We start from the raw sequence: 70,246 nt of genomic DNA on the forward strand, positions 1-70,246 counted from the left end.
TGGCCATAAAACTCCATGGGCCCACAAAAATCTTCCAACGTATAGAGGAACCAGACAAGTACAGATTGTACACTATTGTATGTTTTTCTGTAGTGCACCCATTGAAGGAATCAGAAAGAATCTAAGCCAATTTAACTTTTCCCAGTTCTGCTTTTCCTCCTTACTTTCCCCTCTTTCTGTGTTGCTGGCTGTTTGTTCTGCAGCTCTTACATAAGGGGTTGAACTCCTGAATAGTTGGCAACAAACTACTGAGGGAAAGGACAGAGAGAGAATAAATAAAAGAGAGGGAGAAATAGAGAAAAAATAAAGAGGGGGGAGGGGAGAAGCATAAGCAAATATTTATTTTACGGAGAGAGAGAGAGAGAGAGAGAGAGAGAGAGAGAGAGAGAGAGAGAGAGAGAGAGAGAGAGAGAGAGAGAGAGAGAGAGAGAGAGAGAGAGAGAGAGAGAGAAACCTCAAATATCATACATCTCTTTGGTCATTTAAAATTTGTAACATAATTTCGAATTTGATATAAATAGCAACAACAACAAAAAATAATTTAAACGGGAGGTGAACTTTGGAACTTAATGTCTGTCGCAGTCCTGCTGTAGCTGCCTCCTACCATGCTACTATCTCTGGATTGTCTGGACCTGAAGAGCTGCCTGCTCGTGATCTTTCTGCTCCTACTGCTGGTGGACTTCCTGAAGCACAGAAACCCACCTGAGTTCCCTCCTGGACCATGGCCTCTGCCTTTCCTGGGAAATGTCTTCATTGGGTTTGGCTACCAGGCCATGGACAAGGTAACACTTAGCTACTATATTACACTGACTTATACCTTAGGCTATACGGTAATGACATATACTGTACATACAGCATCAAATCATTCAAGGTCGATCAATTCATGCAAATAATGTTTTGTTGCTTGTTACAAAGATCTTTCTTTAAGTTTTTCTGCGATTGTTTTTAGGTTGCTGAACGGTTCGGCAATGTTTTCAGCCTTCGGTGGGGTGGGGAGAAGGTGGTGTTTGTGTCTGGGTACAAGATGGTGAAGGAGGTTTTGATGACTCAGGGAGATAACTTTTTAGACCGACCTGCATCCCCTCTCTTTAGTGATATTTTCAAAGACTGTGGTAAGATACGCTATTTACATTTTCGTATATAATTTTACTCACCATTGTTACTGTTTAATTACAGTTATTTTCAAGTAACCATGCGACTCTTTTTCAAAAGGAATCTCTGTAAGTAATGGATACAGATGGAGGAGGCAACGCCAGTTCTCGGTGGCCCACCTAAAACACTTCGGTGAGGGGAAGAAAACCCTGGAGCTTCATGTGCAGCAGGAGTGTAACTTCCTGTGTCAGGCATTCCAACAGGAAATGGGTGAGCTGCTGTAAACAAACCAATCACAATTTACATTTACATTTACATTTTAGTCATTTAGCAGACGCTCTTATCCAGAGCGACTTACAGTTAGTGAATACATATTTGTTATTTTATTTTTATACTGGCCCCCCGTGGGAATTTACAATGAAAAACATTAGAATAAGATTTCTGGTTGTGACATTACAATACAAATTAAGAGTCTTTAGTGCATTTTCCTTATTCTTGTAACTGTGCGTTTCAAGGTCTATGTAATACAAAGGTAAAATTTTCATGTGTCTACTTTGAGAATACAGAAGAGTACTTAAATGTAACCCAACAGGAGGGCCCTTCAACCCCCAACTCATAATAAACAGTGCTGTTGCAAACGGCATTGGATTCTTGGTGTTTGGAAAGCGATTCGACTACAACGCTACAGACTTCCAGAACCGTCTGCGACTGAGCCAGGAGTCCATTCTATTGATAGGCAACCCTCTGGTTCAGGTGGGTTCCCCTGTGCTGATGAGCGCAACAAGGCTATAGGAGGATGGGCTCATTGTAATGGCTGTAATGGAATCAATGGAATGGTACCAAACACATCAAACACATGGAAACAACTTGTTCGACTCCGCTCCATTGATTCCATTCCAGTCATTAAAATGAGCCAGTCCTCCTTTTGCTTCTCCCACCAGCCTCCTCTGCTACATGCAGCTCAGTAAAGTGATACACGTATTAGTGTGTTCACCATACATCATACCTTCTCATTAGCCCCTAGTATAAATCTCACATTTTTCTCTAAAGCACGACACTGAAGGATAAATAATTATGCCCCCTTTTTCTCTTAGCTGTATGATGTATTTCCATGGCTCTTCAAGCGTTTGCCTGGGCTGCGTTCTGGCCCCCATGTGACGATTCTTTCCAACTATGCAAAGATTATGTCTTTCCTGAGAAAAGAAATAGAGAAACATAAGAAGGACTGGGATCCCTTTGATCACCGGGACTTCATTGACTCCTACATCGGGGAAATAGACAAGGTGATGCCTGTATATCAGTGTGTTTGTTTGTTTGTGTGTGTCTGTGTATGTACAGTATATTGTCACTTTTATTGCCTGTGCAACGTGTTCAGTCATGAAATTAACTTGAATATTGACTTGCCATCTTTAATGTTCTCAACTGTCATAAAAGCTTTCGACTACTGCCATGGGCTTTTGAGTTGATAGTAATGTTTCATCCTGTCCTTGTATTTGATAATACCTCCTTCAGAAGAAGAGGGACACCGAGGCTGGGTTCCACTCAGAGAACTTGGTGTACTGCAGTCTGGACTTGTTTGAGGCTGGAACAGAAACCATGACCAACACTTTACGTTGGGCTCTGCTCTACATGGTGAAGTACCCTGAGGTTCAGGGTAGGTATAGTACTCTATAGACTAGAGTCATACAATGAGCTCCAAAAGTATTGGGATAGTGACCATTTTTGTTGTTTTGGCTCTGTACTCCAGTCAGCTTTAATTTTAGGGTATTTTCATCCATATCGGGTTAACCGTTTAGAAATTACAGCACTCTTTGTACATAGTCCCCCCATTTTAGAGGACCAAAAGTATTGGGAGAAATTCACTTATATGTGTATTAAAATAGTACAAAGTTAAGTATTTGGTCCCATATTCATAGCACGCAATAACTACATCAAGCTTGTGACTCTACAAATTTGTTGGATGCATTTGCTGTTTGTTTTGGTTGTGTTTCAGATTATAGGTAAATTCATTTATATTTCTATCATGAATAATGATGAGTGAGAAAGTTACAGACGCACAAATATCATACCCCCAAGATATGCTAACCTCTCACCATTACAATAACAGGGGAGGCTAGCTAAAATGACACGCTACATTATTTACCATTAATTTCTATTTGGCACAAAAAAATCTGAAACACAACCAAAATAAATAACAAATGCATCCAACAAATTTGTAGAGTCTTGATGTAGTCACAGTCTTGATGTAGTCATTGCGTGCTATGAATATGGGACCAAATACTACACTTTTTACTACTTTAATACACATATAAGTGAATTTCTCCTAATGCTTTTGGTCCCCTAAAATGGGGGGACTATGTACAAAAAGTGCTGTAACGGTTTACCCGATAGGGATGAAAATACCCTCAACTTAATGCTGACAGTCTGCACTATAACCTCATTGTATAATTTCAAATCCAAAGTGCTGGAGTACAGAGCCAAAATAATTATAATCCCTGTCCCAATACTTTTGGAGCTCACTGTATACAGTATATCCCATTCTTAAAGCTTTGCTATACACCAACCAACCTACAAACAGCCTCTGAATAACTAAGCAGCTACAGCCTACCAATAAACAACCACTTTCTGACCAAACAGCACATCAACAAAACTAAGTTGAGTCATAACTGAGTTCTAAACCATTTTAATCCCTCTTCATCTTCCCAGAGAATGTCCAGGAGGAGATCAAAAGTGTGATTGGCCAGTCTCGCCAGCCCTGCCTTGCTGATAGGGTGAGCATGCCCTACACAGACGCTGTGATCCACGAGACACAGAGAATGGCCAACATACTGCCTCTCAATATCAGAATGTCAAGCAAAGATGCTACCATGGGGGGATATTTCATACCCAAGGTGAGACAGACTGTATCACCTCAATTCATTTCTCTGTGGGGGAGTTAGAAGATATGCTAATTTGTGCTGAACTTTCGTACTGTTTTTTGTGCTGTTTTAATGCGAGAGCTCTGGTGAATAAAATGTTCAGTGTATTTGTTACATTATGGAAAATACCACCCATGGAAGTGATGATAATGTTTGGTGTTTGAAGTTCTATGGTTATAAAAGGTTATTTCACGCATGCTTTCTCATCATCCCCTCCATAGGGCACAAAAGTGATAGTCAACCTCTCCTCAGTGTTACGTGACCAGACAGAATGGGAGACGGCAGACCACTTCAACCCACAACACTTCCTGGATGTGCATGGTCACTTCCGGAAAAGGGAGGCTTTTTTCCCATTTTCTGCAGGTCGGTCCCTAGATTCAATTTAATCCGCTCTTGCCCTAAATTCCACCCACATACAATGTAGCTCTACTAACTCTATTCTAGCTTTCACAAACTGTGAAAACACAGCCTGCCTACAAAGCCTGTGTTATGTGATACAGTAGCAGTTATAATAACCATGTCCCTGTACCCTGCGTATACCCCTTTCTCTCCTTCTCTCTGCTCCCAGGAAAGAGGGCTTGTCTGGGGGAGCCGCTGGCCCGCATGGAGCTCTTCCTCTTTTTCACCTCCCTCCTCCAGAGGTTCACCATCTCTCCGTCCCCTGGAGAGGAACCACCAAGCCTGGAGCCCCAGGGAGTGGCCATCCAGTCCCCTAAACCATTCACCATCTGTGCCTCCACATGGTGATGGATCACTACCATTATAGTTCCATGTTGGAGAAGAAGAGGAATGCATTTTTACTGTCCATTTTCCTACTGTCCATATGGAAATCTGTCTTTTTGCTTTTAACCCTACCCCCCGAGGGGTTGGAAGCACAGGGTCAGCCACAGTGCAGCGCCACTGGAGAAGTTGTGGGTTAAGGGCACAACGGCAGATTGTATGATACACTGACTTACTGAGCACTGTCTGCATGCTTAACATAATGCATACACAGTATTATATTTACAGTGTCCCCCCTTTCTTAAAGGTCCATTGCAGCCATTTGTATCTCAATATCAAATCATTTCTGGGTAACAATTAAGTACCTTACTGTGATTGATTTCTATTAAAATGGTCAAAAAGAAACAAAAATAGCTCCTTAGGAAATAGCAATTTCTCAAGCAAGAATTTTGCTGTTATTGGCAGAAAGGTTTGGAACTCTCTTTCTTATTGGTCTATTAACTAATTTACCGCATGGTGATGTCACCATGGAAGGACAAAACTCCCTCCCACCAAAACAGGCTGAAATTTCAGGCGGTCTTTTCAAACAGTACTCACACTAAAAGGACATTATCATAATTTTCATGAAGGTCAGTCAATACGGAACATTTCAAGAACTTTGAAAGTTTCTTCAAGTACAATCACAAAAACCATCAAGTGCTATGATGAAACTGGCTCTCATGAGGACCACCACAGGAATGGACGACCCAGAGATACCTCTGCTGCAGAGGATAAGTTCATTAAAGTTACCAGCCTCAGAAATTGCAGCCCAAATAAATGCTTCACAGAGTTCAAGTCACAGACACATCTCAACATCAGCTGTTCAGAGGGGACTGTGTGAATCAGGCCTTCATGGTCGAATTGCTGCAAAGAAACCACTACTAAAGGACACCAATAAGAAGAAGAGACCTGTGTGGGCCAAGAAACACAAGCAATGGACATTAGACAGGTGGAAATTTGTCCTTTGGTCTGGAGTCCAAATTGGAGGTTTTTGGTTCCAACCGTGTGGGTGAACAGATGATCTCCACATGTGTAGTTCTGACCGTAAAGCATGGAGGAGGAGGTGTTATGGTGTGGGGGTGCTTTTCTGATGACACTGTCTGTGATTTATTTAGAATTCAAGGCACACTTAACCAGCATGGCTACCACAGCATTCTGCAGCGATACGCCATCACATCTGGTTTGGGCTTAGTGGGACTATTGTTTGTTTTTCAACAGGACAATGACCCAACACACCTCCAGGCTGTGTAAGGGCTATTTTACCAAGAAGGAGAGTGATGCAGTTCTGCATCAGATGACCTGGCCTCCACAATCCCCCGACCTCAACCCAATTGAGATGGTTTGGGATGAGTCGGACTGCGGAGTGAAGGAAAAGCAGCCATCAAGTGCTAAGCATATGTGGGAACTCCTTCAAGACTGTTGGAAAAGCATTCCAGGTGAAACTGGTTGAGAGAATGCCAAGAGTGTGCAAAGCTGTCATCAAGGCAAAGGGTGGCTATTTGAAGAATCTAAAATCTAAAATATATTTTGATTTGTTTAACACTTTTTTGGTTACTACATGATTCCATATGTGTTATTTCATAGTTTTGATGTCTTCACAATTATTCTACAATGTAGAAAATAGTAAAAATAAACAAAAACCCTTGAATGAGTAGGTGTGTCCAAACTTTTGACTGGTACTGTATATATATACACTGCTCAAAAAATAAAGGGAACACTTAAACAACACTATGTAACTCCAAGTCAATCACACTTCTGTGAAATCAAACTGTCCACTTAGGAAGCAACACTGATTGACAATAAATGTCACATGCTGTTGTGCAAATGGAATAGACAACAGGTGGAAATTATAGGCAATTAGCAAGACACCCCCAATAAAGGACTGGTTTTGCATGTGGTGACCACAGACCACTTCTCAGTTCCTATGCTTCCTGGCTGATGTTTTGGTCACTTTTGAATGCTGGCGGTGCTTTCACTCTAGTGGTAGCATGAGACAGAGTCTATAACCCACACAAGTGGCTCAGGTAGTGCAGCTCATCCAGGATGGCACATCAATGCGAGCTGTGGCAAGAAGGTTTGCTGTGTCTGTCAGCGTAGTGTCCAGAGCATGGAGGCGCTACCAGGAGACAGGCCAGTACATCAGGAGACGTGGAGGAGGCCGTAGGAGGGCAACAACCCAGCAGCAGGACTGCTACCTCCGCCTTTGTGCAAGGAGGAGCAGGAGGAGCACTGCCAGAGCCCTGCAAAATGACCTCCAGCAGGCCACAAATGTGCATGTGTCTGCTCAAATGGTCAGAAACAGACTCCATGAGGGTGGTATGAGGGCCCGACGTCCACAGGTGGGGGTTGTGCTTACAGCCCAACACCGTGCAGGACGTTTGGTATTTGCCAGAGAACACCAAGATTGGCAAATTCGCCACTGGCGCCCTGTGCTCTTCACAGATGAAAGCAGGTTCACACTGAGCACGTGACAGACGTGACAGAGTCTGGAGACACCGTGGAGAACGTTCTGCTGCCTGCAACATCCTCCAGCATGACCGGTTTGGCGGTGGGTCAGTCATGGTGTGGGGTGGCATTTCTTTGGGGGGCCGCACAGCCCTCCATGTGCTCGCCAGAGGTAGCCTGACTGCCATTAGGTACCGAAATGAGATCCTCAGACCCCTTGTGAGACCATTTGCTGGTGCAGTTGGCCCTGGGTTCCTCCTAATGCAAGACAATGCTAGACCTCATGTGGCTGGAGTGTGTCAGCAGTTCCTGCAAGAGGAAGGCATTGATGCTATGGACCGCCCGTTCCCCAGACCTGAATCCAATTGAGCACATCTGGGACATCATGTCTCGCTCCATCCACCAACGCCACGTTGCACCACAGACTGTCCAGGAGTTGGTGGATGCTTTAGTCCAGGTCTGGGAGGAGATCCCTCAGGAGACCATCCGCCACCTCATCAGGAGCATGCCCAGGCATTGTAGGGAGGTCGTGGTCCTCTGTAGCTCAGCTGGTAGAGCACGGCGCTTGTAACGCCAAGGTAGTGGGTTAGATCCCCGGGACCACCCATACACAAAAATGTATGCACACATGACTGTAAGTCGCTTTGGATAAAAGCATCTGCTAAATGGCATATTATATTATACAGGCATGTGGAGGCCACACACACTACTGAGCCTCATTTTGACTTGTTTTAAGGACATTACATCAAAGTTGGATCAGCCTGTAGTGTGGTTTTCCACTTTAATTTTGAGGGTGACTCCAAATCCAGACCTCCATGGGTTGATAAATTTGATTTCCATTGATAATTTTGTGTGATTTTGTTGTCAGCACATTCAACTATGTAAAGAAAAAAGTATTTAATAAGATTATTTCATTCATTCAGATCTAGGGTGTGTTATTTTAGTGTTCTCTTTATTTTTTTGAGCAGTGTATATATATATATATATATATAAAACACAGGAAAATCCCATTTTTGACTGCACTGGGCCTTTAATAGTTTAAGTCAGGGGCACAACTTTCACTGGGGACGGTTTTATAATTGGAATGTGATACAAAACGAGGCAACGGTGAGCTTTAGGACCATGCGGACGCCTCCGAGCGGTCGGGGTAGGCTGTTTGGAGTGTTTATCCGACTGGATTAAAATAATATAAATAACAGTTATGTCCCCCCCACTTTTAAAACCTAAGTTGCACCCCTGGTTTAAGTAATTTGTACTTTGAATGTAACCTTCCTCTAGTGGATGTTAATCACGGTGCCTAGCAGTTTTTTTAAAAAATATCCACAGTCTTACAGCATTGTTTGATTAAAGTCACAATACTGTACAACAGAACAAATGTATGTCTTATTTGCATTTCATGCTATTTCATCTGGTGTGATCACTTCAGCTATTCAGCTGTTCAGACGGCACAAGAAAAGGTGCTCGGGTCTTTGGACATTACTGAACAATCCCATGTGATTCTTCTCTATGGCTCTTTATCGGTTTCTCTCCCTCCAATCAGGGAAAGTTTGATAGTGGAGTTTTGAATCCACCGACCGCAGCAGTCATTGAGGAATCTGTAGGTGGGAAAGAGTGTCACGATCGTTGGTTAGAGATGACCAAGGCGCAGCGTGTGAAATGAACATGACTTTATTATATTAAAGTATCTAAATAACAAACAAAACACGACTCGTGAAGTCCACGGTTACACTGACCGCATAAGGAACAAAAACCCACAACACCCACAGGAAAACATACAGATTAAATATGGCTCCCAATCAGAGATAACGAGCCGACAGCTGACACTCGTTACCTCCGATTGGGAGTCATTGACCAAACATAGAAATAAACCCAACAGAAATACAAACATAGAAATACACCCAACGAATGAACACACCCTGGCTAAATTACAGAGTCCCGGAGCCAGAGCGTGACAGTACCCCCCCCCTAAAGGCGCGGACTGCGACCGCGCCTCAATACGGGCTAAACAAGGGAGGGCTGGGTGGGCATACCTCCTCGGCGGTGGCTCTGGCTCTGGCCTTGATCCCCACCTCCTCTCCCACCCCCCAAAGTACCCCTGGTCCTGTCTAGCCCCGCTGGCCGGAGCCGGACTGACGACACGCGCCCCTGGCTTGGTGCGTGGAGGACGAACGGGCCTTACCAGGCTGACGACGCGCACCACTGCCTTGGCGCGGGGAGCAGGAATGGGCCGGACCGGGCTGACGAAGCGCACCCCTGACTTGGTGCGGAGAGCGGAACCGGGCCGGACAGGGCTGACGACACGCACCACAGACTTGGTGCGGGGAGCAGGAACGGGCCGGACAGGGCTGACGAAACGCACCACAGACTTGGTGCGGGGAGCAGGACTGGGCCGGACAGGGCTGACGAAGCGCACCACAGACCTGGTGCGGGGAGCAGGAACGGGCAGAGCCGGGCTGACGAGACGCACCACAGACTTGATGCGGGGAGCAGGGACAGGCCGGGCTGAACTGGCGACGCGCACCACAGACCTGGTGCGGAGAGCAGGAACGGGCAGAGCCGGGCTGACGAGACGCACCACAGACTTGATGCGGGGAGCAGGAATGGGCCGGACTGGACTGACGACGCACACCACTGGCTTGGTGCGGGAAGCTTGGATGGGCCGGACTGTACTGGGGACACACACCACTGGCCCTACACCGGGATCTGGAACGGGCCGGACCGGACTGGCAACACACGCCAGTACCTCTCGCCGTGCCTCTACTTCCTCCATCCCCTCTTTGACCAGTGGCCCCCGCAACCCGGCGGCCTTCTCCGGCAACCCACTGGACCGCTCTATCGCGGCCTCCTGCTGGTCCGCCGTCGTGAGCCCCCCCCTAAAAATTTTCGGGGCGTCTCTCCTACCCGTGGCCCAGGTCTCCATGTCCCTCGCCAGCTTCTCGCCCTTCTGCCATAATGTCAAGCCCCTCTCTTCCTCACTCGGCTTGACCCAGTCCAGGAGGCGAAGGAGATCTGTGAGGGATCTCCCCGGCGATGGCTCCTGGACACGCTGCTTGGTCCCATCTTGGTGGGTTTTTCTGTCACGATCGTTGGTTAGAGATGACCAAGGCGCAGCGTGTGAAATGAACATGACTTTATTATATTAAAGTATCTAACTAACAAACAAAACACGACTCGTGAAGTCCACGGTTACACTGACCGCATAAGGAACAAAAACCCACAACACCCACAGGAAAACATACAGATTAAATATGGCTCCCAATCAGAGATAACGAGCCGACAGCTGACACTCGTTACCTCCGATTGGGAGTCATTGACCAAACATAGAAATAAACCCAACAGAAATACAAACATAGAAATACACCCAACGAATGAACACACCCTGGCTAAATTACAGAGTCCCGGAGCCAGAGCGTGACAAAGAGGCTCACTCGAGGGACGGTTTATTATTTTTTTAAAGCAGAACGTAGCAGTTTAAAGTTTTTGTCAAGGATTTTACTTTAACCTTAATCTTCCTTCTGTTTTTAAGCCACCCTCACCATGTTACTCCAGTCTGTGTTGGAGTGGCTGGACATGAAGGGTATACTGGTGTTCCTCTGCATCTTCTTACTGGTCACTGACTACCTGAAGAACAGGAAGCCCCCCAACTTTCCTCTAGGACCACGAACTCTGCCTCTCGTGGGCAATTTATTTGATATGGATGCTAAACTCCTTCACATTTATCTACACAAGGTGAGGAGGCGTTTACCCTTTCAAGAGCTTTTTATTAGTTGAAAAAATTAAGTGAGAGATATACTGTGAACACAATGACTGGGTGAGGAAAGTGTATTTCAATCGAGGACAGGCTAACTGAATGAACAACAGAGACAAAAGGCAAGTATAAACATTTATTAAAATCGTTTGGGGAATGGCCAGATGCTTTGATGGCAGGTCGCCCTATCAGGGGAAGCTGGCATCGAAACTCACAATGCCTTACTGATTGAACCAACATAAAGTGTCTTAACAGGGCATTGGCCACCACGAGCCGCCAGAACAGCTTCAATGTGCCTTGGCATATATTCTACAAGTGTCTGGAACTTTATTGGAGGGATGCAACACGAGAAATTCCATCATTTGGTGTTTTGTTGTTTTTGAGGGTGGTCTCAACCACCTGTCTCAGGCACCGCTACAGAATCTCCTATAAGTGTTCAATTGGGTTGAGATCTGGTGACTGAGACACACACACCCTTTAAACCCCCATGCTCCTTTGAGACCCCTCTTTCAAAGTCACTGAGATATCTTCTTCTAGCCATAAGGGCCAAAATAATGGGCAACTGGGTATTTTTATACATGACCCTAAGCATGATGGGATGTTAATTGCTTAATTAACGCAGGAACCACACCTGTGTGGAAGCACCTGCTTTCAATATACAGTACTTTGTATCCCTCATTTAATCAAGTGTTTCCTTTATTTTGGCAGTTACCTGTATGTTATCAACTACATTATAAAGAAGCTATAAATCCACACTGAATGTACCACATTTCACCTGGTCGTGATACAGTAAATAGCAATTCGACATGAAGGTACTCTCTTTTTTTGTGTCATAGATGGCTGCAATCCATGGAAATGTCTTCCATATCAGCTTTGGCTCAGAGAAGATGGTGTGTGTTTCTGGCCTCAACACAGCGAAAGAGGGTCTAGTGGGAGACCACTGTGCGCCATGCTCGACAGGCTATATGGAACCAATGGAAAGTCTATTTTCATTACCTATATCCAGCCTGCCCTGCCTTTCGAAAGTATTTGAAAGCCAAGTTAACAAACAGATCACCGACCATTTAGAATCCCACCATACCTTCTCCGCTATGCAATCTGGTTTCCGAGCTGGTCATGGGTGCACCTCAGCCACGCTCAAGGTCCTAAACAATATTATAACCGCGATCGATAAAAGACAGTACTGTGCAGCCGTCTTCATCGACCTGGCCAAGGCTTTTGACTCTGTCAATCACCGCATTCTTATTGGCAGACTAAATAGCCTTGGTTTCTCAAATGACTGCCTCGCCTGGTTCACCAACTACTTCTCAGACAGAGTTCAATGTGTCAAATCGGAGGGCCTGTTGTCTGGAAGTCTCTATGGGGGTGCCACAGGGTTCAATTCTCGGGCCGACTCTATATATCGCTCTTGCTGCTGGTGACTCTCAGATCCACCTCTACGCAGGTGACACCATTTTGTATAAATTTTTTAGTCATTTAACAGACGCTCTTATCCAGAGCGACTTACACTTATTTTTGTAAATATACAGTGCATTCGGAAAGTATTCAGACTCCTTCCCTTTTTCCACATTTTGTTACGTTACAGCCTTATTCTAAAATGGATGAAATTATTTTTTCCCCCATCAATCTACACACAATACCCCATAATGACAAAGTGAAAACAGGTTTTTTGAAATGTTTGCAAATGTATTAAAAATTAAAAACAGAAATACCTTATTTACATACAGTGGGGAAAAAAGTATTTAGTCAGCCACCAATTGTGCAAGTTCTTCCACTTAAAAAGATAAGAGAGGCCTGTAATTTTCATCATAGGTACACGTCAACTATGACAGACAAATTGAGAAGAAAAAAATCCAGAAAATCACATTGTAGGATTTTCTATGAATTTATTTGCAAATTATGGTGGAAAATAAGTATTTGGTCACCTACAAACAAGCAAGATTTCTGGCTCTCACAGACCTGTAACTTCTTCTTTAAGAGGCTCCTCTGTCCTCCGCTCGTTACCTGTATTAATGGCACCTGTTTGAACTTGTTATCAGTATAAAAGACACCTGTCCACAACCTCAAATAGTCACACTCCAAACTCCACTATGGCCAAGACCAAAGAGCTGTCAAAGGACACCAGAAACAAAATTGTAGACCTGCACCAGGCTGGGAAGACTGAATCTGCAATAGGTAAGCAGCTTGGTTTGAAGAAATCAACTGTGGGAGCAATTATTAGGAAATGGAAGACATACAAGACCACTGATAATCTCCCTCGATCTGGGGCTCCACGCAAGATCTCACCCCGTGGGTTCAAAATGATCACAAGAACGGTGAGCAAAAATCCCAGAACCACACGGGGGGACCTAGTGAATGACCTGCAGAGAGCTGGGACCAAAGTAACAAAGCCTACCATCAGTAACACACTACGCCGCCAGGGACTCAAATCCTGCAGTGCCAGACATGTCCCCCTGCTTAAGCCAGTACATGTCCAGGCCCGTCTGAAGTTTGCTAGAGTGCATTTGGATGATCCAGAAGAGGATTGGGAGAATGTCATATGGTCAGATGAAACCAAAATAGAACTTTTTGGTAAAAACTCAACTCGTCGTGTTTGGAGGACAAAGAATGCTGAGTTGCATCCAAAAAACACCATACCTACTGTGAAGCATGGGGGTGGAAACATCATGCTTTGGGGCTGTTTTTTCTGCAAAGGGACCAGGACGACTGATCCGTGTAAAGGAAAGAATGAATGGGGCCATGTATCGTGAGATTTTGAGTGAAAACCTCCTTCCATCAGCAAGGGCATTGAAGATGAAACGTGGCTGGGTCTTTCAGCATGACAATGATCCCAAACACACCGCCCGGGCAACGAAGGAGTGGCTTCGTAAGAAGCATTTCAAGGTCCTGGAGTGGCCTAGCCAGTCTCCAGATCTCAACCCCATAGAAAATCTTTGGAGGGAGTTGAAAATCCATGTTGCCCAGCGACAGCCCCAAAACATCACTGCTCTAGAGGAGATCTGCATGGAGGAATGGGCCAAAATACCAGCAACAGTGTGTGAAAACTTTGTGAAGACTTACAGAAAACGTTTGACCTGTGTCATTGCCAACAAAGGGTATATAACAAAGTATTGAGAAACTTTTGTTATTGACCAAATACTTATTTTCCACCATAATTTGCAAATAAATTCATTAAAAATCCTACAATGTGATTTTCTGGATTTTTTTTCTCATTTTGTCTGTCATAGTTGACGTGTACCTATGATGAAAATTACAGGCCTCTCTCATCTTTTTAAGTGGGAGAACATGCACAATTGGTGGCTGACTAAATACTTTTTTTCCCCACTGTAAGTATTCAGACCCTTTGCTATGAGACTTGAAATTGAGCTCACGTGGATCCTGTTTCCATTGATCATCCTTGAGATGTTTCTACAACTTGATTGAAGTCCACCTGTGGTAAATTAAATTGATTGGACACGATTTGGAAAGGCACACACCTGTCTATATAAGGTCCCACAGTTGACAATGCACGTCAGAGCAAAAACCAAGCCATGAGGTCGAAGGAATTATCCGCAGAGCTCCGATACAGGATTGTGTTGAGGCACAGATCTAGGGAAGGGTACCAAAAAAATTCTGCAGCATTGAAGTTCCCCAAGAACACAGTGGCCTGCATCATTCTTAAATGGAAGAAGTTTGGAACCACCAAGACTCTTCCTAGAGCTGGCCGCCCAGCCAAACTGAGCAATCGGGGGAGAAGGGCCTTGGTCAGGGAGGTGACCAAGAACCCGATGGTCACTCTGATAGAGCTCCAGAGTTCCTCTGTGGAGATGGGAGAACATTCCAGAAGTACAACCATCTCTGCAGCACTCCACCAATAAGGCCTTTATGGTAGTGGCCATACGGAAGCCACTCTTCAGTAAAAGGCACATGACAGCCCGCTTGGAGTTTGCCAAAAGGCACCTAAAGACTCCCAGACCATAAGAAACAAGATTCTCTGGTCTGATGAAACCAAGATTGAACTCTTTGGCCTGAATGCCAAGCGTCACGTCTGGAGGAAACCTGGCACCATCCCTATGGTGAAGCATGCTGGTGGCAGCATCATGCTGTGGGGATGTTTTTCAGCGGCAGGGACTGGGAGACTAGTCAGGATCGAGGGAAAAGTGAACGGAACAAAGAGATCCTTGATGAAAACCTGTTCCAGAGCGGGGCGAAGGTTCACCTTCCAACAGGACAATGACACTAAGCACACAGCCAAGACAACACAGGAGTGGCTTCGGGACAAGTCTCTGAATGTCCCTGAGTGGCTCAGCCAGAGCCCGGACCTGAACCCGATCGAACATCTCTGGAGAGACCTGAAAATAGCTGTGCAGCGACGCTCCCCATCCAACCTGACAGAGCTTGAGAGGATCTGCAGAGAATAATGGGAGAAACTCCCCAAATACAGGTGTGCCAAGCTTGTAGCGTCATACCTAAGAAGAGTCAATTCTGTAATCGCTGCCAAAGGTGCTTCAACAAAATACTGAGTAAAGGGTCTGAATACATATGTAAATGTGATTTTTCCATTTTTTATTTTGAATAACTTTACAAACATTTCTAAAAACCTGTTTTTACTTTGTCATTATGGGGTATTGTGTGTAGATTGGTGAGGGGAAAAACAATTTAATCAATTTTAGAATAAGGCTGTAACGTAACAAAATGTGGAAAAAGTCAAGGGGTCTAAATACTTTCCTTTATTATTTCCCCCTAACCCTACCACCCCTCCCCTAATTAGAGTAAACTAATGGACAACAACACTTAGGCTTCTACTTCCAGCTCATACATACTATATACATTTTACAGACACAATGTATTTTACAATAGTTCTCTATTGTTTGTTTTTAATCCCATCCTTCAGCTACCATCAACCCCTCCCATCTATCTCTGAAGACCATCCAGTTTGATTTCTATTTTGCCATAGATTTTTAACTGTGCTGTTTCACAAAAGTTCTGAACCTATATACATTTTACGGACACAGCATATTTTACATTAGTTATGTTGTTGTTTTTAATCCCACTTCAGCTCCACTCAACCCCTCCCATATATCCCTTAACACCATCCATTTTTTATTTATATTTGCCATATATTTTTCAACTGTGCTGTGATGTTTCACAAAAGTTCTGAACCTTTCTATTCTCATAGTTTCTACAGATTGTAAATGAAAGATTTAAGCTGTTTTAGGATCATATGTATATACAGGGTTCTCCTTGTATCTGATGCTCATGCAATACTGGCCCTAGCTTCGTCCGGCAACATGAGGGATTCTGTTGGGACATAAGGGATGCCCAAGGTCCCAACAGAATCGCTTATGTTGTTGGATGAAGATATACTATCCCCATGACACACTGAAACATGATGATGATAATAATAATGATAATGATGACGATGAGGATAATTATGATAAGGTCCTGCTGTATTTGGTGTGTAGGGTACTATGGTGTTGTTCCTCCTCTCCTCTGTATTGGCTGATCAGAATAAATGGGAGACGCCAGACAGCTTCGACCCTGAGAACTTCCTGGAGGCTGATGGGAAGTTTGTGCGGAAGGAGGCTTTCATGCCTTTGCTGCATGTACTTATACATTAAGCCTTCTTCTATACTAAAAACCACAGTCAATAGAGAATCTCTATTGAAAGTGTGTTTTAGTCCAACAATATGTCTTAATTATATGGGTTCAGGAAAAAGTCAGGCACTGAAAGATACATGCATGTTGCTTATACAATTGCACACATAGACCTGGGCCTCATAGACACAATCCATTGGATACAGCAGCACGTTTGTGTGCAGATTGGAGTTTTCCTTATTCCATCTCATTCCAACCAATCACATTAATTCCAACCACTCACACACTCAGCAGAGCTGCCCTCAGAACAAGATTGAATAAGAATAACTTAACCTGTGGGTGTGTTTTTGTGTGTGTTACTCTTCAGAAGAGGTTGTGTCTGGGGAACAGCTGGCCAGGATGGAGCTCTTCCTCTTCTTCACCACCCTACTCCAGAAGTTCAACTTCTCCTCCCCAGAGGGAGTGGAGTCCAGTCTGAACACACTTCCTTTCCAAAGCTGCCTAAAACCCTGAAGGAATGTTGCCCCCTTCTGGGAATTTGAAAAACTACAATTATATTTACACCAACCTGAAATTCTATCAACTATGATGATCCTCTGTAGCTCAGCTGGTAGAGCACGGCGCTTGTAACGCCAGGGTAGTAGGTTCGATCCCCGGGACCACCCATACATGAAAATGTATGCACGCATGACTGTAAGTCGCTTTGGATAAAAGCGTCTGCTAAGTGGCTATTGATGATGATGAGGATATGTGGGTTTAGTCAAATCATCATTATGATGGTTTACTTTTGCAATAGACTGCTAAACGTTGGCTGCATTCCCATTTTATTCTTCTCAGGAACAATTTCTCATAACCTACCTCAGTGCTCATAACATACGCCACGTGTCGCTGTTGAGCTCTGCGTCTATCGCAGTCCAGCTGATCGTCGCCATCTTGATTCAGACATAAACAACACCCAAGAGTTGCGATCTTTATAGCTCAGTCACAGATAGAACAATGAGAGGTTTAGTTATAAAAATCTTTGGCTCAGTGGTTGCGATGAAAATTTGATGGTGCTGGTATCTTCAGGACAAAAACCAGGAATTATCCTTGTCATTGGGAAAACGTCAACAAATTCGTGGGCGATTGAGGCATTTTAAAGGCTATGGGTGGTCTGTCTTGAACTAAACATGGCGATACGTCTGCTTTTTACTTGAGCTAACCAGTAGTAAGAAATACCTTTCTTGTATTGTGTGTCGTCATCTGATTATTGCTGCTAGCAGCTGTTTGCAGGGGGATGATACCATGACAACGGTGTGACTGACATCAGCACACATTTTGCAGAGTTCTTGCACAGCCACGATATTTATTTTACCCTGAAACGTCACCCTAGTTATTCTCTAATTTACCAGTCTAAATTTAGCCAGTTATTTGGCTTTCTTGCAGGAGCTAACTAGTACATCAGTGCAGCTTCCTAGTGTGCAGTCAGGGCAGCTTGCCAGTGTGCAGTCAGGGCAGCTTCCTAGTGTGCAGTCAGGGCAGCTTGCCTTGCTACTTTGCAGTTGTGTCAGTCATTAGTATGGTTGACCACTGACCAGGATAACTGTTTTACACCTCAACTCTGACATTCTATTTCCTCCTGGGATGGGAGGCCAGTGGGGGTCTCTGTCTGCAGACTGAGCCAGAGAGAGTGAAGTGTAGGGAGGGGAAGGGGTGGGGTGGGGGGTGGGGGGGGACTGGACAGAGTTGCTGGTAGTGGTTGTGCTCTTGTAAAATGGACCAGGAATACGAGAGAAGGCTGCTGAGGCAAATCAACCATCAGAACCTACCAGAGGGCCAGCTGACTAAGGTGAGAAAGGTGATCAGCTGTATCTCTGGTATTAAAAACATAACTACCGGCAAAAGGATTGGGGAGAGAACAGAAATAGATGTGTTTGGATAGATATTAACAAGTAATCAATTTTGAACCAATCTGGACGGTTGTCTTGTATAGAAAGTGAAAAGCTTTGTGTAGTAGTGCATTCAACCAAATGTTTTACCAATTGCACGTTGACACTGTTTGTTTGTCCATCCATTTCAGTCTGGAGGTGCGACCTGCAGTCCTCTCAGTGTCAAGTCTGGGGACCGATTCATTCCTACCCGCGCTGGAAGCAACTGGAGTATCAACTTCCACTATGCCAATGTAAGCAACACACCTTTCCTCCAATCGTGTACCACAAACTATATACTCTCTCAGCCACCATCTCTCTCTCACTTACTCATTGATATGTATGTTTGTGCACGCATGTGCATTGGTTTCCACAACGTTGGCAATACCATTTTCAACCCCTTATTGACCTGCTCATTCTCCACAGGAGAACTGTCAATCTCCCAACCAGAACCACAGGTCCAAGGATGCTGGGTCAGACACAGGGAAAGACACTGTGGCATATGCTGCCCTGCTGAGGAACGAGTTGCTGGGAGCGGGTATAGAGAGCGTTCCAGACCCCCACACTGACGACTGCCGCCACACCGTCCTCTCCCAGGACACACACAGCCTCTTCAGGGTGAGAGACGGGGAGAGAGAGAGAGACCCCCGAGCCACAGCACAAAACCACAGATATACAGCGTGGCAACCTATCCTCACAATTAACATTCTCATTTGAATTCTTCCTCCATAGTACACAGTCCACACTAAGAGAGTGCCTTTCGACAGTGGCAATGAAGTCTCGCCATACTCTCTATCCCCACTCAGCAACAAGAGGTACGGATGAGTCCAGTCCATGGACTAGTGCTTAGACAACCACTGGCCTTAAAGAGACATTTAAAAAATGTTCAACTTCATATTCATAATCTCCAGCATTTTCACATATGGTGGTGCTGGAGATGATGAATATGAAGTTGAACATTTTTGAAATGTCCCTTTAAAACTAGAATCTGCATTTGGTGAAATAGCACCACTGTTCGCCCCAGCCCCTTTGTTATTGTTTTGTTGATGAAACGGAGGAGAGGAGTGTCCGGCAGCGTGGACGTTGTAAAAACGAAAACGGTATATATATTCTGCTGTTCTATCCCGCGTGCAACGATCTACGAGGGGGGGGGAAATGTGTTAATTGTTTGAAAAAACATCTTTGTTGTTGTAATATCCCAAACGGACATGGAAGTTTCACCAAATACGGATTCGAGCCTTAACTGGCTTTAAGTGTGATGTTGGGTTTTCTATCCATCCAATATACAGGCACAAATACTGTATGTTACATCCATCCAATATACATGTCTGCTAAAGCAAAAATACAATACACTGACCCTTACCCCTCCCTCACCCCCATGTTTGTTTAGTCACAAGCTCCTGCGTTCCCCTCGGAAGCCAGCCCGTAAGATCTCCAAGATCCCCTTCAAAGTGCTGGATGCCCCTGAGCTGCAGGATGACTTCTACCTCAACCTGGTAGACTGGTCCGCTGGCAACCTGCTGTCTGTGGGCCTGGGGGCCTGTGTGTACCTGTGGAGCGCCTGCACCAGCCAGGTGAGAGGAAGGGGAGGGGCCAGGTGAGACTGGAGAAGAGGACACAAACCTCTATTATTGCTTATTTTCTATCCGTGTATTTATCCCTGTAGGTGACAAGACTATGTGACCTGTCAGTGGATGGGGACTCTGTGACGTCAGTGTGTTGGAACGAAAGGGTGAGTTTTCAGCCCTGCCCAATATCTGTGATCATTCTGTTGATAAAAATGTTTATGAGGAAAACTGGGGCATTTAGTGTTCATAAAGGAAGACTGACACTCTTAACAAGATATGTATCATCTACCTTACATCTAATCACTCACTGGCCTGTGTTGTATCCATCCTGTCAGGGGAGCCTAGTTGCCGTGGGAACCCATAAGGGCTACGTTCAGATCTGGGACGCAGCTGGAGGGAGAAAGCTCACCAGTCTGGAAGGCCACTCGGCCCGCGTCGGTCAGTGATGCATGTCGATTTATATGTTTTTGTATCTGTGTATATGTTCATGTGTGTGGCAAGATCTATTCTTTGAGAGGACTTGGTTTTTACAGTCTGATATTTGCCTGGTATTTTCTTATACATTGGCCGTGTCCGAATATCCGTACTAGTATGTCAAATTTCGAAAATGTAGTATGCTTTAAATGCCAGGATGTCATACTCATTTCGACTTTTCATTGAGTACTGTACGAATTTGTTGTATGTAATTGAGGAAGAGAATAGTATTTTCAGACCCATGTGTGTTTGACAACAGCTGATAATCAGCTGATAGTCATATAGGGGACACACTATACCAAAATTAACAAATGGCGCCTAATTGCACTTTAGATGACACATTTTCTGTATTGGTAAGCCTAGTATGTTAATCGTTTTTGCTTACTGCATAAATTTTTACTAAACAGTACGTTCTAATTAGTATGTAGTACGATTAGTACACAGTATGTAGTTTTAGTAAGTAGTAGGCAAGACAGATTCCGGACACGTCCTATGCCTATTGGATAAAGAATAATATATATAATTGCTTAGGTAATACCAGATGGAATGGGACTGTAACATGGAGGATTTCCTCTCTCTCTCCCTCTCTCCAGGAGCACTGGCGTGGAACGGAGAACAGCTGTCTTCAGGCAGTAGGGACCGTGTGATCCTCCAGAGGGATGTCCGCACCCCTCCGTCCGCTGAGAGGAGGCTCCAGGGCCACAGGCAGGAGGTGTGTGGCCTCAAGTGGTCCCCCGACCACCAGCACCTGGCCTCCGGGGGCAACGACAACAAGGTGAGCAGGACCACCTCAGGGTCTTATTCACATCACAGGCTCCTGTTCAGTAGGGAGAAACTGAGTGAGACAGCGGGGAGGTACTACATGATGTTCTCCAATAATAGAACACAGATGTTTTCAAACAGCTTCAGACAATCTCTCAACATTGTGAATCTGAACCTCCCCCCTTTTCATTCAGCTCAACTTGAAACATTGTCGCAACATTTACAATACTGAACGGGATCTGTAACCCCTCTTTTATTCAGCTCCATTTCAAAACATTCTCACAACATTTGTGATACTAAACGCACCCTCCCTTCTCGTCAGCTGCTGGTGTGGAACAGCTCCAGCCTGCTCCCGTTGCAGCAGTACAGTGACCACCTGGCTGCAGTGAAGGCCATAGCCTGGTCACCCCACCAGCACGGGCTGCTGGTGTCCGGAGGGGGCACGGCGGACCGCTGCCTGCGCTTCTGGAACACCTTGACAGGCCAGGCCTTGCAGAGCACTGACACAGGCTCCCAGGTCTGCAACCTGGCCTGGTCCAAGCACGCCAATGAGCTGGTGAGGCACTACTTAATACCTGCTCTCCGACGCATCGGCCATCAACAACAGCTTTCCTGCATATCCGGTCCTAAGCGATTTTCTTTCACCACAGAGTAGAATTATGTAGTCAAACGTCGCACATCACTTTTCATGGAACACTAGGCTGAAATAAGTCTTGCAATAGTGAAGTTGGGATTGCACACTCGATTGCTCCAACAAATACTTTTATTAGTTGACAGTGTTTTGATTGTAAAATGATATTTGTCAGGACAGTGTTCATAAGTAATGAATGGGTGTACACTATCATGTGTTTCAGGTGAGCACCCATGGCTACTCTCAGAACCAGATCCTGGTGTGGAAGTACCCCTCTCTTAACCAGGTGGCCAAGCTGACGGGACACTCCTACAGAGTGTTATACCTGGTGAGACGGATGGAGGGGAAGTCAATGGAAATGTTGTGTTGTCTGTCTAGCAGTAGTTGGGTGTCTGTAATATTGAATAACACAGCAAATCTTCTTCAAAGCCATCATCATCATCACCAGCACCACCAATTTGCCCCCTTCCTCAGTATGACATATGTAGAAAGTAGGGTTGCAAAATTCCAGGAACTTTCAATAAATTCCCTGGTTTTCCTGAAATCCCGGTTGGAGGATTCTCGGAATAAGCAGGAAATCTGGAACCCTCCAACCAGGATTTCTGGAAAACCAGGGAATGTATTGAAAGTTCCTGGAATTTTGCAACCATGGTAGAAAGTACAACCTCAAACTCAATATTCAACTCTTTCTGGTCCCTTTCCTCAAGGCTGTGTCACCAGACGGAGAGGCCATTGTGACGGGGGCGGGAGACGAGACTCTACGTTTCTGGAACGTTTTCAGTAAGACGCGCTGCACCAAGGTTAGTGAACGGAACACATCTCGTCATTGTTGTTTTTCATTTGGCCAGTCACAGGTTTGCTGCTTGATCATATCAAATAAAGAACTTCCTTGTTGTTTTTTGTTGTTGTGTTCTTCCTTCAGGAGTCCAAGTCGGTGTTGAATCTCTTTACCAGGATACGATAGTGAAATGGGAGGAGGACTGAAGTGTGTGTGTGTGTGGGGGGGTGTTGGAAGACCTCACCCCCAACCCTGCATAGACCCCCGTTTATCACTCCACTATAACTCAGTGCACTACAGCACCAACCATCACTACGAACAAACTTCTCACTTCTCAATTCCACCTTTTATACCGAGGACAGCTCCAACCACCACCAGCCTGCGAGCAGCTGTCCCACTAAAGTGATGTAATTGATTAAAAACAAACACAGCCTTGGAGTGAGGGGCTTGTTGTCTATGTACAACATCCTATATTTCTGTCGTGGATGTCCTGAGATGTTTTATGAATTATCATTAGGGCCAGGAGTTTTATTTTTATCTGATCATGTGACCTGACCAGGGCCCAGAGTTTTTACCGGTCAGGTCACATGGTCAGGAAAAAACTCCTGTCTTTATTGGGTTATATTAGTGGAGGTATACGTCTATCTAAAAGAGTTGAAGATATAAAACCCTCTCATCATGGTGTATCGTTTCTCAGCCTTTCCTACGTAACAGACAAAGAGGGGCCTGGGGGACTTTCTATATTTTGATAATATGTATATGAACTACCATAGAATCCAACAGAATGTCATGATAAGAAATTAGTACACCAATACAGTCAGCCTGCCCAAGCAGCTGCAGAGACTCAGATCTGTTTATTTTCTTTATAATCATCCCTAAAACATTCTTATAACACAATCTTAACATGATTATAACATGATCATAACATGCTTATAACATGATCGTAACTCTCATCTCACTTAATACCTGGGTGAAAATTGGGGTCTTAAATATATATGTTGGATAGTAACACCCTTCAATACAGTCGTAGGTTCGTGTCTAGCACATCACCCGCCACGACCCAATGATGGGCCAGATTTGAGTTTTCTTCCCTCTGTCCCTCCTACGCCATAGAGTCCATATAACTTGATCAGATAAACAACCGTTAATCACTTTTCTGAAGAAACCATGGTGCCATTCTTCACATGGCCATCAAATAGCAACATCCCATGACATTAACACAGGGACAGTTTTACCTTGGAACTTCAACCCCCCTCACAGAATACACACTACTGCAGCCATGTGAGTGCTCCTAAAGCATAACGTTTCTCCAATGCACACAAAGTCCTAGTCGGGGGACACCATCCCTCTGGGTTCCCCTGAACAGGTCCTGGGCCTCGGGAGGTCTTGTCTTGGTTCAGACAAGGTGAGGACTGCAGCCACACTAGTAATCTGCAGAGTAGCCAGTAGTGCCCTGCAGACCTCGACACAACAGAGAGAACTCCTTCACTATCTCCTTAACACGCCGCTTGTTTGTCTGTTCCCTGGGAAAAATAGGGTGAATGAGATATTAGATGTGTCTGAATAGGTCAGAAAAGGGTTCAAACAGGTACATAGCCATTTGCGCATCTCAGAGGATTGCTACATATTGATATTGTTCCTGAGACATTAAACTAATCTGCCACTGTGAGATCTGGAAGTCAGAGCAGTGTGACTACAAAGATCCTGGAATGCCAAATTAGTGTATGAATGGATGTGTAGCCTACCCGAGGAGCTGCTGGCTGAAGGTGTCCTTCTGCTCCATGGAGACCTGGGCAGAGGGGAACCCTGGGACATGTAGTCCTTCCTTCAGCCACTGGGCCAGCAGCGCGGGGCAATGTCTGTTCAGACAGAAAAGCACCTCAGAGAAGTGCTCTGTCAGACAGCAGAGAGACTGACTTCCAACCGTCTGGTGATGACACAGAGGGAGAGAAAGACGTAACAAGAATCCAAAGGGTGAGCACTGACTGAAACATAATTATACCCATTCACTGGCCACTATTGTTCTTAGAGTGGTGGTTCCCAACCTTTTTCAGTTACTGTACCACCAACTGTACCCCCTCATTTGTATTTTACCAGTAAGCCTATGGTCTCATGAGTCTTCTCAAGTACCCCTTGTAGATAGTCCAAGTACAGGGGTCCTAGTACCCCTGGTCTGGAGGACTGAGTCACCTGACTGCAGTCTTGTCCTACTCGTGAGGGTATTTCTTTCCCACACACTAACAGAGATAACAGTTGGTTACCTCCAGGATGGTGTGTATGAGAAGCTTCCCGTCCCTCTGTAGCACCTGACCAATAGGAGGGATGTCGCCACAATGACAGACCAACTCCATCTGATGGAGAGGGAGGGGGAAGGATGTATGGAACAGCCACAATATGACAGGAGGGGTGCCGAATAAACAGAGGACTTATGACTTCTGTTCATGAGGTAAAGCTATTTGTGAAGTAAATTGGTAAAGTGTCATCATCACACCTACTTAACTTACAAAGAACATACAGGCTGACTTCGCTGTAGGCGTCTCCGGGAACTTGAGTGACAGGACCCCTGAAAAAGAGTTTGTGCAGAACCAGTTGTATACACCTGCAACATTACAGTGCACTTGGAATTACAGTGTGGGTTACATGGCAAAGTCGCTCACCGCAGTAGAACAGAGCCTTTACATCTTGATGGTCAGACAGGTAGAGGTCAGGCTTCCTTTTGAGGGCCTATGGAGTCAACAACACACACATAAGCCACGTTTTTACCTGGTTCTAACATGCGTCCTTTGTCCTGATGTTGTCCACATTCTGATTGTGCCCACATTATTAGACAGGTGTAGATCATTAAAAGATGCATTGTGATCATATACATCTGTCTAGAAATGTGGGCACAGTAGGAATGTGGACAAGATCATGACAAAGGACACATGTTAGCGCCAGGTATAAATGATGCTAGAGATACACACACATAGATACACAAATATTTATCCAGAATTTAATCTCTGAGACAGAGAATGGGACTATAAGAATCAGACAGACCTGGGCATGGAGCTGCATGAATGACTCAACAATATCAGGATGTTCCCTTGGGCCTGAAAAACAGAGGGAGTAGAGATAGAGAGAAAATAGATTTTCACACAAAAACATGTCAAATAGGAAATATGTGGAAGATGATGTGAGAATCAAATCTCAATTTACTTCCTCTTACCTTGCTGGAAGATAGAGAGGGTGGTGGATGTGACCAGCTCAATAAGGGCCTGGATGGGGCTGAAATGATCTTTCTCACCCGCAAATATGTGGACCATCTAGAATGAAAGAGATCAAGTAATTCATAGAAATAATTTGTGGGCACATTTTTCAAGTTTAAGGCAGGCTATCAGTGTCTATATCAATTCAGCCATTGTTTTTTATGGGGTATTTTCAATGAAATTTAGGAAATTATTCTGAATTATCTGAGTTGAAATGGAATTGATCCCGACCCTGCGGAGCATTGAATCTGATTTGGATGGTTGGTCTGTGGCGGCCCACCTGGCGCGTGAGGTTGAGAGCAGAGGCTTGTGGGAAGGCGATGTAGATCTGTCCCAGCATCTCACTGAGCTGTTTCACCATGGGAGCAAAGTCATTGAGGAGGGTCTTCACGGACCTCTCAAACACCCCACACACTGCCTATGGGAGAAAACGGAGCCTGGAATCCAATCTGAATATCACTCCATTTCACTACTGCTTCAGAAGTTAAACAATAGTGAAATGGAGCAATATTCAGTTTGGATTCCAGGCTAATGAAGAACAGTATGACTATGTACAGTACATATTCAGATAGACATGCAGACCCATTTAAATGTTGCAACATTCTCATGTACATATAATAATAATATGCCATTTAGCAGACACTTTTATCCAAAGCGACTAACAGTCATGCGTGCATACATTTTTGTGTATGGGTGGTCCCGGGGATCGAACCCACTACCTTGGCGTTACAAGTGCCGTGCTCTACCAGCTGAGCTACAGAGGACCATATAGATTACGTTACTTACCTCCACCACTTCTGAGTCACTGAGCCACTTGCTGAGGATGGTCTGGATCAATGTGAAGACCTCCTGTAAGACTACTACCACCTGACAGAGCACAGACAAAGTAAACAGGATGACAGTAGTTATGGGTGGTGAGAGAGGTTCTGAGACAGAGAGAGTGAAAGAGGGAGGCAGGGAATGAGAGAAGGTGGGAGAGTGTAGAATGAAAGAGAAAGGGCAAAATAAAGTGAGGAAGACAGAGTTGGGTGAAAACTCACAGGGTTGGGCCTGGCCTGAGATGGGGTGGTGCCCTCTGACCCCTCGTCCTGCCTTCTGCTGTCCAGCGTAGTGAACAGACTGGACAGCATACCCAGGATGTGGATGATAGACAGCTTGGCAGTGGGGCTGGGCTACAGAAAGAGAGAGGGAGAGTGTTAGATCAAGACAAGCTGAATACAGAGATACAGTGGGAGCAAAGGTTACAGTAAGAGTGGGTGGGAGGATAAAACAGGCAGGAAAGAGACCTATTTGGCCAGTATGGAACCTATTTACATTGTATTTTACTGTATTGTAAGTCTGTGTACAACACATGCATCTTTTAGGTGGTTGCAGTGGCGACCCGTCATTCAGGACAGGTGGGGCAGAGCAACAAAAAATGCCTGTTTTGCATATTATTTTGGCATTAATACGTGTCACATATCAGTTTGCAAACAATGTAAAACCCAAAATATATAATTGAGTTAATAAAGCCGCATACAAACATGGTCTCTTTTTTGTTTTCTTGAGTAAGGCAGCTCCAAAATGCAGATGTTTCAGCTTAGCTCAGTACTTTCTGTGGTGGTGGGGCAAGCCAGCAGAAAATAGGAGCGTTGCGCCGTGATTGGCTCAGTGTTCTGTCACTCATGGGGACGCTACGTCCCCGCCAAGTCTAAATCGAAAATTCAAGCCCTTTGGGTCCTGCCATAGAGTTACATTAGAAGTGCCCTTCCAAGAAGGCTCAAGGTAAAATGACGACAAATCACGTTATATGTACAGTAGCTTTGATTGGACTGATCATGTCAACATCTTACTTTCAAAATCTTAGCTAGCAGTCATCATCATGAATCAAGTTGACAATCTACTGGCAAATCCTTTTTAATCCTTGTCATATGAAGAGAAATAATGAAGAGAAATTATAAATAAAACGTATTGGTGCTCATCGGCCATTGGACATAAACATTACACAACAAGTTGGAAATTGCAAATTCAACAATGAGTGGTTTGGAAGGAATCGGTGACAGTGGCTAACTGCAAGCATTGCAACTGGGAAGTCGGGAATAAACGAGCTCCGACTGGGAAAATACGTTTTGAACGGTCATCGAACTCGGAATTGTAAATCCGGCCTCTTTCTCTTTCTTTGATGACAAAATTTGCCGACGAAGGACCGCCGCGCCACCTTCCTGTTCAAGTGAGCACAGCACAACAAGGTGAGTCCAAAAATGTCTTATATGCTGCTGCATAAATTATGTATTATGCCAGGGAGATATGTATACTGTAGCTAAGAAAGTAATACTAAGTGTATGTTGTGTAGTAAGCTATTAGTAGCCCATGTGCCTCACCGTAATAATTTGGTCTATTTCCACCTCTTAATTTCGCCTACTGTTCTGTCTCGGTGGTGCACATATAGCCTATAACCTGTTTTTGAGAAACGTAATCATCGAATATTGTAAGAGCTTTCATTGTCTGCTTATATGCCCCCTTTATTTATTCTACAGTTCTGACTTGGTGTACAGGGAGAACACTGTAAAAACGGCCCATGTTCTGAATTCTGTCGCTGTACATTTCAAAAGTGCTGAACAAATAGTTATATTGACTACGTCCGTCCTGGCTCGCTCATTAATGTCTTAATAGAAATTACGGATTGCCTCTTATCCGCTTGTCGTACCCTTATGCCATAGTTTGTATATCTCAATTGTCAGTAGAAACCACATTTGTTTAAGCAAGTCAGCCATATCAGCTATGTTTTTTTAAAAGGCAGTAAATGAGGCTGAATGAACTGTTTCGCTGCCAGACAAGGCTCCGCTGATAGCCAGGTGTAGCAGTGGTAAGGTGGGACTGCTGTTGGGACTCTGCTGTTGAGACAGCTTTATGTAGGCCCTAACAGTTTGTGGGCAGTTTGTCACCATTATAGTGCAATTAATGTATTGTTTAGTGTTGTGTTGTGTAGTGGCCTGGCTGGCATGCATCCCATTATATATATTTTTTCCTGTGAGAGAAAAATTACGTATTTCCCTGATTTGTTTGATATTACAGTTTTTCTCGATTGTTTACACACATTTTCTGAAAGCATGCCTCATATTCTCAGAACTCTACACACAAATCAAAAAACACACACACAATGGGCAAAACCCCTCAATTCTCCAGCAAAATGAAACTTTACATTCAAAACAATGTTATTTCTTATCAAAATTGTATTTTGTTTTCAAATGACACACACAAACCATCATATGAATAGACATTTATAAGAACATTTATGTGCTCAATGTAAAACACTATGATGAATGGAAAACACTTCTTCTCCATTCATCATAATGACTTAGGCCTTTTTTTGGTTCAGTGTTGCCATTACTACAGACAGTACATACATAAGTGTGTTGTAAAATATTTGAGAATATTGTTTTTATACTCAGAACACACAAATATACGGTAACAAATATATTTCATTTTTCCCACAAAAACAATGTACACAGTGTACATCCCATTCCCAACCAACACAAAGTTGCACATACAGTGGTCTACATACAAAACAGAATAATTTAATGTATACAGTTACAGTAAAAAAAATAAAAAATATGCATCCTGCATCCTCTCTTCTGTTGCGGTCTGGCCACAGCACCTCATCCACATCACAAGCAATGTTTTCCCTGGCCAAGCAGCGGGGGAAATATTGCCTAGCATGGCGATTCCAGCCATGAAAAGCATCAGCTGCTATATCTCCACATGCGTCTTCCATAGCTTGGAGAAGAGGTATACGCGTTTGTGGATTTCGGTTATACACTTTCCATCTCCAGGCAGAAAAAAATTCCTCAATAGGATTGAGGAATGGAGAATATGGAGGGAGATAAACAACTAAAAAGCGTGGGTGGGCAGTGAACCAGTTCCGAACCAGAGCAGCCCTGTGGAAACGTACGTTGTCCCAAATGACAACGTACCTGAGCTGCTCTGGGCCATCTACCTGATCTGGTGGAATGAGTGTGTTGTGTAGGGTGTCCAGGAATGTGATCAGATCGGCGGTGTTGTAGGGGCCAAGGGTAGCATGGTGATGGATGACGCCGTGGTGGGTAATCGCTGCACACATTGTGATGTTCCCTCCGCGCTGGCCAGGGACTTGAACAATGGCAAGCTGGCTGATGATATTCCTTCCCCTCTTTCGTCTTTTTGTGAGGTTGAATCCAACCTCATCAATGAAGATGAACTGGTGCTCCACTGCAGCCACCTCTAGCTCAAGGACTCTCTGAAACACACGTCAATATCAGAAATAGACATGGAGTGGTCACTATTGTGAAGCACAATCATTATGATTACAATACTGAAATATGTATAATTTATACAGTGTTGAGAGTATGCATCAATTGTGGGATTGTATAGGACTCACTTGCACATAGTTATATCGCAATTCTTTGACTCTTTCTGAATTGCGTTCAAATGGCACCCTGTAGACCTGCTTCATCCTGAGATTATTTCTGCGCAAGACACGGTCCAGTGTTGATAAGCTTACCCTATCAATATTTTGAAATATCTCATTGTTTTCTATTATTTTTCTTTGTATTTGCCGTAATGTTATGCCGTTATTTTCTAGGACCATGTTCATGATTTCAGTTTCCTGTTCAGGAGACAGAACACGTTCACGACCACCTTGTGTTGGTAATCTTTCAGTTCTGCCAAACAAATAGTAAAATGCTGTAAATACAAAGTAGAAATACATTTCCCAAATACTTGAAACATACTTTATTTTTACAGTCCTACAGAACAGTCCACAGGCAATACTGTACTACTGTACTCATTGAGTACTGTATTGATATGCAGTCTTGCAATTTTCTAGTGAGAGTAGATTTCTTACCTATTCTCATTTCGGAATGTCCGGATGATGGATGCTACAGTGTACCTGCTCAAATTTGGCTGTACTCTTTGCCCAGCCTCCCTCATTGTTAGACCATGGTTGACCACATGATCAACCAAAGTGGCTTGGATCTCATCAGAGATTACGGTCCTTGGCCTTCCTCGTCCTCGTCCTCGTCCTTGTCCTTGTCCTCCCAGTCCTCCTCCTCTTACTCTCACTCCTCTGGCTCTGCCTCTGTTTCCAATGTTGGCATCCATTGCTCCAAAACAGAAGAGGTCACCTGTTGCCCTTTTATGCTAAAGCTCTGATTGCTAATTGTAAAACTGTGTGACGGGAGTTTGCCCATGTGATGAGTCAGTGTGCATATTTGAATGGCAGTGTGTTCATTGTGAAAAACTGCATGAAAATTGTGCCAAATGCAAAGATTTGTGTGTAGTGTTTAGAAAAAAGTGTGTTGTAGAACTGCAATTTGAGTGTAAAGCAGGAATTGTGCTTGTAGTTTAGCAGAATTGGTTCAGGGGGTTGGTGCATGAGTTACATGTTGTGGTCATTGTGTCTCAAGTACCAGTATTTGTGTGTAAACAAATGAGAAAAACTGTAATAGTTAAATTATATACTTAACAAATAGTAAGACATTTCTGTTCTACTACTGCTGTGTTTTTTAAAGCGATGGTCTCCACTTTAACTCCCTGCAGCTAATCTGGGCGTATTGTCACTAGAGATAGCTTGAGCTGACAATTGATTTACAGCCTACATTCCATAGACAAGATGTGGTGTGTGTGACCCGAGATAGAGATAGCCTAGCCTAACATTTCATTGTTTGTTCTCATCCTTGCATCTGGGAAACTAAGCCGGGGTGGGGTTAAAATGGCACCAGGTGCAGATAACCGCAAGACGAACCCAAGATGGCTTATGATGCCCCGATCTGCATGTCTGTGAGGTTGAGCTCTCGGCAACACACACTTCAGAGTGTGCGGTCGACCAGCTTCATTATTGCAATAATTAAATCGATACTGAATAAAGATGATTGTTTGAAGAAATGACAAAGTCTCTCTCACTTGATTAGAATATTCCATGACACCCCACCAAGATTTACATGCTACAATTGCCACTGGGTGGTTGCATAGACCAAGTGCACTGTATAAGCATAATTTCCTTGTTCTTACCTCCTGGTGTGCCAGTGTGTCTAGCCTCTGGATGTGGGGGGTGATGAGGGTGGTCAGGCTGCCCAGGATCTCCTCCATTGGCAGGGCAGAGAGTAGGAAGCCCAGGCCCTGCATCAGCCACATGCACTGGCTGCTCTGCACACACATACATGGATTCACAAATATAGTCTTAAATTCCATCCCTATATTTACAGAAAAATAAACAGTCAATCAGCAGCAACAGTCTAAAACTTGATAATTTATACTGACCTTGTGGATTTCTTTGACCAGTACGTCCTGTGAAAGGAAGAGAATGTTTGACATGAGTGTCATAAAAGAACCAAAGCAACATCGAACTGACAGCACAGTTACCACGCAACACATTTTGAGCTACAGTACACAGCATCTATCATCACATGCTTTGTGAATCTTATTGTCATGGAGACCTGTGACACGGTCATGATGTCATGGGCGTAAGGGGCGAGATCGTGACGACACTCTCTACAGATCCTCTTCAGAGTGGACACGCTGGACACGGACAGCTCAGCCTTCACCAAGCCCTGGAGCACCATGGGTAATACACTGCCCAACATCACCGGATGGTCCGCCAGCCACTCCGCTAGAGAACCTAGACAGCGAGAGGGGGGAAGAGACAGAGAGAGAAAGGGTAAAGGAAAGAGACAGAGAGAGAAAGGGAGAAAGACAGGAAAAGAGATTGTAGGGAAGAGAGGGAGGGTCAGAACAAACAGAAAGGTAGCTAGAGAAAACGATAATACAATTGGATTGAGATGTTGGCTAGCACCTATAGTGTACATGACGGTGTCAGCTAGCTGAATGTTGCTTATACTGATCCGTGGGATCAGACCGATGAGGCCTGGGATGACGTCAGAGTAGTTGACGTCTATGGTCTCTGCTATAGCCTGGAAGCCAAAGAGAAGGGCCTCAGTGTCCTGGAAAAATACAAAAGAAAAATAGAAAACATGTCCCAGAAAGAGGAAGCTAGAGAGTGAGATAGAATCACACAGGAAGAAACATGACAAAATAGCTTTGGGATATACAGTGAGGGAAAAAAGTATTTGATCCCCTGCTGATTTTGTACGTTTGCCAACTGACAAAGACATGATCAGTCTATAATTTTAATGGTAGGTTTATTTGAACAGTGAGAGACAGAATAACAACAAAAAAATCCAGAAAAGCGCATGTCAAAAATGTTATAAATTGATTTGCATTTTAATGAGGGAAATAAGTATTTGACCCCTCTGCAAAACATGACTTAGTACTTGGTGGCAAAACCCTTGTTGGCAATCACAGAGGTCAGACGTTTCTTGTAGTTGGCCACCAGGTTTGCACACATCTCAGGAGGGATTTTGTCCCACTCCTCTTTGCAGATCTTCTTCAAGTCATTAAGGTTTCGAGCCTGACGTTTGGCAACTCGAACCTTCAGCTCCCTCCACAGATTTTCTATGGGATTAAGGTCTGGAGACTGGCTAGGCCACTCCAGGACCTTAATGTGCTTCTTCTTGAGCCACTCCTTTGTTGCCTTGGCCGTGTGTTTTGGGTCATTGTCATGCTGGAATACCCATCCACGACCCATTTTCAATGCCCTGGCTGAGGGAAGGAGGTTCTCACCCAAGATTTGACGGTACATGGCCCCGTCCATCGTCCCTTTGATGCGGTGAAGTTGTCCTGTCCCCTTAGCAGAAAAACACCCCCAAAGCATAATGTTTCCACCTCCATGTTTGACGGTGGGGATGGTGTTCTTGGGGTCATAGGCAGCATTCCTCCTCCTCCAAACACGGCGAGTTGAGTTGATGCCAAAGAGCTCGATTTTGGTCTCATCTGACCACAACACTTGAACCCAGTTCTCCTCTGAATCATTCAGATGTTTATTGGCAAACTTCAGACGGCCCTGTATATGTGCTTTCTTGAGCAGGGGGACCTTGCGGGCGCTGCAGGATTTCAGTCCTTCACGGCGTAGTGTGTTACCAATTGTTTTCTTGGTGACTATGGTCCCAGCTGCCTTGAGATCATTGACAAGATCCGTGTAGTTCTGGGCTGATTCCTCACCGTTCTCATGATCATTTTTTTGTTGTTATTCTGTCTCTCACTGTTCAAATAAACCTACCATTAAAATTATAGACTGATCATTTCTTTGTCAGTGGGCAAATGTACAAAATCAGCAGGGGATCAAATACTTTTTTCCCTCACTGTATACACTACTGTTCAAAAGTTTGGGGTCACTTAGAAATGTCCTTGTTTTCGAAAGAAAAGCAATTTTTTTGTCCATTAAAATAACATAAAATTGATCAGAAATACACCAGTCTCAACGTCAACAGTGAAGAGGCGACTCCGGGATGCTGACCTTCTAGGCAGAGTTGCAAAGAAAAAGCCATATCTCAGACTGGCCAATAAAAATAAAAGATTAAAGATGGGCAGTCTGAGATATGGCTTTTTCTTTGCAACTCTGCCTAGGAGGTCAGCATCCCGGAGTCGCCTCTTCACTGTTGACATTGAGACTGGTGTTTTGCGGGTACTATTTAATGAAGCTGCCAGTTGTGGACCTGTGAGGTGCCTGTTTCTCAAACTAGACACTCTAATGTATTTGTCCTCTTGTTCAGTTGTGCACCGGGGCCTCCCACTCCTCTTTCTATTCTGGTTAGAGCCAGTTTGCGCTGTTCTGTGAAGGGAGTAGTACACAGCATTGTACGAGATCTTCAGTTTGTTGGCAATTTCTTGCATGGAATAGCCTTCATTTCTCAGAACAAGAATAGGCTAACGAGTTTCAGAAGAAAGTTATTTGTTTCTGGCCATTTTGAGCCTGTAATCGAACCCACAATTGCTGATGCTCCAGATACTCAACTAGTCTCAAGAAGGCCAGTTTTATTGCTTCTTTAATCAGCACAACAGTTTTCAGCTGTGCTAACATAATTGCAAAAGGGTTTTCTAATGATCAATTAGCCTTTTAAAATGATAAACTTGGATTTGCAAACACAATGTGCCATTGGAACACAGGACTGATGGTTGCTGATAATGGGCCTCTGTACGCCTATGTAGATATTCCATAAAAAATCTGCCGTTTCCAGATACAATAGCCATTTACAACATTAACATTGTCTACACTGTATTTCTGATCAATTTGATGTTATTTTAATGGACAAAAAAATTGCTTTTCTTTCGAAAAACAAGGACATTTCTAAGTGACCCAAAACTTTTGAACGGTAGTGTACATATGTCTTTGTATGTGAGTACTGTATTTATGTAAATTGGTGACTGTACTGACCTGCCATGCTGCTGGTCTCTCCGTGTCCATCAGTAGTCGGCCCAGTCTATCATAGAGGTTACTGAGAAGCTCCGCCCCCAGGATCTCGTACACATACATCAGAGTGTCTGATATGTCGACTCTACCACACAAAAAACACATACAGTATAATCACAATGTGCCCTGGGCGCTCTATTCTGACTGAAAATGAAATACTTTGGTCAAAACATTCAACAGATCTGTCGACTATAAACTAGTGTTGGATAAAGCATAACATAATCGTATAAAAAAATATTGGGTCAAATAATGTACATTCTCAAGTGAAAATCAAAGAGCTCCTCCAAGGACTACAACTCCCATCCCTTCTGTAAAAGTAGACTTCCTGTTTACCTGTAGATCCTGAACTGCTCCTTGTCGTCTGAGGACCAGGAAGTGTAGTCCTGCTCTGAGGGGAAGTGGGCCTTGTGGAGCAGGACGTCCACCAGCTGGAAGTAGACTGGTCTGTAGACCTGCAGGTAGACCACCTGCTTGTCCTCCTCAAATGACAGGATGTCATCCTGGAACCACAGGAAGTAGCCATCAGGAAGTGGCCATACTACAATGTACAGAAGAGGTACTTCCTCTCCAGCATTGTAGGTTTAACCACTAACCCAAACCCAAACCCTACACCAATACCTGCAGAGTGTACCAAAATGTGAGGGAGCTGGTGGTCTTGTTTACTAGGTAGTGTCCAGTATTAGGGTGTAGGTGTTAGGGTGTAGGGTACATACCTGCAGAGTGTACCAGAAGGTGAGTGTGAGGGAGCTGGTGGTCTCGTTGACTGGGTAGTGCCCGGGGATGCCAGTACAGAACAGGATCATGTTGACAAGGGCCAGGTATCCCTGCCAGTGTTCCACCTGTTCCAGAAGAGTCCTGTTCCACAAAGCCACACCCAGGGAGACCAGGTGAAACAGGTCAATAATAAGCCAAGAAAACTGGTTATCACTTAATACTAACACCACAGATGGTTCATAGATGTTCAAACTTTAGTTAGATAGTTAGCAAACTAACTATCCACTAACATAGCCCTAGCCCTAACCTAAAGGTGTGTGTACCTGGAGTGTGTTTCCCCCAGAGCGACAGCGATGCGACAGATGCCATGGGAGGTCTCCATGTCTCCGTCCCTCGCTGCGGCTTTCAGCTGGTCATGGAGACCCAGCACCAGGGGCATCAAGTTCACCAGAGCATCAGTGTATCTGAACACACACACACGAATGCATGCAGAGTCAATATAATGCATCTCAACACAACTCATTATCAAAGTGCTCTATGTGCGTGTGTGTGTGTGTGTGTGTGTGTCTGTCTGTCTGTCTGTCTGACCATGTGTGTGTGTGTCTATCTCACCTACATACATTTACATTTACATTTTACATTTTAGTCATTTAGCAGACGCTCTTATCCAGAGCGACTTACAGTTAGTGAATACATATTTTTTTATACTGGCCCCCCGTGGGAATCGAACCCACAACCCTGGCGTTGCAAACGCCATGCTCTATCAACTGAGCTACATCCCTGCCGGCCATTCCCTCCCCTACCCTGGACGACGCTGGGCCAATTGTGCGCTGCCCATGAGTCTCCCGGTCGCGGCCGGCTGCGACAGAGCCTGCGACAGAGCCTCACCTCTGGCAGTCAGGTTGGGATATAGAGCTGACAATGGTCTCCACGGCACTGTCAAACAGCTCTGGGTCGGAGAGAGCAGCAAAACAGTCCTGCAGCAGCCCCTCGCTCTCCCCATGCAGAGGAACATCCAGTCCCACCCAGCTAGACAAGCACCGTAGGGCCCGCTCCTTCACCTGGTTATTACCCTCCTGTCTCTGGAGCAGCTGGCGCAGCAGGGGACATACCGCCGTCCACTCCCGAGCCAGGGCCTCTCTCAGCTGGGCACGATGGGTCTGGGGCAGCCGGCAGCTCTGGAACTCTTCTGGCAGCACGGTGAGGAGCTCCAGCAGGGCCAGGCAGTGTGCGTGGGTGTTCACTTCCTCCTCTGCCCCATCTCCTCCACCAACCCCAGCTCCATCCTGACTTCCGCCCTGATCCCCAACCTTCTCTGGCTGGAAGACCCTGACCATGTCAGTCACAGCCTGGGGCCAGGCCTGGGGCATGGTGTGGAGGGCCAGGGAGGCCAGGGCCACACACAGCCTGGTCAGCACCATCTTGGGCCCAGAGGAGAAGTGGGAGATGTGGGAAAGGAGCTGCATCTTCAGTGTCTCGTGTTGGTCTGTGGGGAGGTCGGCCCAGTGACGGGCGATCTTGGTGTGGAGGGTGCTGGCGCCAAAGAACTGGATCTCAGGAAGCTGTTTTGAAAATGGTGTAATAGTAAGAAGAATACAGCGTTATACAGGGTTATTATGAGTGGGGTCATGGAGTGAAATACAGGCAGGAAAGGAATGATCACTACACAACAGGGTGTGTAGAAAGTAGAGGGGAGGTTGTAGGATAGGGCTGTGGAGCAGACCTTGTCTGGGCTGAGCAGAGGCCAGCAGAACTGCCAGGCCTGAGGGGACGTCTGGGCCTGAGTCAGCCACTTCTGGGCCACATTCTTATGCTCCATGTCTGGGTCATAGTACAGTTGCTGGAGGGCCTAGGAGAGGACATTTCCAATTCAATTCATTTAATTTACATTAGGGAGGGAAATTAAAAAGTGTCTGGAGTCCTTATCATACAATGTGTCCTTGAAGGCATAAATGTCACTGATAAGGAATGATAAGGGGTGTAGTGTAGCAGCCTCCAAAGCACACAGGATGGCCAACTCTGCATGAGTCTGAGTGCTGTTGCTAACGGCAACTAATCCCAAGCACATGGTGGTGGTTATAATTAGCACAGTATGTTTGTAACTGATATCATATTACAACAGCCCCCTTCCTTCTATAGCCCATTGAACTAGTTTACACCATATGAACTGCCCATTGCCTGTGAAATATGAATTCAAAAGCTATTCTGTAGCCTATTTGTTAAAGGTCAAAATTCCATTGTAATTAGTCTGTGCATTTTTCCAACTGTCAACCAATATGCCTACATCTGTGTAGCCTATTTAGGCTATTTGGTAAATAATATGGAGGGCTAATTATCATTGTCACATAGCATAAAACCACAATGCTGATGAGATATTTAGAAAGATTTGACTGAGAAGAACAAATTGCTTTCAGACTGAATGAGAGCTGTCATTGTTGGTAGCCTACTGCATCAAACGAACCACTTCTCTGTCACGCACTGTATGAGTTCGACAACTTACCGTTTCGACGTTTTCCACGGTTAATTCTAATGACACCAGGTCGGGGCTCTGCACGGAGCTGTCAGGGGGCTCCATCCCGTAGGTGACAAGCTGTATAATGGGAACTCTTCAGTTAATGTCCACTCTTAGATTTTTGAGCCTGCTGCCCGCGATCCGTGGACTTTAAAAAGTATCCTTCTATCAGACAGTGCTGTTGATGACACAGAGGCGGCCCCTGGCAGAAGGCTTGCCTGCTCCTTGTCAAAAGTTAGTGTCGTTAAGGGATTCAGCATTCATTGTCCTTTTGTGACTGACACCTGTGCTGACCATGGTGCTGACCACAAACCAGAGGTCTAGCAGCGCATGACAGGAGCATATTGAAACACTGACCTCTGTTGGTAGATTAGGCTAATTAGGGAAATGTTTACGAGGGGAATGTTGGGCTTTATAATTTTCTCATAAGCATAAGAACATAGTGAATCTTTAAAACAGATCCATAACTCTACCTGTGTAGGGCCTATCAACATTTCTTATAAAGGAATGCCTAGAAATTATTGTTTTAATCAGGACGCAAGGAGAGGAGCGCACGCGGTACGCAGTGACAGCTGACTGGGGTGCAACGTGCCCCCCTTTCATGGGAAGGGCGGTCGCGGGCAAGCCATGGCAGTGAGACAGTGACAGTGACACATTCAGAACACACTGTGGGCTTTAAACATCGACAGACATCGTTCTGACGGAGCTGGGCAGACACTCTGTGTGTGTTGCGCGGTGCGCTAGGCCTACATTGCGCACCGCGCGTCACATAGGCATTTCAACCCCACCCCTTCTCTCATCTCTAATGCCAGACCCCTCTATCTATTTTCAGTAATGCTGTTCATTGTCAGATAACCAACCGAATGAACAGCAAAGAACACGCTCCAGCAAAGAAGAGAACGGGCGTTAAAGGCCGTTGAACGTTTTATCATCGTATCCACGGAAAGCTGCACATGAAATGAACATTGAAATTAATCTAGTGGTTTGTGCTTTGGTGATCCTTATCAGCTCATCGCAGACAAAGGGTAGGTGTCGGTGTGTGTGATGTGTTTAGAATAGACAGCCCGCTGAGCAGCGATATTTTGTGCTCGTCATTCATCTTACTTTATCATCACAAAATATTCTGATGACAGTTATTCTGATATTCTGATGACAATTTGTATAATGTAGGCTACATTTAGATGTAATGTTACCAATCTCATTTGGCAGTGTTTATCGATTGGTCATACACTAGGGCTACCTGACAGTGCGGGTTATTATGAGGTTATTATAGGGAAGGATATTTGTATTGACATAACAGGCCAATAGGAACATTCTTTGAATTGCTCAACATATTTTGCCTGATCCTTTGCTTGATATCAGGGTTGGGTTTAATTCCCCAAATTAAATTCTAATTCAATTACCTCTCCCTGTAAATTCAATTTAATTCAATTCAAATTCCAGGCCAGTCTTTGAATTCAGAGATAATTCAATTCCTTACAATTCCAATATTAGGTAAATTCCAATAATTACATTCCTAATTCAATATTATGAACAAAACAATTCCATAAATTCGAATTCAATTCCCTCTGGGTTTGAGGCTGATCATTTCACAGTTCAGACAGCCTAGCTATACTGGAAATATAGAAATACAAGTTTAAATTATTTAAAACAAATTCTGCAGTCAATTTTTTTACTAAGTGCATTCATTCCATTACCTGGGAAATGTACAAATATTGAATTCCAATTCAATTAAATTCCAAAGATTAAATGTGTTTACAATTCAAATTCAAATTCAATTTAAATTCATGAGTGAATTCAATAATTTAATTGGAATTTCAAATGTAATTGGAATTGAACCCAACCCTGCTTGATATACTTAATCAATTATTATTGTGAGTATTGCTTTCTTATTTAAATGCCTACTGGTTCAGTACTGTAGTCTCATATTCCAGTAAGCGTATGAAAACATGTTTTTGTGCATTGTATAGCCTATTACATTTTGATTGTTTGCCAACTGCTCTTATTATGATTTCATAACATAAGTATATCACATGACATGATCAAAAAGCAGATAAATTAATTCGTATTAATTAGTATTGCTGATAAGAGAATGGAGGATGAAATGATGCAGCCCCCTCTCAGCAATAGCCACGTGTGCTCACATGAAAATGCTAAAAATCATGACTAGGGCCTGACCAGAGCCCTGAGATTTCCTGCTCAGGTCAGGTGGAAAGGAAAAACAATCAATAAATATTTATTTCCCAGTAATGCTTTTGTAATGTCTATCAGTATCAGAACTTCATCTATTCACAACAACATGGAGCACCAGGACATTCTATTTCTGCAGTGACATCATCATTATTTTCTTGCAGGTCAGAGCACTGCTTTGCCCCCTGTCTTCATCCCAGTTGCCCTCCAGCGTGAGGGCGTGTCTACTGCATCACCAGCCCTCCCAATGGTCAATGAAGATCGGGATCCGGGGCCAGTGCCAGGTCCTGCCAATCAGACCTCACCAGACCAAGGGGATGGAGCCCCAACCAAACCAGCTGTTACCAATGGCGACAAGCTGCGCCAATCAGATTCTGTTACAGACGCTGGTGACAGGGATGACATGGCTGTGACCAATCAGATGACCATGTCTCCACCTGCACACACAGTCAACACTGTTACCGCCACCCAAGCAAATGCCACTCTCGCAGGTACAGTAACCCAAAGGATATTTAACTTCTATCAGCGTCATTAAGCCTGCCTATATTCCCCATGGTTACCCTGAGGTAGTCTGTATGTATGTCTGTATGTAATACTGTTGTAATTCTATTATTCTGTGACTTTCTCTCAGCCGCTCCACTCACCTCGTAGCTCTGTTTAGATAGTGTACAGTCTGAAAATAGACAGCTGCATTCTGCAAAAGCTGCTTATTTGCAAACACAGAAGCTTGCCTCAGGCTCCACCCACCATCAGGCAGCATACCAGGGGAATAGAAAGTCTCCATCTTTCCCTTCTATCATGGTATGCCCTGGGCCTGGCTCCCTGTGTGCCTTGGCAACAGGGAGTAGAGGGGTGTTGAGTAGTGTAGAGGGGGATTTGGCAACCTGATGTAGGAGGTGTCGTTTTAACAAATATAACTCTCTCTGTCGATGCTGAGCGAGTCTCTCTCTCTCTCTCTCTCTCTCTCATTCCTCTCCTTTTGCTTTCAAATAATAATGAGTAGAACCTCATTTAGGAGAAGCAGTAATACTGTTGTAATTCTATTTCTTTATGACTTTCACTCAGACGTTCCAGACAGCTCCTCCTCCTCATCCCCTGTGAAGAGCACCTCCCCTGCAGGACTGCCCTCCACCATAGGGGACACTACTAGCCACCCCTCCAACCTAGGGGACACTACTAGCCACCCCTCAACCCTAGGGGGCACTACCCACCCTGGCTCCGCTGGAGGACACCTCACCACCTCTACTCCTCCCGCCTTAGATACCACCCCACTTCCATCCCATGTTTTAATACCGATCCAGTCCTCTGTCCAACCCAGCACCCCCACCCTGATCCCTTCCCCAACCCAACCCCTCACCATGGAGCGCCCCCAGACCTCTGCCCCAGTCCACGTCCCTGTCAGCCCGCCTCAACAGGAGGTTCCATCGGAGCTCAACGTTGGAGATGAGGGTAAGGTGATAATTTACCAATTAACCAATCAAATAATTCACTCATTATCCAGTTAACAAATTACACAACAAATTAGCCAATCAATCAATCAATCAATCAGTTAACGTGTTGTTCCAGACAAAGGTCCACACCTCCACTCTCCTCTGGACCCTCTGCTGGCTGGCCTGGTCTCTGTCTTCATCGTCACCACAGCCGTAGTCTCTGTCGTCCTCTTCCTCAAGTTCCGCCAACGGACCGACCACCCGGACTTCCACCGGCTGCAGGATCTACCCATGGTGAGCATACAACACTGGACATGTTGTATTCAGGTCTTCTATGGCATAACATTTTATTAATGTGGGATATATGATTTCAATGAATTTGAAGTGATATAGTGTTTGGCAACATTATGACTCTCTTGTTTTGTCTTCCTGTCCAGGACGACTTGATGGAAGACACGCCGCTTTCAAGATACACTTACACTTACTGATGATGGAAACCTCTCATCAACAACAGTCAACTTTACTTCTAGCACAGCTACACAGCAGACACCCAATGGGCCGCCATTTTGGATCCTGGCAAAGCTTTTGACTGGACTTGAGGCCCTCGGCCAGCGCCCATGTTGGCTCCCTATGATTCCCCCTTCTGAGCAGTTTCCAATTTGATTGTGTTCTGTTAACAATGAGAGGGCTTTCAATACCCAATGAGGGGTTTCGAAATTAGGCCAACATCAGAGGTTTCAACATTAGGCCAACATCATCATTATTCCCTTTGAAGCTCTTGGATGTCTCATCTGCACGGGGGTCTGTTTTGTTCTTCAGAGATGAGTTCCCTTTGTAATGTACCCGCTCCTCCTGATACAGGTCATGCACAGCACAGGCTGCACTTTAATGTGTTATAGAAACAGTCACAGTGCTCTCACTGTCTCCAAAGTCCCTAAATGAGTTGGTACTGTATGAAGAAGACACAATGTCACGTTGGATGTTGTTGCCAAGGTCCAGGATAGAGAGAAAATGGAAAGGGAGTGAAAGATCCTTACTGTAGAGGTACTTGATTTAAATGTTTACCAGTGTCCAATAATCCATGTTATAGAGCTATTCTAATCCCTGAACTGACCAAATATGAGTGAAGTGCTCTTTCAAACCAGAATGCCTAGTGGGTTGTTTTAACAAGGGCTTAGGCAACTTGAAAAACATCCATCCTTGGTCTTACTTGATAGCCAGTAAACATTCTGTAAATGTAACCCAAAACAGTCTGATAATCAGTCAACCAACGAATGCAGAGAAGCTAATTTGTTTGGGGGTGTGATAGAAAGGCAGGGGTGGCTGGTCTATTTTTTGCCTAGTGGGCCTGTCTAACTTTTTTTCCACAAAATGATGATGATCTGGCTAATAATGGGGGCCTCAAGGTAAAAAATGAGCCAGTGTGGGGGCCTCCAAGGAAAAAAATGGGCCAGTGTGTTAGAAATGTCAGGGGCGATTTCTGGTCCCAGTCCGCTCCTGCAGAAAGGGGGTCACCTCCAATAAGGGTGACTTGATTCAAAGCCATATAGATACAGATCCAATTCAAAGACTACTTTGAGGTGAAAGGTTCAGTTCACCAATGGTGATTACACGGTGGTGCTTCATGTGGAAGTGATCAGCTAATAAACATTTGTCGTGTATGACACGAACAACAGACACTACACTTTGTTAAACACAAATGGTGCAAAGTATAGTATTATCTAAATGTAAATGCAAAATGTATGCTTAGTATTTCTTTACAATCCATAGGAAATTATGTAATGGATATTTATTAACTATTTACTTGATATTTATGAGCATCTCAGAAAATGATCCTTTAAGTTCATTGGAAATAATAAAATGCAGAAACGGCAGAGTATGTATTAGAACTATGAGGTTTTAAGTTACATTTAGATTGAAAATTACCTGAAAAAAATTACTGCAACAAATCATATTTACAGTGTTTAAGTGTTTTACTTGCGATTGACCTGTAAGTGCCAAAAGTTATGTAGGATGATGACATACAGATGCAGGGTTAACTGTAAAAAATGAATGTTATAAGGACTTTTTAAATAATAAAACTGAACCCCTTTTTGCTGTGTGCCTTTGACTCTACAGCATAATGAGGAAGTGATTCACAAGTTCAGAGTTATTGTAATGTTAATTATACTGAACAAAAATATTAATGCAACATGCAACAATTTCAAAGATTTTACTGAGTTACAGTTCATAAGGAAATCAGTCAGTTTAAATAAATTCATTAGGCCCTAATCTATGGATTTCAGATGACTGGTAATACAGATATGCATCTGTTGGTCACAGATAACTTAGAACAGGGATCATCAACTAGATTCAGGCGAGGGCCGATTTTTTCTTGAGTGGATGGTCGGGGGGCCGGAACATAATTTCAAATAATTTGTAGACTGCTAATTGACCACAAGAAGCCCAAACACATATAATGTTTGACTAAAACATAATCATTTTAAACCTTGCTTACATTTGCATAAGATCACATTTGTCTCTCTATTATGTGTGAGAATACTTGGGAACAGATTTCTTAAATTAAAATCACCTGGAGCTGATTTCCTGGTGTTTTTACAGTCTTTTATGTCAAAAATAAATAAAAATAAAGTGTATTTTATTTTTTTGCTCAGAAAGCTTGTGGGGCCAAATAAAACCAAATTTGGCCCACGGGCCGCCAGTTGGGGAACCCTACCTTAAAAGAAAGGTAGGGGCGTGGATCAGAAAACCAGTCAGTATCTGGTGTGACCACCATTTGCCTCATGCAGCTCAACACATCTCCTTCACATAGAGTTGATCAGGCTGTTGATTGTGGCCTGTGGAATGTTGTCCCACTCCTCTTCAATGGCTGTGCGAAGTTGCTGGATATTGGCAGGAACTGGAACACGCTGTCGTACATGTCAATCCAGAGCATCCCACACATACTCAATGGGTGACATGTCTGGTGAGAATGCGGGCCATGGAAGAACTGGGACATCTTCAGCTTCCAGGAATTGTATACAGATCCTTACGACATGTGGCTGTGCATTATCATGCTGAAACATGAGGTGATGGCGGCGGCTGAATGGCACGACAATGGGCCTCAGGATCTCGTCACGGTATCACTGTGCATTCAAATGGCCATCGATAAAATGCCATAGTGTTCGTTGTCTGTAGCTTGTGCCTGCCCATACCATAACCCCACTGCCACCATGGGGCACTCTGTTCAAAACGTTGACATCAGCAAACCGCTCGCCCACACGACGCCATACACGTGGTTTGCGGTTGTGAGGCCGGTTGGACATACTAACAAATTCTCTAAAACGACGTTGGAGGCAGCTTATGAACATTCAACTCTGGTGGACATTCCTGCAGTAAGCATGCCAATTGCACGCAACCACATTTTAGTGGCCTTTTATTGTCCCCAGCACAAGGTGCACCTGTGTAATGATTATGCTGTTTCATCAGCTTCTTGTTATGCCACACCTGTCAGGTGGATGGATTATCTTGGCAAAGGAGAAAATGCTCACTAACAAAACAAATTTGTGCACAAAAATGTAGAGAAATAAGCTTTTTGTGCATATGGAACATTTCTGGAATCTATTATTTCAACTCATGAAACATGGGACCAACACTTTACATGTTGCGTTTATATTTTTGTTCAGTATAGTAGTCCCCAGCCCTAACCCAACCATGAACAGAACATTGCCTAATGGCTAAGATAATAGTAAAGTGTTTATTGTGCCTGCATGTAGACTTAGAGGTGATGGGGCAGCAGGTAGCCTAGTGGTAACAAGCATTGGCCCAGTAACCAAAAGGTTGCTGGTTTGAATCCCAGAGCCAACTAGTTGAAAAATCTGTCGATGTGCCCTTGAGCAAGGCACGTAACCCTAATTGCTCCTGTAAGTCGCTCTGGATAAGAGTGTCTGACTAAAATGTGTGAACTTTGGACAACTATGCAGATCAATGAGGACAATCACACCCCTCACACATTAACCTCTTGGTTCACTCTGGTTCTTCTGATGCAATACCATCTCCTTATTCTCCACACACACCTCACGCCCATGGATACCAACATTAAAACACAAGTCCATGATAGAACCTATAAATGTTATTGAATATTTATTTCAAGCCCATTTTTCATGGTCATTTTCTACATTAGAATTTCATTTAGAATACAGCACAGGAGCCTGCTGAGGGGAGAACAGCTCATAATAATGGCCAGAACGGAGCAAATGGAATGGCATCAAACACATGGAAACCATGTGTTTGATGTATTTGATGCCATTCCAAAATGTTCCGCTCCAGCCATTACCACAAGTGTCACCAACCTCCTGTGGAATACAGTTTTGGCAACATTATGCATAAAAAACACCACACTCTCACAAAGAGTAGCTGGTGAAGTACCATGAACAGCTTCTCTGGGCCTATCAGTGTTTAGGAGGGGGTCAGGGAGGGGTTGGGGTGGTGTGGTAGTTATGGAATGAGAAACTAACAGCCATGGTCATCTCTTTCCAAATGTTTACTGAACTCTGTCTGTACATATCATACACAAGTATGATATGTACTTGTGTATGTACTTGGTTTGTGCTGTGGTGGAGACCTCTGTGGGCTATACTCGGCCTTGTCTCAGGATTGTAAGTTGGTGGTTGGGGATATCCCTCTAGTGGTGCGGGGGCTGTGCTTTGGCGGAGTGGGTGGGGTTATATCCTTCCTGTTTGGCCCTGTCCGGGGGTTTCTTCGGATGGGGCCACAGTGTCTCCGGACCGCTCCTGTCTCAGCCTCCAGTATTTATGCTGCAGTAGTTTATGTGTCGGGGGCTGGGGTTAGTTGGTTATACCTGGAGTACTTCTCCTGTCTTATCCAGTGTCCTGTGTGAATTTAAGTATGCTCTCTCTAATTCTCTCGTTCTCTCTTTCTCTCTGAGAACCTGAGCCCTAGGACCATACGTCAGGACTACCGGGCATGATGACACCTTGCTGTCCCCAGTCCGCCTGGCCTTGCTGCTATTCCAGTTTCAACTGTTCTGCCTGCGGCTACGAAACCCCTACCTGTCCCAGACCTGCTGTTTTCAACTCTTTAATGATCGGCTATGAAAAGCCAACTGAGAGACCTGAGCCCTAGGACCATACGTCGGGACTACCGGCCGTGGTGACTCCTTGCTGTCCCCAGTCCGCCTGGCCTTGCTGCTATTCCAGTTTCAACTGTTCTGCCTGCGGTTATGGAACCCCTACCTGTCCCAGACCTGCTGTTTTCAACTCTTAATGATCGGCTATGAAAAGCCAACAGATTTATTCCTGATTATTATTTGACCATGCTTGTCACTTATGAACATTTTTGAACATCTTGGCATGGTTCTGTTATAATCTCCACCCGGCACAGCCAGAAGAGGACTGGCCACCCCTCATAGCCTGGTTCCTCTCTAGGTTTCTTCCTAGGCTTTCGCCTTTCTAGGGAGTTTTTCCTAGCCACCGTGCTTCTACACCTGCATTACTAGCTGTTTGGGGTTTTAGGCTGGGTTTCTGTACAGCACTTCGAGATATTAGCTGATGTAAGAAGGGCTATATAAAATAAAATTGATTGATTGATTGACAAGTACGGATGCCCACAAAGGACATCCTACGACTACTAATAGACTGGGGTCAGGTGGGGTTGCAGTGCCTCTCATTGAGGAATGGTAGCAGGAATGGCAGCTGAGAACCTCATCCCTGGTCTCATCCCAGGCCTCACCCAGTCAACACAGCCTAACAGCGTTCTGCCAAAGTTGGCTACGGTCAGAATCATGCCCAGCAGAGCAATGTTCCCGGATAACCCTGGCATCCTTTTTATAGGATCTGGAAGGAATACATAGAACAAAACCCTTGAGTAAAGGCTGCAATATTGTTTTAATAAATGATTGTATTATAAGCATATTTATCAGTTGTCTTACCTCCAGTGGAGTATCCGTATGCATAGATCTCCCTGCTTATAACCCATGTCATTCCAAGTCCACTGACTAGGCGCTGTAACACACAAGGCTCCTGTTAAACAGAAGACTCTTAAAGAGTCTTAATGTCTTAATAAAAGGGAATCCAGATGAGTGTCTTTATACAGTACTCTGATTAACTAGCTGTAAAGTCTGGGATGCATGGTACGCAAATCTAACATATATAGTAAATTAATAAATGGTGGAACTCACAGGACTATGCAGACCACCAATGGCCAGACAGAAGAGGAAAGCAGGGTAGCTCTCCAGGCTGTAAAGAAAAACATATTAACTTTGACCTAATATTACAACAAGAAATGTTCGGTTTTTATAACAAACATCTGGATGTTTCCTCTGCTGCATCTGTGAAGTACATACTAATTGTTCATACTACATAGAACATACGTGTTCTGATGGGCCCGCTGGATGCAGTTGAAGATATTTCCAGAGTCTGGATCATTGCTGTACATCTGAGGGTACTGTCCAACATAGAAGAGAAGATCAGGGGATCCATCCTGAGTTTTTATAGCCTGGTTTAAGCTTTAGATGATTCATTGGCCGACACACAGTGGGCCAGGTCCAGGGCAACTCACATTTATCTTGTACTTCTTGCGAGCTTTGCCAACTTTCACGGCGAGGTGGGCAACCATGACCATGCTGGCAACACCAGTGAGAACCACATACCCATATTCTTTAGACAGCACAACCATTCTGGTACTGATCTGCTGCTGCAAGAGAAAAACAGATAGCCAACAGGTGAGTTGGTCAATCCCACTTTCACATTCACTGTAGATAAGATACGGGTTGAAAGTCCAATAAGTAAACGGATTAGTTAGTAGGCCCTAAATGGATGACATTAGATAAGTGCCAATTCGCTGAAACCAGAATCTATTCCATTGTCTTGGAAAATAGGCTTCTATGCAAATATGAAATGTGCTTATTCTGTCTATTGTAGTGTTAGGATACTAAACTACAAAAACCCTTTCCCTTAGCAAAGTTCTCAAAATGTGACACAAAATAACACTCTATGCACGTTGTACACCGCACATAAAAGTTACAAATAAACAACAGCCAACGTAAAAGGCGCATATCTACGCATCTTCAAGCGAGTAATTCAGTTGAACCTAATGCGCTAAAACACGTGCCTAACTCCTCACCTGATTGTCTAGGTCTTAATTGAAAACAAAAACCAGCAAACACGACTATGTCCTCCTTGGAATGAGTTTGACACCCCTACGCTAAAAGCTCCGGAAACAAGGGCCGTGTTCGAGAGCATCAAAACAATTGCAGGCGACTGCCGACTGACTGATCTATAAATCACCTTTCATCATAAATAACGACTCATTAGTTTTTGTAGATCAGTCAATTAGTCACGTAATACATTGCGTTGTTGATCCTCTTGAACACGGCCAATGTCAAGCCAATGGAGAACTAGGAGTGAAACGTTATAAGCTATCCAGCAACAATACGTAACGTTGAATACCACTTGTAAAATAAGTTTTATTTACCTGTTAATGACGATCTGAATAATGTTCGCAATTGAAAGTGCTCCGTCTGCTGTCACAGTCAGTAATCCTGTTCCGTCTACTCGTAAGGGAGTCAGTCCTAAATAAACACACAGAAGAGGAGTGGTGCCTCCCCCTAGTGGGGTAGAGTTCATTTGGGCTGTATCAGATCGTAGGACTACTACCAATAATTCTGTGTTTTAGCATAACATTTAGTAATATAATAAAATAGAATGGAGTGAAATTAATAAAATAACTGTATTTACAGTTAGTGTTTCACTAGCCTATTTAAAGTATGTTTATTTGAGTGCAACCTCCTCATTTTCCTATGTGAGTTCAAACAGGGCCATATCTATAATATAATAATAATAATATGCCATTTAGCAGACGCTTTTATCCAAAGCGACTTACAGTCATGTGCGCATACATTTTTACGTATGGGTGGTCCCGGGGATCGAACCCACTACCCTGGCGTTACAAGCGCCATGCCCTACCAATTGAGCTACTGGCTCTGGTTCTCTGTTCAGCCTAGTCATTGTGACACTGTCATGCGTGAGGGAAGTTCCCTTATGTTCACTATAGTTATTGATAGAAAGCAATGAATCTGGAACCAGTTTTACTGGCCTTGTATATCATTCATAGAGTCCTATTCATAGAGTGATTCTCTTATTTACAGAAAGTAATTTCACCAGACTATAAAGTGTGGCCATGGATAAGAGGGGGTTTAGTCATAGGACCATTTCAGTATTAACTTCTGTTAATTCATTTCTGTTAAGATAAGTGTTAATTTCACTGGTGTGTGTTTTTTCTCCAGTTAAATTTGTTTTCATCTGTTTGGTTTTTGTTTCAGTCTGGCAGAGTATGTCATACTAATTATTCTCAATATCAAATGTAAACAATTGATAGGCCCTACATTCAATTTACATTCTGTGTTGGTCATTGGGACAGGAATCCTGTTTTACAAGAGGTAGTGATATTTTAACAATACTACATCACTAGATGGCACTATATCTTTAGTAAACAGCAGCCATAAGTACACTTTCTGAATGGTTATGACTATATCCGTTGTGAAAAGTGTGAATAAATGCTCTCAGATTTGTAATGCTTCTTTGTTATTTTTTGAAGCAGGGACATAATTGTGGATGAAGGCTTGATTTCATGCACTGTCCCTGACGTTATTATCTCTTGTTGACTGGCACGCTGTCTGTCTCTCACCCGTGTGTGTTTATGTTGTTGACTGGCATTTTCAAGTGCTTTGAGATTATTTTTGTAATGAAAAGCGCTATAGAAATTGAATGAATGAATCATTAATTATTATTATAATCCCTCTCAGCATCACATCTGTCCTCCCACGATGCTGCTGAATCTGAATCAGTACTTCAACACCTACAAATTAATACAGGGAGAGAGAGAGAGAGAGAGAGAGAGAGAGAGAGAGAGAGAGAGCGACATAGAGAGAGAGAGACAGAGACAGACAGAGAGCGAGAGCGAGAGAGGCGATGTGGAGAGAGAGGAGGGTAAGAGGTGAGGTGAGAGAGAGAGAGGAAGAGATAGAGGTGAAGGGGGGAGAGGAATAGAAAGAGAGAGGGGGGAGAGAGAGGTGTGGGGAATCCATGTGTATGTGTGCTTGTGGGAGAAAAGTTGTGTAAACTGGCTCTTGCCATGTCAATGTTGTAGGCTATATAACTATAATAATGAAATAGTAACATGTGGCTCCATGCCCAAGTAGACTGGCACTCTAAGTTTATGACCCTGCATCCAGCTAGACTGGAATATGACACTAGACACACACACATTCTAAAACAGACACACACACACACACATATGACAGCGTAATAACCATCATACCATCTTTAAATAGGCACTAGGTAATTTAATTTAATTTAATTGATAAGTAAATACATTGAGATAAATACAGTGTTCTGTTGGGCAATTATAGTGTCACAATTGGCTATACCCTGGGCATTCTATTTCCAGAACGCTTTGGGTACATTGGTAGAATTAGGTAACCTCTCCTAGCTTGCGTGGCTTCTTGACTCCAGTTGTTTATGCTTTCTTTAGCTCCGTCCTCTCTCTCCTCATACACTCGATCCAACGCGTGAGCAGTGAGAGCGCACCATACCGCCCACCTTCTCATTCGCGGCTCAGTTTCAGAGAGGGCAGTCACACCACCACACTTGCAGAAGACCAAATACCATTATAACACTAGGCTACGACGCGCGAAGGAACTCTCCTGCATATTGAGTTCAAATGGCAGTTGTTACACAAAAATGATTGATACAAGAAGAAACACTCTCTAATCGACCAAATCGAATAACAGAGAATTGGAACTGAGAGGGCGCTTGGGCGTCTGGAGTCCTCCAGGTCCACTATAATGGTTACGCACGGGAACCCAAACGTGAGGCGACGCTCGGAATGAACTACGACAACTTGCGAGGACAAGTGGCCAACGTCAAACCTCATTATCAGGTAACTATAATTAAATCATTTTAAATAGTTAATAGCATTTACGTTAGGCTAACTGATAGGCCCTAACTGGCAGAGGACACAGGCTATCAATGAATAATGTGGCGTGGTTTATCCAAACGGAATTGATGAAGCCCTCACCAGTGTCATGCGTCTTGCCCCACAGCCCAGCGCACAATCCTTGCGGCTCATCATTCTGCTGATCCTCGTCATGGGGGTGACCCCGTCCCCGGCTCTGACAGCGGGATGTCCGGAACGCTGCGTGTGCGATGACCAGCTGGTGGTCCAGTGCGCCGGGCAGCACCTCACCGCTTTCCCCACTGACCTGCCGCTGGCCACGCGGCAGCTCATCATCTCCAACAACCGCATCGTGGAGCTGCCGCCACTGCAGCTCAACTACCTGTCGGACTTGGTGTACTTGGACTGTAGCAACAATTCCCTGACAGAGATTTTTATGTCCACATTCGGGAACCTGGGGAAGCTTGCTTACCTGGACTTGTCCTTCAACACCTTGACGCGGATAGAGGCCAGGACGTTCGGGCCGCTGTCCAGCCTCGTGATGCTGAGAATGACAGACAACCCCGGCCTGTCGTACATTCACCCGGACGCTTTCGCGAGGAACTCGGCGCTGCAGGTGCTGGACGTGAGCCGGAACAACCTGACCGTGTTCAACATCAGTTCCCTCATCGCGCTGCCCACCCTGCGCTCTGTCGGCCTCAGCGGGAATTCCTGGAGCTGCGACTGCGACAACGAGGACCTCTGTCTCTGGGTCCACATCGAAGCATTCAAGTTTCAAGGTAAAACTGTTTGCACCTTCAGATATAAATATAAATCCAGATAATTCCCTCTATTCTATCTGGTTTGTGTACGCTTGGTGGTTTTAAGTTTGTGGTTTTGTCTTATCGTTCTCATTTGTGTGAGGGATGTGTGAGATGTGCTGTTCCATAGGACAAAGCTACTACTGTACTGTGATTATATTCTGTGATATGCTGTACTAATCATACCAACATCATACACATTGATATACAATATGGATATACTAAGCCAGTGTGGGGGGCTGGACCAATAGCAGGAGAGGACAGCCATTCTCTCCAGCTCTGCACATCCCAGGCCTCTCTCAAGGAATGTTTCCATGTTCAAACGCTCCTGAAATGCTCACTGAAAGCGTTTCACTTTCCCAACCACATGCAATTCATATAACCTAGGTCAACTACATGTTTCATTTATGAGTTCATGAATGAGGTCTACTACACTAACACAATTAAGACATTCAAGACTGTCATTTCAAATAAAATATGTGGAAAGACAGATATTGAATATTGTTTATGCAGTAGTGGTGTGTGGGTTAAATCACTGGGGAAGCCAATCCAGGGAAAAAAGCCATATTACAACCTATGTGTTGTGATAATTGCGTTGTATGCTCTATAACCTGTTAGTTCATATGCCTTGACACCGTGATATATATGCCTATGGCAGAGACAATAAGAAGACACAGTGGCAGAATAAATTCAACCTCACATTTGTTTCATTACAAAATCGGAGAGCAAGTCCACAAAACATATTGCATGCAACAAACAGTACATGACCTACAGCATGGTCAAGCAAGGTAATGTTTCCGACATTTTCAGACTATTAAACAACTATTGATTTAGAACCACTGAGAGTTACCGCAAGTTGCAAAGAAAACAGGAGCTGCCTCCACTATTCCAGCACCATTTGAACTTCAACATTTCAACATCATCTAATCACCTATGCTTAGTCTAATACAGTGACAGCTAAAAGATACCAAAAACTATTTAGTCCAAACAACATAAGCTAAATATGAAGTGGCTGTCCATGGTACTGATTTATGTGTGTGTGGGTGTGTGTGGTGTGTGTGCATTCTTGCAAGTAGTAAAAACATGTTGACTCACCCTACTTGTAGAGAAATGCCAATGCCATCCTCCTCTTTCATGTTGCCTAAATGGGCAATGACTGTCATACAGTACACGCTTTTAGTTTTTGTTGTCCTACTCCTAGGCTACCTGGCTAAAATACTTTCTCGCTAGCCTAACTTCCTTTCATGGGCAAAGATAAGCCAGGCTAGCTACATGTTGAATTTCCATCCTCTCAGGCCAGGTGCACAATGTATGAATTTATGGTTGGATCAGAATTGTCTTTATAATCAATGGCCAGTATGGAGAATTAAGTAAAACCACAAGTCCAAATCCCTATCTCCATCCATGGCTAAAACCACAAATCCAAACTGGTTCCCTTGACACTTTTTTTGGTGCGCCAGGACCATTCATAGCGCAGCTCACTCAGTTTAGCTCAACGCTGATTGGCTATAATTATTCAAAAAAATGTTATCAAGGGAGGCCAATCGCTTGCTGGCTTCCATTGCATGCAACGCTACTGGCGGCAACAATGTCATACTCTTTCTGACCAGACAGCATCAGATAGATACGCTAAACATACTGAGACACAGGGCGCTGAACTCTGGAGCTCTGTCAGCGTGACCATCGGGTTCTTGGTCACCTCCCTGACCAAGGCCCTTCTCCCCTGATTGCTCAGGGGCAAACTTGGTGGTTCCAAACTTCTTCCATTTAAGAATGATGGAGGCCATTGTGTTCTTGGGGCCCTTCAATGCTGCAGAAATGTTTTGGTACCCTTCCCCAGAGCTGTGCCTTCGACACAATCCTGTCTCGGAGCTATACAGACAATTCCTTCGACCTCATGGCTTGGTTTTTGCTCTGACATGCACTGTCAACTGTGGGACCTAATATAGACAGGTGTGTGCCTTTCCAAATCATGTCTAATCAATTGAAATTACCACAGGTGGACTCCAATCAAGTTGTAGAAACATCTCAAGGATGATCAATGGAAACAGAATGCACCTGAGCTCAATTTCAAGTCTCATAGCAAAGGGTCTGAATATTTATGTAAATAAGGTATTTCTGTTTTTTATTTTTAATACATTTGCAAACATTTCTACAAATCTGTTTTTGCTTTGTCATTATAGGGTTATTGTGTGTAGATTGATGAGGAAAAAAAGTAATTTAATCAATTTTAGAATAAGGCTGTAACGTAACAAAATGAGGAAAAAGTCAAGGGGTCTGAATACTTTCCGAATGCTCTGTATATCTGATTTTGGCTTTGTTCAGTTTGGAGTGAAGTCTTCTGCTGCTTTTTTGGGATGTGTAAATGCACAAAAGAGCAGCTATTTATAGTGCACCTCAATGAGCAAGAGCCAGTCATATTACTAACACCATGTTACACTTACTAATGGGCATCCCCCGCACACACACGCACATGCGCACACACACGCACACCAGCTCATCATCCTCTCCCATGCAGCTCAGGCAGAATCCTAAACTAGTCCTGTAAGAGCTGTCCTATTTTCCTGCTGCTCATTGCCTTTGTCTGCTTTAATTTGGAGCGGAGTCCCTTCAAGCAAATGCTTGCAGCAAGGGAGAACACACACACATACACACACACACACACACACACACTCCAGACTGCAGTGCTCACCTGTTCTGAGAGGTACTGTCTGTCTGTCGTCTCAGCAGTTTAGAAATAATGCATTGATAGAAGGAAGAAGAGAAGAAAAACCCACAGAAGGAACTACCGGTAACAGATTCTCCGCTGCTGTCTCGCCTCCTAAAGCTTAGCATACTGTCTGTAGTTAGCAGTTACATAAGGAAAGGGTATTTTAGGGCAGCAGGTAGCCTAGAGCGTTGGGCCAGTAACTGAAAGGTCGCTGGTTTGAATCCCTGAGCCGACTAGGTGAAATACATCTGTCGATGTGCCCTTGAGCAAGGCACTTAACCCTAATTGCTCCTGAAAGTCACTCTGGATAAGAGTGTCTGCAAAAAAAATATCCTAGAAATAGCGTGGTTTGCGGATGGGATGGGGAGAGGAAGCCTCTCCTTTGATGTCGGACCCTGAGGGGGATGAGGGGGAGGCCCCGGGGGCTTCTATGCCTTGGGGAGAGAGAGGGCTCTAGCTTAGTAGAGTAAGAGAAGTAGAAGTAGTACTTAGTGTTCACTGAGAAGAGGAGGGTGGTGTGTTGTATTATTAAAATGAGTGCTATAGTGGTGTCAGGAGGTCTGAGGCGAGATCAGAGGACTATTGAAGTGTAGTGTGGTCTATAGTGGTGTCAGTAGGTCTGAGGCAAGATCCGAGGACTATTGTAGTGTAGTGTGGTCTATAGTTGTGTCAGTAGGTCTGAGGCGAGATCAGAGGACTATTGAAGTGTAGTGTGGTCTATAGTGGTGTCAGTAGGTCTGAGGCAAGATCCGAGGACTATTGAAGTGTAGTGTGGTCTATAGTGGTGTCAGTAGGTCTGAGGCGAGATCAGAGGACTATTGAAGTGTAGTGTGGTCTATAGTGGTGTCAGTAGGTCTGAGTTGAGATCAGAGGACTATTGTAGTGTGGTCTATAGTTGTGTCAGTAGGTCTGAGGCGAGATCAGAGGACTATTGTAGTGTAGTGTGGTCTATAGTTGTGTCAGTAGGTCTGAGGCGAGATCAGAGGACTATTGAAGTGTAGTGTGGTCTATAGTGGTGTCAGTAGGTCTGAGGCGAGATCAGAGGACTATTGAAGTGGAGTGTGGTCTATAGTGGTGTCAGTAGGTCTGAGGCGAGATCAGAGGACTATTGAAGTGTAGTGTGGTCTATAGTGGTGTCAGTAGGTCTGAGGAAAGATCCGAGGACTATTGAAGTGTAGTGTGGTCTATAGTGGTGTCAGTAGGTCTGAGGCGAGATCAGAGGACTATTGAAGTGTAGTGTGGTCTATAGTGGTGTCAGTAGTTCTGAGGCGAGATCAGAGGACTATTGAAGTGTAGTGTGGTGTGTATCTCTTTTATGAAAACTCCTGACATCTGTGCTGCTAAATTTATTTCCAAACTCTCAGGGCATCTGAAGACAAAATGGAATGTCTTTGGAGACAACAGGAGATCTAGGCCCATCTCTGTCATTATCCTATATCCGTTATCCCTAAAAGCCAATTTATGCTTGATCTGAAAATGTGGTCGGAGGCTCCGTATGGAGGTTGTGACGCAATTGCAGAGCCTCCGGAGGCATGCAGAGGCCAAATTGAGCTCTGTACCGCATTGCTGTGTGCCTCCCAAATTTTGTAACAATGCGGAGGGCTCCGTAAAGCTCAGCATTTACATAATTGGTTGATGGTAGGTGGGGGTGGGAGGTCCTGTATAAACACAAACTCACTTCCTTGACAACTGCCTTCATAACAGCTCTGCTCAACATCTCTGTGCTGCTCCGCAAAGCACAAGAAATATGAATGCCCTGACTTCTGCAGAGGCTGTATCACCGTAAATGCTGCACGGCCAATGCAGATGTCGGATTGACCATGCACCTTTTACTCTATCGTTAGTGATGCACCCGCTTATTTACTGGGTTCAGTTCTGCATCTCCTCTGCTTTTATTCAAATCATCAAAGACAGAGAGCACAGGGTCAGTTGTGACTGTGATGTAGGCTAAGACAAATCCAAAGGATACTGTGTGTGAATTTCTACAATGGAACACTAATTAAGTATTAATTGATGTTAATCAAAAATATTATGTCCCTTCCTACTATGAAACATTTAATTACTGTTATTTTATCTTTATCTTCCAGTACACCATATAATGCTCTGCAGTTCCAATCAGATTTGTACTCAATTCTCAATAGATTAGACAAGCACAACATACACTACATGACCGAAAGTATGTGGACACCTGCTCGCCGAACATCTCATTCCAAAATCATGGGCATTAATATGGAGTTGGTCCCCCCTTTGCTGCTATAACAGCCTCCACTCTTCTGGGAATGCTTTCCACTAGATGTTGGAACATTGCTGCGGGAACTTGCTTACATTCAGCCACAAGAGCATTAGTGAGGTCGGCCACTGATGTTGGGCAATTAGGCCTGGCTCGCAGTCAGCGTTCCAATTGATCCCAAAGGTGTTCGATGGGGTTGAGGTTAGGGCTCTGTGCAGGCCAGTCAAGTTCTTCCACACCAATCTCTATGGACCTCGCTTTGTGCACGGGGGCATTGTCATGCTGAAACAGGAAAGGGCCTTCCCCAAACTGTTGCCACAAAGTTGGAAGCACAGAATCGTCTAGAATGTCATTGTATGCTGTAACGTTAAGATTTCCTTTCACTGGAACTAAGGGGCCTAGCCCAACCCATGAAAAACAGCCCCAGACCATTATTCCTCCTCCACCAAACTTTACAGTTGGCACTATGCATTGGGGCAGGTAGCGTTCTTCTGGCATCTGCCAAACCCAGAGTCGTCCATTGGACTGCCAGAAGGTGAAGCGTGATTCATCACTCCAGAGAACGCGTTTCCACTGCTCCAGAGTCCAATGGCGGCGATCTTTACACAACTCCAGCCGATGCTTGGCATTGCGCATGGTGATCTTAGGCTTGTGTGCGGCTGCTCTGCCATGGAAACCCATTTCATGAAGCTCCCGACAAACAGTTATTGCTGACATTGTTTCCAGAGGCAGTTTGGGACTCGGTAGGGAGTGTTGCAACCGAGGACAGACGATTTTTACGGGCTACGCGCTTCAGCACTCGGCGGTCCCGTTCGGTGAGCTTGTTGGGCCTACCACTTAACACCTGAGCCGTTGTTGCTCCACTTAACAATAACAGCACTTACAGTTGACCAGGGCCACTCTAGCAGGGCAGAAATGTTTTACGAACTGACTTGTTGGAAAGGTGGCATCCTATGACGGTGCAACGTTGAAAGACTGAGTACTTTAGTAAGGCCATTCTACTGCTAATGTTTGTCTATGGAGATTGCATGGCGGTGTGCTCGATTTTATACACCTGTCAGCAACGATTGTGGCTGAAATTGCCGAATCCACTAATTTGAAGGGGTGTCCACATACACTATATATACAAAAGTATGTCTTAATTTCCTCAAAAAGTCCATCCATGCACAATGTATGGACAAAACCAGCCAATTCTGTGGTGAAAAATAAGCCAGTGTAAATAGTGCATGAACAAAGTCTGCTGGCATGAAACACAGAATACAGATCAGAGCACAGCCAGTCAGCCAGGCAGAAACAGTAAAAGCCTTTTGATCTGATCCCGAGAGAGATTCCCAAACACAAAAAGCTGTGAAAACAAAAGCAAATTAATGTCCCTTGAAATTTTCCAACACTCTGGTTATTGCAATCACATTTCAGGCATTTTTCTTCTTCAGAATATGACCCCTAACAAACCAGGGCTTCAAGGCATCCATACACACAATGATCATCGTTGAGTCTTTAGCATCTATGATTAGACCAACGTACTGTATCAAACTATTTGCTCCTCAAAACACATTTATAGTATAGTCTATCTATATTCCTCTTCCCCCACATAGTAGGAGTCAGCTGTCTGGTCTTTGATGCTACAGCACAGGATCCCTGTTCTGACAAAATAAACATCCTCTTTTCTATTGACATTCATGATTTCTGAGTGAGTCTCAGTCATGATCCAACCAAGGAGCCTGCTGGAGGCATGCAGCCTAGCAGAAGAAAATCCCTTCTATCTGATTACTGGACGAGTCAGACACAAAAGACAGAATTACCCAGTGAAATCCAGTAGGGTTGAAATGGGCTTGAATTATTCAAAAGCCTCGGATTTGGTGTAATGTAATATCAACATCACAACACACCAATAACAGACAGCAGCTCCTATTCTGTTATTGTCTGATAAGGGAAACAAAACGATACAGCATGTGCTGTTTTCTTACATGGTATTTTATTTAAATTTTTTTGCTGCAAACTGAAAGATATTTCAGGAGGGAGTGTGTGTTATCTAGCTCTCATGAAGGTTATGTCAAACGATATCATGTAATGTGTTTGAATTATTCAACAGGCCACAACTCCCTATTTGATTAAATATAATATTGATATCACCTTCCCTAGGTGGCTTACCTACACACTTCAACACTTTACATTTACGTCATTTAGCAGACACTCTTATCCAGAGCGACTTACAAATTGACAAAAACACTTCAAATAACATTTCCATCATTATTATGTACAGTTGAAGTCGGAAGTTTACATACACCTTAGCCAAATACATTTAAACTCTGTTTTTCACAATTCCTAACATTTAATCATGTGGTCCTCTGTAGCTCAATTGGTAGAGCATGGCGCTTGTAACGTCAGGGTAGTGGGTTCGATCCCCGGGACCACCCATACGTAAAAATTTATGTGCACATGACTGTAAGTCGCTTTGGATAAAAGCGTCTGCTAAATGGCATATTATTATTAATCCTAGTAAAAATCCCTGTCTTAGGTCAGTTAGGATCACCACTTTACTTTAAGAATATCCGAATAATAGTAGAGATAATGATTTATTTCAGCTTTTATTTCTTTCATCACATTCCCAGTGGGTCAGAAGTTTACTTACATTCAATTAGTATTTGGTAGCATTACCTTTAAATTGTTTAACTTGGGTCAAACGTTTCGGGTAGCCTTCCACAAGCTACCACAATAAGTTGGGTGAATTTTGGCCCATTCCTCCTGACAGAACGGGTGTAAATGAGTCAGGTTTGTAGGCCTCCTTGCTCGCACACGTTTTTTCAGTTCTGCCCACAAATGTTCTATAGGATTGAGGTTAGGGCTTTGTGATGGCCACTCCAATACCTTGACTTTGTTGTCCTTAAGCCATTTTGCCACAACTTTGGAAGTATGCTTGGGGTCATTGTCACGCTCGTCGAACAGAGAGGACCAAGGCGCAGCATTGCGGGTGAACATATTATATTTATTCAACTGATCACACGATCAAAACAATAAACGATAACGTGACGTCTATGGTTAAACACAAACCGAAATGAACAAGAAACCACAAAACACAAAGTGCAAGGCAAACAGTTAAATATGGCTCCCAATCAGAGACACCCAGCTGACACTCGTTGCCTCTGATTGGGAGTCACTCAGACCAACATAGAAAATTAAACATAGACTTACACACCCTGGCTCAACATAACATAGTCCCCAGAGCCAGGGCGTGACAGTACCCCCCCCCAAAGGCGCGGACTCCGGCCGCGCCAAACAACCACAACAGGGGAGGGACCGGGTGGGCACTCCGCCTCGGCGGCGGATCCGGCTCCGGACATGACCCAGGCACGGGTTGTGCTGGACTGACGACGCACACCCCTGGCTTGATGCGTGGAGGAGGAACGGGCCGGACCGGGCTGACGAAGCGCACCCCTGACTTGGTGCGGGGAGCAGGAATGAGCCGGACCGGGCTGACGACGCGCACCACTGACCCGGTGCGGGGAGCTTGGACGGGCCGGACCGGGCTGGCGACGCGCACCACAGACTTGGTGCGGAGAGCAGGAACGGGCCGGACAGGGCTGACGACGCACACCACTGGCTTGGTGCGGGAAGCTTGAATGGGCCGGACTGGGCTGGCGACGCGCACCACAGACTTGGTGCGGAGAGCAGGAACGGGCCGTGCCGGACTGACGACGCACACCACTGGCTTGGTGCGGGAAGCTTGGATGGGCCGGACTGGGCTGGCGACGCGCACCACAGACTTGGTGCGGAGAGCAGGAACGGGCCGGGCTGGGCTGTCGACGCACACCGTAGGCTTTGTGCGTGGAGCAGGGACAGGCCGGGCTGGGCTGTCGACGCACACCACTGACTTGGTGGGAATGGCAGGAACAGGCCGGGCTGGGCTGACGACGCGCACCACTGACTTGGTGGGAATTGCAGGAACAGGCCGGGCCGGGCTGACGACGCGCACCACTGACTTGGTGGGAATGGCAGGAACAGGCCGGACCGTACTGGGGACACACACCACTGGCCCCACGCAGGGATCAGGAACGGGCCGGACCGGACTGGTAACACACCCCAGTACCTCTCGCCGTGCCTCCACACTTTCCCTCTCCTCTGTGCCCAGTGGCCCCCTAACCTGGCGGCCTTCTCTGCCAACGCTTTGCACCGCTCTAACCCGTACACCTGCTGGCCCAACGTCGTGAGCCCCCCCCTAAAAATTTCCTGGGGGTCTCTCCTCCCTCTTGCCAGACTCGCAATCATCTCCTCCCACGTCCATCCTCTCTCCTCGTCACGCTGCTTGATCCAGTCGAGGTTGCCACGGAGATCTGCCAGCGATGGCTCCTGAACACGCTGCTTGGTCTGGTTAAGGTGGTTTCTTCTGTCACGATGCGCCCCCTTGGCTTGGTGCGTGGAGCAGCGACAGGCCGGGCTGGGCTGTCCCTGCTCCACGCACCAAACCTACGGTGTGCGTCGCCAGCCCTGCCCGGCCTGTTCCTGCTCCACGCACCAAACCTACGGTGTGCGTCGCCAGCCCAGCCCGGCCTGTTCCTGCTCCACGCACCAAGCCTACGGGGTGCGTCGTCAGCCCGGCCCGGCCTGTCCCTGCTCCACGCACCAAACCTACGGTGTGCGTCGCCAGCCCTGTCCGGCCTGTTCCTGCTCCACGCACTAAGCCTACGGTGTGCGTCGCCAGCCCAGCCCGGCCTGTTCCTGCTCCACGCACCAAGCCTACGGGGTGCGTCGTCGGCCTGGTCCAGCTCGTTCCTGCTACTCGCACCAAGCCAAGGGTGCGAGTCGTCAGCCTGATCCAGCCCATTCCTGCTACTCGCACCAAGCCAAGGATGCGAGTCGTCAGCCTGGTGAGGTCCGTTCGGCCCACGCACCAAGCCAAGGGTGCGTATCGTCAGCCAGGTCCGGTCCGTTCCTGCCTCACGCGCCAAGCCAGGGGGTGCGCGTCGTCAGTCCGGTGCCTGATCAGGTCAGCTACTCCACTACGGAGTTTGAGCAATCCGCTCCGTCTATGTCCGGTCCAGATCCAGCCAGCGGGGTCAGACCGGACCGGGGGCGCTACGGGGGGATTGTGGAAGGGTGGGGGTCAAGCCCGGAGCCGGAGCCGCCTCCGAGGAGAAATGACGACTCGCATCCTTGGCTTGGTGCGAGTAGCAGGAATGGGCTGGATCAGGCTGACGACTCGCACCCTTGGCTTGGTGCGAGTAGCAGGAACGAGCTGGACCAGGCCGACGACGCACCCCGTAGGCTTGGTGCGTGGAGCAGGAACAGGCCGGGCTGGGCTGGCGACGCACACCGTAGGCTTAGTGCGTGGAGCAGGAACAGGCCGGACAGGGCTGGCGACGCACACCGTAGGTTTGGTGCGTGGAGCAGGGACAGGCCGGGCCGGGCTGACGACGCACCCCGTAGGCTTGGTGCGTGGAGCAGGAACAGGCCGGGCTGGGCTGGCGACGCACACCGTAGGTTTGGTGCGTGGAGCAGGAACAGGCCGGGCAGGGCTGGCGACGCACACCGTAGGTTTGGTGCGTGGAGCAGGGACAGGCCGGGTCGGGCTGACGACGCACCCCGTAGGCTTGGTGCGTGGAGCAGGGACAGGCCGGGCAGGGCTGTCGACGCACACCGTAGACTTGGTGGGAATGGCAGGAACAGGCCGGGCTCGGCTGACGACGCGCACCACTGACTTGGTGGGAATGGCAGGAACAGGCCGGGCTGGGCTGACGACGCGCACCACTGACTTGGTGGGAATGGCAGGAACAGGCCGGACCGTACTGGGGACACACACCACTGGCCCCACGCAGGGATCAGGAACGGGCCGGACCGGACTGGTAACACACCCCAGTACCTCTCGCCGTGCCTCCACACTTTCCCTCTCCTCTGTGCCCAGTGGCCCCCCTAACCTGGCGGCCTTCTCTGCCAACGCTTTGCACCGCTCTAACCCGTACACCTGCTGGCCCGACGTCGTGAGCCCCCCCCTAAAAATGTCCTGGGGGTCTTTCCTCCCTCTTGCCAGACTCGCAATCATCTCCTCCCACGTCCATCCTCTCTCCTCGTCACGCTGCTTGATCCAGTCGAGGTTGCCACGGAGATCTGCCAGCGATGGCTCCTGAACACGCTGCTTGGTCGTTGTATGGTTATGGTGGGTTTTTCTGTCACGATCGTCTTGACGTGAAGGAGTAGACCAAGGCGCAGCGTGTGAAACGAACATGACTTTAATTAGTAAAGCACAAGTACAAAACAAAACACGATCGTGAAGTCCACAGTAACACTGACTGAACACGGAACAAAAACCCACAAACACAAGGTGAAAACAGACAGTTTAAATATGGCTCCCAATCAGAGACAACGAGCCAACAGCTGACACTCGTTACCTCTGATTGGGAGTCACTCATCCAAACAAAGAAATACAACCACCTAGAACAACCCAACCAAACAGAACACCACGAAACGAACACACCCTGGCTCAACATACAAAGTCCCGGAGCCAGAGCGTGACAGTCATTGTCCATTTGGAAGACCCATTTGCGACCAAGCTTTAACTTCCTGACTGATGTCTTGAGATGTTGCTTCAATATATCCACATAATTTTCCTTCCTCACGATGCCATCTATTTTGTGAAGCGCACCAGTCCCTTCTGCAGCAAAGCACCCCCACAGCATGATGCTGCCACCCTAGTGCTTTACGGTTGGGATGGTGTTCTTCGGCTTGCAAGTGCCACCCTTTTTCCTCCAAACATAACGATGGTCATTAGGGCCAAACAGTTATATTTTTGTTTCATCAGACCAGAGGAAATTTCTCCAAAAAGTACGATCTTTGTCCCCATGTGCAGTTGCAAACCGTAGTCTGGCTTTTTTATGGCGGTTTTGGAGCAGTGGCTTCTTCCTTGCTGAGCGGCCTTTCAGGTTATGTCGATATAGGACTCGTTTTACTGTGGATATAGATACTTTTGTACCTGTTTCCTCCAGCATCTTCACAAGGTCCTTCGCTGTTGTTCTGGGATTGATTTGCACTTTTGTCACCAAAGTACGTTCATCTCTAGGAGACAAAACGCGTCTCCTTCCTGAGCGGTATGACGGCTGCGTGGTCCCATGGTGTTTATACTTGCGTACTATTGTTTGTACAGATGAACGTGGTACCTTCAGGCGTTTGGAAATTGCTCCCAAGGATGAACCAGACTTGTGGAGGTCTACAACATTTTTTTTGAGGTCTTGGCTGATTTCTTTTGACTTTCCCATGATGTCAAGCAAAGAGGCACTGAGTTTGAAGGTAGGCCTTGAAATACATCCACAGGTACACCTCCAATTGACTCAAATGATGTAAATTAGCCTATCAGAAGCTTCTAAAGCCATGACATCATTTTCTAGAATTTACCAAGCTGTTTAAAGGCACAGTCAACTTAGTGTATGTAAACCTCTGACCCATTGGAATTGTGATACAGTGAATTATAAGTGAAATAATCTGTCTGTAAACAATTGTTGGAAAATTACTTGTGTCATGCACAAAGTAGATGTCCTAACCGACTTGCCAAAACTATAGTTTGTTAACAAGAAAGTTGTGGAGTGGTTGAAAAACGATTTTTAATGAATATTTGCCACATCAGCTTTATAGAGCCTTAATATTAGCTATTAATAGTCTTAATAGTAATGCTGAAATTATAGGTTGGGGAATTTATAATTGTCACGGTTTCGGCCGAGGCTGCTCCTCCTCCTTGTTCGGGCAGGCTTCGGCGGTCGTTGTCCCCGGAGTACTAGCTGCCACCGTTGTATGTTTTCGATGTTTGTTTGGTTTTGTCTTATTGGTACACCTGTTTCTGTTTTGTGCTTATTGTGTGTCCTATAAGTTCTAGTTGTTTGAGTCTTGTGTTGTGTGTAATTGTTCTCCGGTCAGAGGTGCAGTGTTTGTTTTCCTCCATTGTATAGGAGAGAGTTTCCGCACTTGTTGTGCGCGCTATTTTTGGCGAGTAGTGTTTTACGCATTGTGCGTAATTTCGTGTTTTGCCTTACGGGCTCTTGTTGAGGCCCGTTTGTTTTTTTGTGTACCTACTAAAGCCTGTTGGACGAAGCCTCTGTTTCCTGCGCCTGATTCCTGCACCACATCCACATTTCACACTGACAGAATTACACACCATATCGATGGAATCAGCAGGAGCAGCAGCAGCACCCGAGTCGTTCGAGGAGCGCGTCCGCGGACAGGACGACCGGATAAACCAATTTGGGACCGCCCTGCAGGGAGTAATAAATACTCTACACCGATGGGAGACCAGTGGGGTACCCACACCTCCACCTACCTCACCCCCACCATCGGCCAGTCCGCCCGTCCAGGCTCCAGAACCCAGTGGGATTCGGCTCTCGCTCCCGAGGGCGTATGATGGTACCGCTGCCGGGTGTCAGGGTTTCCTCCTACAGGTAGAACTCTACCTAGCCACCGTACACCCGGCGCCCTCGGGACACGAGAGCGTTTCCGCCCTCATCTCCTGTCTCACCGGCAAGGCGTTGGAGTGGGCCAACGCCGAGTGGAGGAGGATAGACGCCGCAACGATTACCTACGCGGAGTTCTCCCGCCGCTTCAGGGCTGTGTTCGACCATCCACCTGAGGGGAAAGCGGCGGGGGAGCGCCTATTCTACCTCCGGCAGGGGAAGAGGAGCGCCCAGGAGTTTGCCTTGGAGTTCCGGACTCTAGCGGCAGATGCAGGGTGGAATGAGCGGGCCCTCATTGACCACTTTCGGTGCAGCCTACGGGAGGACGTCCGCCGTGAGCTGGCTTGCAGGGACACCAACCTCTCGTTTGACCAGTTGGTGGACATGGCCATACGCCTCGACACCCTGCTGGCCACTCGCGGACGTTCCGAGTGGGGGCCGTCCATTCCACCCTCCAGCGCCTCCGAGCCGAGTCCTATGGAGCTCGGAGGTGCTGGCGCTAGAGAAAGGAGGAGAAGGAGTCCAAGGGGGGCCGTCCCCTGCACCAACTGTGGCCGTGGAGGACACACTGCGGCTAGGTGCTGGGGAGGGTCTCCAGGGGGAGGAGACAACAGGCCACGCACTGGGGAGTCCTTCCAGGTGAGTAGGCGCCCCACTTACCCAGAGCTCTCTGTTGTGCACCTAACTATACCTGTCCGTTTTCCACAGGTTGCACCTCGGTCCCAGCATAAAGCGCTAGTAGATTCAGGCGCAGCTGGGAATTTTATTGATCGGAAGTTTTGTGTAGAGTTAGGGATTCCTCTCCTTCCTGTCAATGCTCCCTTCCCTGTACATGCTCTAGATAGCCGCCCGTTGGGATCGGGGTTGATTAGGGAGGTCACGGCGCCACTTAGGATGAGGACGCAGGGGGGTCATGAGGAGACTATTCAGCTATATCTGATCGACTCTCCTGCGTATCCGGTGGTGCTGGGGCTTCCCTGGTTGATTACCCATAATCCCTCTATTTCGTGGCAACAGAGGGCTCTTAAGGAGTGGTCTGCCCAGTGTATGGGGCGATGTCTGGGTGTTTCCGTGGGGCGACCTTGGTGGAGAGTCCAAACCAAGTGCCCGCAATGCACGTTCCCCCTGAGTATGAGGATTTAGCACTCGTGTTTAGCAAGGCGAGGGCGGCGCGATTGCCACCTCATAGACAGGGGGATTGTGCGATAGACCTCCAGGTAGGAGCTGCGCTTCCGCGGAGCCATGTGTATCCTTTGTCTCAAGAGGAGAAGAGGGCTATGGAGACATACATAGCCGAGTCTCTGAGACAGGGATACATACGGCCCTCCACTTCCCCTGCGTCCTCGAGCTTATTTTTTGTGAAGAAAAAGGATGGAGGTTTGCGCCCGTGTATTGATTACCGTGGTCTCAATCAGATTACTGTGAAATTCAGTTATCCACTCCCTCTGATTGCGACTATGACGGAGTCATTACACGGAGCGCGGTTCTTCACAAAATTGGACCTCAGGAGCGCCTACAACTTGGTGCGCATTAGGGAGGGCGATGAATGGAAGACAGCATTTAGTACCACCTCGGGTCATTACGAGTATCTCGTCATGCCATACGGGTTGATGAATGCTCCTTCAGTCTTCCAATCCTTTGTGGATGAGATTTTCCGGGACATGCAGGGGCAAGGAGTGGTCGTGTACATAGACGATATTCTGGTGTACACTTCTACCCGAGCTGAGCATGTAGCCCTGGTGCGCCGAGTGTTGAGGAGGCTGTTGGAGCACGACCTGTATGTCAAGGCAGAGAAATGTCTGTTCTTCCAGGAGTCTGTCTCCTTTTTGGGTTATCAGTTGTCCGTGTCAGGGGTGAAGATGGAGGTTGACCGGGTGTCAACCGTGCGTAATTGGCAAACCCCAACCACGGTTAAAGAGGTGCAGCAGTTCTTGGGCTTTGCGAATTACTACCGGAGGTTTATCCGGGGTTTTGGACAGGTGGCAGCTCCCATAACGTCCCTTCTAAAGGGGGGTCCGGTGCGCTTGCAGTGGTCAGCTGAGGCGGACAGGGCTTTCGGGAAACTGAAGGACCTGTTTACTTCGGCTCCGGTGCTGGCGCATCCGGATCCCACTTTACCATTCCAGGTGGAGGTGGACGCGTCAGAAGCCGGTATAGGGGCCGTTCTATCGCAACGGTCCGGCACGCCACCTAAACTCTGCCCCTGTGCTTTTTACTCTAAGAAGCTCAGCCCGGCGGAGCGAAATTATGACGTGGGGGACAGGGAGCTGTTAGCCTTGGTACAGGCCCTAAAGGTGTGGAGGCATTGGCTTGAGGGGGCTCAACACCCTTTCCTCATTTTGACTGACCACCGTAACCTGGAATACATTCGGGCAGCTAGGCGACTGAATCCTCGCCAGGCTCGGTGGACTATGTTTCTAGCCCGGTTCGTATTTAAGATCACGTACATCCCTGGGTCCCAGAACGGAAAGGCAGACGCCCTGTCTCGGCGGTATGACACAGAGGAGAGGTCCGTTGAGCCCACTCCCATACTACCGAAGTCTTGTCTGGTGGCACCGGTGGTGTGGGAGGTCGATGCTGAAATTGAGCGGGCGTTACATACCGACCCTAGCCCTCCACAGTGTCCTGTGGGTCGGACGTAAGTTCCGCTCGAGGTTCGGGATCGACTCATTTATTGGGCTCACACGTCACCCTCCTCTGGGCATCCAGGTATTGGCCGGACAGTGCACTGCCTTAGCACGAAGTACTGGTGGCCAACGTTAGCCAGGGATGTGAGGGTTTATGTCTCCTCCTGCTCGGTGTGTGCCCAGTGTAAGGCGCCCAGACACTTGCCCAGGGGAAAGTTACAACCCCTGCCCGTTCCACAACGACCCTGGTCTCACCTCTCGGTGGACTTTGTTACAGACCTTCCCCCCTCACAGGGGAATACCACCATCCTGGTCGTTGTGGATCGGTTCTCGAAGGCCTGTCATCTCCTTCCCATGCCGGGTCTCCCTACTGCCCTACAGACCGCTGAGGCACTATTCACCCACGTCTTCCGGCATTACGGGGTACCCGAGGATATAGTGTCTGATCGAGGTCCCCAGTTTACCTCCCGAGTCTGGAGAGCGTTCATGGAGCGTTTGGGGGTCTCGGTGAGCCTTACCCCGGGGTACCACCCGGAGAGCAATGGGCAGGTCGAACGTGTCAACCAGGATGTGGGTAGGTTTCTGAGGTCGTATTGCCAGGGCCTGCCGGAGGAGTGGGCGAGGTATGTCCCCTGGGCAGAGATGGCACGGAACTCTCTCCGCCACTCCTCCACCAACCTAACCCCTTTCCAATGTGTGTTAGGTTACCAGCCGGTTCTGGCACCATGGCATCAGAGCCAGATCGAGGCCCCTGCGGTGGATGAGTGGGTGCGGCGCTCGGAGGAGACGTGGGACACTGCACACGTCCATCTGCAGCGGGCCATCCGTCGACACAAGGCGAGCGCCGATCTCCACCGCAGTGAGGGGCCGGTGTACGCACCTGGAGATCGAGTCTGGCTCTCGACCAGAAATCTACCCCTCCGCCTGCCCTGCCGGAAGCTGGGTCGGCGGTTTGTGGGGCCTTTTAAAGTCCTGAGGAGGTTGAACGAGGTGTGTTACAGGTTACAACTGCCTATTGATTATCATGTTAACCCCTCGTTCCATGTGTCTCTTCTCAGGCCGGTGGTAGCTGGTCCACTCCAGGACTGTGAGATAGGAGAGACTCCTCCGCCCCCACTGGACATCGAGGGGGCTCCGGCGTACACAGTTCGGTCCATCTTGGATTCGAGACGTCGGATGGGGGGTCTCCAATATCTCGTGGAGTGGGAGGGGTACGGCCCGGAGGAACGGTGCTGGGTGCCGAGGAGGGATATTTTAGACCTGTCTCTTCTGACTGAGTTCCACCGTGGTCACCCCACGCGCCCTGCTCCGCGTCCTCCTGGTCGTCCCCGAGGCCGGGGTCGGCGCACGGCTGGAGCCGCGCGTCAAGGGGGGGGGTACTGTCACGGTTTTGGCCGAGGCTGCTCCTCCTCCTTGTTCGGGCA

At 46.0% G+C, this 70,246-nt stretch overlaps 6 protein-coding genes across 8 annotated transcripts in view; 4 read left to right on the forward strand and 2 right to left on the reverse strand.

Annotated features, from left to right (window-relative positions):
• Positions 1-411: 411 nt before the first annotated feature.
• LOC121535582 (cytochrome P450 2J2) lies at positions 412-5,051 on the forward strand. 3 transcript variants are annotated; one of them, XM_041842788.1, is made up of 9 exons: positions 412-782; positions 950-1,112; positions 1,213-1,362; positions 1,685-1,845; positions 2,187-2,375; positions 2,605-2,746; positions 3,799-3,983; positions 4,232-4,373; positions 4,579-5,051. In XM_041842788.1, the coding sequence occupies exons 1-9, from the start codon at positions 606-608 to the stop codon at positions 4,755-4,757; spliced, it is 1,488 nt and encodes a 495-aa protein (XP_041698722.1). In that variant the 5' UTR covers positions 412-605; the 3' UTR covers positions 4,758-5,051. The 3 variants fall into 3 exon arrangements, with proteins under 3 accessions (XP_041698722.1, XP_041698724.1, XP_041698723.1); XM_041842790.1 differs by having other exon boundaries at positions 3,799-3,863; XM_041842789.1 differs by having other exon boundaries at positions 2,608-2,746.
• Positions 5,052-18,251: 13,200 nt separating this feature from the next.
• fzr1b (fizzy/cell division cycle 20 related 1b) lies at positions 18,252-22,887 on the forward strand. The gene is made up of 12 exons (XM_041842787.2): positions 18,252-18,367; positions 18,599-18,700; positions 18,873-19,064; positions 19,179-19,261; positions 19,837-20,020; positions 20,113-20,178; positions 20,350-20,452; positions 21,082-21,263; positions 21,573-21,806; positions 22,105-22,209; positions 22,589-22,681; positions 22,804-22,887. Exons 1-12 carry the CDS (start codon positions 18,293-18,295, stop codon positions 22,843-22,845), a joined length of 1,461 nt encoding a protein of 486 aa, XP_041698721.1. The 5' UTR covers positions 18,252-18,292; the 3' UTR covers positions 22,846-22,887.
• Positions 22,888-23,913: 1,026 nt separating this feature from the next.
• On the reverse strand, positions 23,914-38,775 carry LOC121535580 (importin-13). Its single transcript, XM_041842785.1, has 21 exons — positions 38,441-38,775; positions 37,664-37,789; positions 36,829-37,502; positions 36,264-36,404; positions 35,940-36,081; positions 35,560-35,726; positions 35,191-35,311; positions 32,713-32,860; positions 32,357-32,538; positions 32,181-32,207; positions 31,932-32,066; positions 26,945-27,076; positions 26,691-26,771; positions 26,185-26,322; positions 25,865-25,961; positions 25,696-25,748; positions 25,317-25,383; positions 25,164-25,222; positions 24,921-25,010; positions 24,405-24,586; positions 23,914-24,182 (listed from the first exon to the last, which is right to left on the reverse strand). The coding sequence occupies exons 1-21, from the start codon at positions 38,513-38,515 to the stop codon at positions 24,083-24,085; spliced, it is 2,937 nt and encodes a 978-aa protein (XP_041698719.1). The 5' UTR covers positions 38,516-38,775; the 3' UTR covers positions 23,914-24,082.
• A 325-nt stretch (positions 38,776-39,100) lies between these two features.
• LOC121535579 (leucine-rich repeat extensin-like protein 5) lies at positions 39,101-44,169 on the forward strand. Its single transcript, XM_041842784.2, has 5 exons — positions 39,101-39,477; positions 40,807-41,133; positions 41,708-42,091; positions 42,209-42,366; positions 42,510-44,169. Exons 1-5 carry the CDS (start codon positions 39,411-39,413, stop codon positions 42,558-42,560), a joined length of 987 nt encoding a protein of 328 aa, XP_041698718.1. The 5' UTR covers positions 39,101-39,410; the 3' UTR covers positions 42,561-44,169.
• A 3,421-nt stretch (positions 44,170-47,590) lies between these two features.
• Positions 47,591-49,651, reverse strand: LOC121535578 (microsomal glutathione S-transferase 3). Its single transcript, XM_041842783.2, has 6 exons — positions 49,546-49,651; positions 48,631-48,765; positions 48,443-48,516; positions 48,251-48,308; positions 48,002-48,074; positions 47,591-47,906 (listed from the first exon to the last, which is right to left on the reverse strand). Exons 2-6 carry the CDS (start codon positions 48,745-48,747, stop codon positions 47,737-47,739), a joined length of 492 nt encoding a protein of 163 aa, XP_041698717.1. The 5' UTR covers positions 48,748-48,765; positions 49,546-49,651; the 3' UTR covers positions 47,591-47,736.
• Positions 49,652-51,572: 1,921 nt separating this feature from the next.
• The window catches only part of LOC121534706 (leucine-rich repeat-containing protein 52), a 20,669-nt gene continuing 1,995 nt past the window's right edge, over positions 51,573-70,246 (forward strand). The window contains exons 1-2 of the mRNA XM_041841288.1: positions 51,573-52,011; positions 52,175-52,805. Coding sequence (XP_041697222.1) covers positions 51,958-52,011; positions 52,175-52,805 — 685 coding nt within the window. The 5' untranslated portion in view covers positions 51,573-51,957. The remainder of the gene's footprint in view (positions 52,012-52,174; positions 52,806-70,246) is intronic.

This window comes from Coregonus clupeaformis, chromosome 21 (genome assembly GCF_020615455.1).
Source record: "Coregonus clupeaformis isolate EN_2021a chromosome 21, ASM2061545v1, whole genome shotgun sequence".
NCBI classification, from domain to species: Eukaryota; Metazoa; Chordata; class Actinopteri; order Salmoniformes; family Salmonidae; genus Coregonus; species Coregonus clupeaformis.

Bases quoted from the DNA above. Each gene is read 5' to 3' on its own strand.
- LOC121535582 (XM_041842788.1), top strand. From the start codon at position 606: ATGCTACTATCTCTGGATTGTCTGGACCTGAAGAGCTGCCTGCTCGTG. The intron at 2,376-2,604 runs GTGATGCCTGTA...TACCTCCTTCAG, and splicing joins ACATCGGGGAAATAGACAAG to AAGAAGAGGGACACCGAGGC. The intron at 3,984-4,231 runs GTGAGACAGACT...TCCCCTCCATAG, and splicing joins GGGGATATTTCATACCCAAG to GGCACAAAAGTGATAGTCAA.
- fzr1b (XM_041842787.2), top strand. From the start codon at position 18,293: ATGGACCAGGAATACGAGAGAAGGCTGCTGAGGCAAATCAACCATCAG. The intron at 19,065-19,178 runs GTGAGAGACGGG...CTTCCTCCATAG, and splicing joins ACACACACAGCCTCTTCAGG to TACACAGTCCACACTAAGAG. The intron at 22,682-22,803 runs GTTAGTGAACGG...TTCTTCCTTCAG, and splicing joins GTAAGACGCGCTGCACCAAG to GAGTCCAAGTCGGTGTTGAA.
- LOC121535580 (XM_041842785.1), bottom strand. From the start codon at position 38,515: ATGGAGCCCCCTGACAGCTCCGTGCAGAGCCCCGACCTGGTGTCATTA. The intron at 32,067-32,180 runs GTCAGTATAAAT...ATGTGTGTGCAG, and splicing joins TGGTCAAAGAAATCCACAAG to AGCAGCCAGTGCATGTGGCT. The intron at 26,772-26,944 runs GTGAGTTTTCAC...GTGCTCTGTCAG, and splicing joins CTCAGGCCAGGCCCAACCCT to GTGGTAGTAGTCTTACAGGA.
- LOC121535579 (XM_041842784.2), top strand. From the start codon at position 39,411: ATGAACATTGAAATTAATCTAGTGGTTTGTGCTTTGGTGATCCTTATC. The intron at 41,134-41,707 runs GTACAGTAACCC...ACTTTCACTCAG, and splicing joins AGCAAATGCCACTCTCGCAG to ACGTTCCAGACAGCTCCTCC. The intron at 42,092-42,208 runs GTAAGGTGATAA...GTGTTGTTCCAG, and splicing joins GCTCAACGTTGGAGATGAGG to ACAAAGGTCCACACCTCCAC.
- LOC121535578 (XM_041842783.2), bottom strand. From the start codon at position 48,747: ATGGTTGTGCTGTCTAAAGAATATGGGTATGTGGTTCTCACTGGTGTT. The intron at 48,517-48,630 runs GTGAGTTGCCCT...TATGTTGGACAG, and splicing joins GCAAGAAGTACAAGATAAAT to TACCCTCAGATGTACAGCAA. The intron at 48,309-48,442 runs GTATGTTCTATG...TTTTCTTTACAG, and splicing joins CAGCGGGCCCATCAGAACAC to CCTGGAGAGCTACCCTGCTT.